This window comes from Haliotis rubra, unplaced genomic scaffold (genome assembly GCF_003918875.1).
Source record: "Haliotis rubra isolate DU_JTF1 unplaced genomic scaffold, ASM391887v1 Scf2025, whole genome shotgun sequence".
Taxonomy (NCBI): Eukaryota; Metazoa; Mollusca; class Gastropoda; order Lepetellida; family Haliotidae; genus Haliotis; species Haliotis rubra.
The window spans coordinates 688-72,776 of NW_025766032.1; the positions used below are offsets into that span (position 1 = coordinate 688).

Sequence of the window (72,089 nt, forward strand, 5' to 3'; positions counted from 1 at the left end):
TGGCATGAAGACACAGAAAGATGGTAGAGTGGTGGACCACGGAGGATGAATGGATGGAGGATGGACGGAATGGACATGGAAGGAAAGGAGGACATGGATTTGAAAGAATGATGGAAGAAGGAAGGAAGGAAAGGAAATGAAGGAAGGATGGACAGAGAATGGGATGGAAATAACGAGAGGATGGACGGAGATTTAGATTAGAAAGAAAGATGAATTGGAAGGAGATGAAATGGATAATAATGGATGGATAATATAAGATAATGGAGGAAATAGTGGTGGTGGATAGTGGAGGATGGATGGATGGAATGGATGAAGGAAAGAGGAGGAGACAGAAGGTCTTGATTTAATGTTAAAGATGGATGGATGGAAATGGAATGGATGGAATTGGAAGGAATGGAATGGAAATATGAGAATAAATAGAAGAAATAGTGGAATGGAAGACCAGAATATAAATGGATGGAAATGAATGGAAAATGGAATGAAGAGAGAATGGAAAGATAATAGTTGGGAAATGGAATGGAAGAAATGAAAGAGAGAAGGAATGGATAAACAGACAGTGGAATATAGGGAAAGGAGGCAGTGCATGAAGGAGGAATGAAAGGAATGGAATAATGGATGGAAATGGAATGGAGGACACAGTGGATGGACAAGGATAATAGTGAATGGATAGATGTGGAAGGTGGATGGAAAGAGTGGGGAGAATAGAGAAAATGGGGAAAGGAAAGGAATGGACAGGAATAATGGAGCCTTAAATAGGGAAAAGACAGTGGAAGGAAAGGAGGGTGGACGGAGGGGAATGGAATGTAAAGTGGTTCCCTTATTACTCGCAGGGCTTTTCTGAGTTACCTCCCTTCGTTGTCTGGATTCGCTACACTACAAACTTGTTAACTTAGATTTTCCCCATTTTCAGAAAACACGCTCGTCGCTATGTATCGGAAGCTATGCCGATGTGGCGATAAGTTTGAACTCACTCACTAACACACACGCAGTGAACCACTGACGAAGGCGGTATTAACCATCTTACTGGACATGCCTACTGTCAAAAAGAACCTACCCCTACTGTCATGTAACACTGTGGAAAATGTGCAATACTGTAAAAATGGATGAAATTAATAAAATATTATATAAAAAAACCCAAAAACATCTTACAGGAACTTTAGACAGTGGGGTTCTAAATCCACTGAATGTGGACATAATACTTTGTCTGTTTATCAACATATATCGGGTTACAAGTCTAATGGGTGAGAAGAGAATATCAAAAGACTTTTTAATAGCTCAGTTTAAAATCGATGGATGTTAAAAACACATGAATCTTATGTCATCGAAACGAGGTTTGCATGAACTATTATTGACCTACGAATAAACATCCACGTGATTGACAGGCTGTTAAAGATCTTTTCGCAATTTTTACAGACCAGTTGAAAGAGGGACAACGAACGAGTAAGAACTGTTTTCCATTTCTACGGGGCACATCTCTTTAGATTCCTTTGAAACAGATCTACAAAAGCCTTCCCTTTATTCATAAGAAATCTCTTCCAAAGGTGCCAGTGCGTTTTACATCTCGATCTGAACGATAACAATACATTGGGCAGGGGAATCCCCTTTCCACACGACGGAAAACGCTCAGCCTATCACGACCTAACAATGGGTACCAGCAAGTCACTCATGCGAGGCGATATGCCTCGTTCGGGGCTCTAGAAGAGGGGGAAGTGTATAGAGGCTCAGCTCCTATGTATTTTACCGTCAATGACGCCAAATACAGCATTTTCACTTGATTTATCTGTGATGTACATTCACTCACTTCAGTTGGTACATGCATTCACACCACGGATTAAGTTTCCACACATATTCACACACCTGATTTAGCTATCACACACATTCACACACCTGATTTAACTATCACACACATTCACTCACTTGATTTAGCCATCACACACATTCACACACTTGATTTAGCTATCACACACATTCACACACTGGTTTAGCTATCACACAAATTCACACACTTGATTTAGCTATCACACACATTCACTCCCTTGATTTAGCTTTCACACACATTCACTCACTTGATTTATATATCATACACATTCACTCACTTGATTTAGCTATCACATACATTCTCACACTGATTTAGCTATCACACACATTCACACACTTGATTTAGCTATCACACACATTCACTCACTTGATTTATATATCACACACATTCACTCACTTGATTTAGCCATCACACACATTCACACACTTGATTTACATATCACGCACATTCACTCACTTGATTTATATATCACACACATTCACTCACTTGATTTAGCTATCACATACATTCACACACTTGATTTAGCCATCACACACATTCACACACTTGATTTAGCTATCACACACATTCACTCACTTGATTTATATATCACACACATTCACACACTTGATTTAGCCATCACACACATTCACTCACTTGATTTAGCTATCACGCACATTCACTCATTTGACTTAGCTATCACAGACATTCACTCTTTAGATTTAGCAATCACACACATTCACTCACCTGATTTAGCTATCAGACACATTCACATACTGATTTAGATAACACACACGTGATTTAGCTATCACACACATTCACACAACTCATTTAGCTATCACACACATTCACACAACTCATTAAGCTATCACACACATTCACTCAATTGACTTCGCAATCACACACATTCAATCAATTGATTTAGCTATCACAAACATTCACTCACTTGATTTAGCAATCACACACCTGATTTAGCTATCACAGAAATTCACTCTCTTCATTTAGCTACCACACACATTCACTCACTTGATTTATATATCACACACATTCACTCACTTGATTTAGCTATCACATACATTCACACACTTGATTTAGCCATCACACACATTCACTCTCTTGATTTAGCTACCACACACATTCACTCACTTGATTTAGCCATCACACACATTCACACACTGATTTAGCTATCACACACAATCTCTCGCTTGATTTAGCTACCACATACATTCACTTACTTAATTTAGCTATCACACACATTCACACACTTGATTTAGCCATCACACACATTCACACACTTGATTCAGCCATCACACACATTCACACACTTGATTTACCTATCACACACATTCACACACACTGATTTAGCTTTCACATGCATGCACTCACTTGATTTGGCTATCAAATAGATTCACTCACTTGATTTAGCTATCACACACATTCACACACCTGATTTACCTACCACACACATTCACTCGCTTGATTCAGCTATCACACATTCACACACCCGATTAAGCTATCACACACATTCACACACACTGATTTAGCTTTCACATGCATGCACTCACTTGATTTGGCTATCAAATAGATTCACTCACTTGATTTAGCTATCACACACATTCACACACCTGATTTACCTACCACACACATTCACTCGCTTGATTTAGCTATCACACATTCACACACCCGATTAAGCTATCACACACATTTTCTCACTGGATTTAGCTATCACACACATTCACGCACTTGATTTGGCTATCACACATTCACTCACTTGATTTAGCTATCACACACTTTCACGTACTTGATTTAGCGATCACACACATTCACTCACTTGATTTAGCCATCACATACATTCACTCAATTGATTTAGGTATCACATGAATTCACGCACTTGATTTAGCTATCACACACATTTTCTCTCTTGATTTAGTTATCACACACATTCACTCAATTGATTTGGCTATCACACATTCACTCACTTGATTTAGCCATCACACATATTCACTCACTTGATTTAGCCATCACATACTTGCACTCACTTGATCTCGCTATCACACACATTCGCACGCTGATTTAGCTATCACACACATTCACTCACTTGATTTAGCTTTCACATACATTCACGCACTTGATTTAGCTTAAACATACATTCATTCACTTGATTTAGGTAAAACATACATTAATTAACTTGATTTGGCTATGTAACACCTTTGGCCCTCTTCAAACAACACGAGCCACAGTTGCGCACACAGAATTGGTGTTTTACTCTCGGAGTACAACTATTTGAGGTAGGGCCAACAGTTTACACAGATTCCGACAGACACTCCAGGGGAAGGCGGCCAAGTCAGGCTGACACTTGGTTAGATGGTGTTCGTCCCTTCTTATCTCTGGCTTGTTTTCTGCTGGCCTGTCCCGTTCTTCCTCTGTCTGCCGGCTCACCACTGCTTGCCTACCTATCCTGACGGTTTATAAAGGCAGATGAACGACTAACAAACTACTTAGGTCGGCAATTATCATGGACATAATCTGCCTAGCTGCTCATATTTGGCGAGCTGGACATATCCCTTGACAAATAGTGTTACAGCTATCACATTCATTCCATCGCTTGATCTAGCTATCGTAAAATTCCTTCTGCTGATTTAACTATCACACACAGGAACTCACTTAGTTTAACTATCAAATACAGGTGTAACTTCATTTAGCTATCACACACAGGAACTCACTTAGTTTAACTACCACATACAGGTGTAACTTCATTTAGCTATCAAAGACATTAATTCAGTTGGCTTAACTATCACATACAGCACCCACTCGATTTGGCTATCACACAGCACTCACTTGATTCAGCTAAACAATGCCCACTTGATTTAGCTATCACAAACAGCACTCACTTGATTCAGCTAAAAATTTCCCACTTGATTTAGCCATCACATACATTAATTCACTTGGTTTAACTATCACATACAGCAACGCACTTGATTTAGCTAAAAAAACTCACTTGATTTAGCCATCACATACATTAGTTCACTTGGTGTAACTATAACATACAGCACTCACATGATTCAGCTAAAACATTCCCACTTGATTTAGCTATCACATACAGCACTCACTTGATTCAGCTAAAAACATCCCACTCGATTTAGCTATCACATACAGCACTCACTTGATTCAGCTAATCAATTCCCACTTGATTTAGCTATCACATACAGCACTCACTTGATTCAGCTAAAAAATTCCCACTTGATTTAGCTATCACATACAGCACTCACTTGATTCAGCTAAAACTTTCCCACTTGATTTAGCTATCACATACAGCACTCACTTGATTCAGCTAAAAAATTCCCACTTGATTTAGCTATCACATACAGCAACGCACTTGATTTAGCTAAACAAAACTCTCTTGATTTAGCCATCACACACATTAATTCACTTGGTTTAACTATCAAATACAGCAACGCACTTGATTTAGCTAAAAAACTCACTTGATTTAGCCATCACATACATTAGTTCACTTGGTGTAACTATCACATACAGCACTCACATGATTCAGCTAAAAAATTCCCACTTGATTTAGCTATCACATACAGCACTCACTTGATTTAGCTAAAAACATCCCACTTGATTTAGCTATCACATACAGCACTCACTTGATTTAGCTAAAAAAACTCACTTGATTTAGCTATCACATACATTAGTTCACTTGGTGTAACTATAACATACAGCACTCACATGATTCAGCTAAAAAATTCCCACTTGATTTAGCTATCACATACAGCACTCACTTGATTCAGCTAAAAAGATCCCACTTGATTTAGCTATCACATACAGCACTCACTTGATTTAGCTAAAAAAACTCACTTGATTTAGCTATCACATACATTAGTTCACTTGGTGTAACTATAACATACAGCACTCACATGATTCAGCTAAAAAATTCCCACTTGATTTAGCTATCACATACATTAATTCACTAGGTTTAACTATCACATACAGCAACGCACTTGATTTAGCTAAACAAACTCACTTGGTTTAGCTATCACATACATTAATTCACTTGGTTTAACTATCACATACAGCAACGCATTTGATTTAGACATCACATATATTAATTCACTTGATTCAGCTATTTCATACAGCAACGCACTTGATTTAGCTTGGCTTAACTATCACATACATTCACTTACTTGATTTAGCTAACGCATTCATTAATTCACTTGGTTTAATTATCACATGCATTCACTCGCTTGATTTAGGTAACAGGTACTTTCGTCCACATACATTCATTCACGTGATTTACCAATCACACAGAGTAACGCTCTTGCTCCTACTCATAGTTGCCAAGCGCAATCTGTCACGTGTAATCAATGTTACAGTGAAGGCGTGCACTCGTGAAGACCCACCCTGTAGAGCCCCACACGTCACAGGTACAGCTTTCTTTGTCAAGCACTGTGGATTTGTCCTAACGTCACACAGCTCTGGAATACCCACCAGAAAACACTAAACATAGATCGATACGTTAGTTGGGTGTGGTATATCGACTTTGAACAAGCGAGACTGGCCAGTGTTTGACAACTACAGGCACTGCTCCGCGCCAACACGTTAAAAGGTAGGTAACAAACACTTCGACGTGTCCAGGTGTTTAGACAACCGAGCTCGGCCCCAGGGTATATCAAACACAAGTAGTTGACTGGTGAATGTACATCTGTGTTGTTATATACCTATATGTCACCTTAACATTGCATCGACCTGATTAAGCTATATCCCGAGAACACCTTTACTCCGAGTATTAGACGTCCATGATTGAATGAATGACTCTGCAAAAGTTGAAAGGATCGGCAAAATTCGTTAGACATATATATATTGGGTGATGGTTGGTGTGCGAGCATGAACAAACAACGCAGTTCAATTGTTTCAAATAATAATGATAAATTTGAACATTAGGTCATATCAGGGATACTCTACAACATATACTTTTTGGATGGGTCATGTTACAGATACTGAGGGAAGAAAATAAAGGATCACATTAAAGGGCACATGTTCCTTTATTTTTTGTCCAAGGTTTCTTCACAAGGTTTGTATCCCATAGCTTGTGAAGAACCGGGGGAAAAATAAGGGACCACTTGTGCTTTCACTTGATCCCTTATTTTTTTCCCTCAGTATATATATATTTATTTATTATTATTTTCTTATTTTGTATTTATTTATTTTTTTTATTATTTTTTTTTTGTGTGTGTGTGTGTGTTTGCATGAAAAATGTTACATATATTTGGGTTCAGAAAAATGTAAGTCCTAACAGCAATACACCGACCTCAACCCCTTAAATAAAGGACCACTCCCTTAATGTACCATTGTAAACACATTAAGTGGTAATGTAAGCACTTTCGTATTATTTCAACTTATGTAAATGTTTGTTTCTTATTTGATATTAATATAGAACTGAAATAGTGATGTACTGTATAATCCTTTTGTTGACTTTATGCACTACATAACCCAGACTACTGGACTGCAGTTGCCAATAAGATTACTATACCCTCAAGGTATAAAGGACTTGCATAACATGGCATAAGGAACTCTTACATCAAATGCTTTCAGGTGTCTAAAGGCAACAGCATACCTAGTTGGGTGGATTGAGTGCCCAGTTCACCCTTGATAATCTACAAGAAATCCTGACTAAGTCATGTCCTTAAAGTGATTCACATATGCATAAACATTAATTACATTTTGGAGATATGAATAAATTGTTATTATCAATATCCAGACACACACGAATACAGGATTTCGAAAAGGTGTGTGCTCTGGAGTTCTACATGTTGAAGAACGGAGTGGGGTAAGATTGGGGGGGTGGTATTTATAATTCAAAACTTCAGCACAGGGGAAGGCTGTGTGATATTTAAATCAGACATTGGTGGGGATTGATGTTGTTGTTGTCATCATGTTTGGGGATGTGTGCCGTCAGAACTGTACTAGAGGTAGTTGTGTGTAGTACAAGGTACCTTGTCTGTAGCTCTCTTCTGTAGCATCACTAACTTGTTACAGTGTGTTATAGCTTTGGTGTTAGTGCAAGTTATTTTGTTTCAATGTTTCAGGCACATTGTGGATTACCAAGGTCAGGAATGGCTGTTCAGGGAAAACTCCCCACTAAGGATCTGTGTCGACTCTGCAAGAAAATCTGTACGGAACCAAAGTTCCTGCCCTGCAAACATGTCTTCTGTAGGGCCTGTCTCCGTTTCCAAATTATAACTGTACCTGCAAATCTACAATGGGAAGGGTTCAGCTGCCCCTTCTGCAAGAAATACACCAAGGCCATTGACCCGGACCAGGCTCTGGCACTATGGGCTGACCAGTTTCCAGACATATGGCAGCCAAAGAAAAGAAACACTCAAAGACAACATCCAACAAATGTTGTTGGTTCCACCAGTGACCTAGGATCAGTACAGAATGAGTCACCATTTACTGTCTCTCGTGATTTATCTGTGGACGAAGGTAGTTCAACAAGCACCTTTGGATCAGTGACCTCCGAACCAATGTCTCCAGCACCTGCTTCAGAGTCATCACTTCCAGCATCACCTCTGAATCCTAAACTGGCAACACCATCACCCTTTAGTGATGGTGATACATCACTGTCAGACTCAAAAGTAGTTCCTGAACCCACTATACCAACACCAAGCAGCAACTCACCATTGCCTGATATGACTGATGGACCAGAAGTTACTCAGTCTGGAAGAACCATGACTCAGGAAGGTTCTCAAGGACATTCTGATATTCAGGATACTGTTAATATGTTCTCCAAAGACAATGTGCCCGACAGTGACGTAGAAATATGCATCATCCATCCATGGAAACCAGTCATTCTTACCTGCAAGAAATGTGTCAGTTTAGCTTGTGGTCAGTGTTTGACAGAGAGCCATACAACATGTCGAGCTGAAGACTTTGATCTAGTTTCAGATTCATGCACTTTACCCGACGTGTCCAAACTAGAAAGTGAGGCAAATAAGGTCAGTTCATTTACTGACTCGTGGGCATCAAGTGCAGGGCAGCTTGAACAGAGCCGGGTAGAACTAAGACATAAGATAAGTCAGATGGCAGATATGATGATCCAGGACATTGAGAAGGACAAAGAACAGATGGTCAAGAGGGTCAAACAACTGTACCGAGATGAAATCTGGAGACTGAAGTCCGGCATCAACCCATCAGAGACACTGCTGAATGAGGTCAAGCAGGTAAAGAATGACACCGACAGTCTTTCCAGTCAGCATCCCACTCAGATCTTTCTTCGGGCTGACAGCATCCTGGCTAAGCAAAAAGCACTGCTTGAAAACCTGGGAACTGTGGATTTTGCCTGTGTTCCTCCAGAGATCAACTTTGTGGAGAACAATGTGTATCATGTCAGTCTGGGGGACCTTGTTGTTGATGCAGGCTTCTATCCGAAACATGATGCCTGTGATGTACAGCTGGAAACAGAACTGTCATCAGTGGCAATATCAGGTGATGGGAACAGCACTGATTCAGCTTCCAGAGATGGTACAGATCAAGGTGTAGCCTCAGGTCTGGGTCAAACATCACTCCCGGAAAAGAAAAACAGAAGCTCTCTCAGTAACTTGTTTTCACCTACAAGAAAACCAGAGAGGAACAGTAAATTTTATGTTGACGTTCAATGACTGTCATAATATGACTAGAACTTTGTAACATCTCCAAGACTCCTTACAGTGCATGAACTACAGAATAATCAGTCACATTTATCCACAGATACCTATGGCCATTAAATCAAAATGGTGGTGAAAGTTATGTGAATCGGTAACAAGCTATCTGTGGTGATATTAAAAAGAGTAGACATATCCTGCTCCGCTGAAAGCAACGACCAGTGTCTGTTGCCGATTGTTGCCTAACAGTAATCCGCCCTTACGATGGCAACATATTACCAATCAAGTCTTGGCCAAACAAGACCAGTGGCCAGTGATGGACCAGGCAATCCAGTGACAAGACATATTGTGTTGTGATAGCAGCATATTGCTGATGCAGGAACATTGTCCAGACCTAATTACCTGGAGCCAATGAGATACAGTTAACTGATTCTGATATAGTTCATGTTCTGGAGACTCAACATTTGCAAGATAGATGGATATTTAACTGTGATATTAACTTATTGCTAAAAAATTTCAGAGACAGTTTGTTTTCCTCCTCAATACTTTCATCAAATACATAATGTTTAAATCATATTAAGGCCAGACCAATTGTATTTCTTGTTTTACGGATCTGCCGGTCATATTTTTTCAAGAATAAGAAAAAAATAATAATTAATTTTTCGGCTCAAAAAATAAAATCCTTATTTTTATTGGCCAAAAATGTAAACTTACAAACAAATATTTTTTGATTGTTTTTTTCCCCATTTACACTTCATAAATCACCAAAAATATAATACTGTTAGTATTTAAAAGGAATATTAATTTGACTGGTGAGTTTTATTTTCTTTTTTCCTTTTCCTCCTGCCTTTAGGGTTCTTTGAGGACAAAAATCCATAAAACAAAAAAAATTGGTCTGCCCTAAAGGATGATATTTATTATCAGGAAAGTGGGCACAGAGAAAGAGATTTGTCAACAAGGGATGGCATGTTCTGGCTGAAGTCATTCCATGTACAGATCATGTATACTACTCAAAGAAGTGTTAAAGAACACCAGATTTGTTCATATGACCATAGTTAATCAATAATAGCTGGTGGGTGTTAAAACACAGAGCCTCCAGAGATAGGTGTTCTGTATATGATTATATATGAGAAAGCTTTCGGGTAAACTGTATGATAACATATCAGTGTGTGTCTGTGTGTGTGTATGTGCCTGTGTCTGTGTGTAAGGGGCAAGGTTCACAATTAGAATAGATAAGCATTTGTTGAAGGTCATTCTTCTGACCAACGATCACAGTTTGTTTCCTGTGATACAGAGACAAGACAAGATTCCTTTTGCTAACCAAAACAATTCCTTCTATTTGATTATCCTTTAAACAGTTTGAATTATTTACTTTTGGCTGACAAATAATACCAGTTGCATTTAAATAGAGACACTTTACTAGTTTTCTGCAGCTTTTACTTGATAGCAAAAGAGCAAATGTCCCTTTAATTGCTGTGGTCCACCTGTTCAGTGATGTAACACCTCTAGTGTAATACTGTGTAGCGATTACCAGCTCCAGTGATGACATCAACCATTGCTTACACCGATTCTCCTCACCACACCAAGGATTGGTTTAGGATACACACAGATGTCAAACTATGATTCTTGTTCCTTTATATTTGACAAGATGTTAATTTACCATGTTGATAATGCAGAATATATGACCTGTAAATAGCCATTGAGCATGTGTTTCTGGTGTCATCAAATATGTGAAGTTTTGTCAGGATCTTCCTGTGTCATAATCTTCCTGTGTCAGGACCTGCTTTTTCACCTGAAGGCGCTGCCCCAGAACTTCAGCCATTCACTGTGATATGTGTCATATACTCATTAATGTTCCATCCTGATATCTTGGAAATAAACACTTGACAATGCAGGGCATTGTTTTGAAAGTACAACATTGTTTGTCTTGACAATACATCAATTTGTTTTTTCTTGACAATACATCCCAGTGTTTGTCTTCACAATACAGCAATTTGTTTGTCTTCACAATACATCCCTGTGTTTGTCTTCACAATACAGCAATTTGTTTGTCTTCACAATACATCCCAGTGTTTGTCTTCACAATACAGCTATTTGTTTGTCTTGACAATTCATCCCTTTGTTTGTCTTGACAATACATCCCTGTCTTTGTCTTGACAATACATCCCTTGGTTTGTCTTGACAACAGTAATATTGTGTTGTATACTCCTGAACAGTCCACCCTCACTTGTTGAAAATAAATACTTGACAGCAAATATTTGACATTACATCCCTGTATTTGTCTTGATGATACATAACCATCTTTGTCTTGTCTTGACTGTACAGCCCAGTACAGCACCTTTTGTGTCTTAGCCATACAGCAGTGTTTTGTCTTATCACAAGTCTCTGATGACAACAGAAGATAAGGGCAAGAGTGTTGATGAATATCTTAGCCAGCAATATTCCAGCAACAACAACCAACATCAAGCCACACCTGACACAATCACACCTCTGCTCACCCGGGACTGAAATCAAGGACAATGACACAAGTTACACCTGTTGGTGTCACATGAATCTTGATAGTCGAAGCTCACCAAAGTAATGTACCAATGACCCCTTGCTGGCATCAAACCCTTCTCACTCACTAACGTAAATTACAACTAGCAATAACAAACAGTTACTGAGACACTGCAACAACTTTATTAATTGGTCTTCTTAGAAATCTTCTTTGACGTCTGCACAGAGATATATTTCTTGTAGCCAGTCTGGAAGAGCTGGTAGTATGTGAAGTACAACAGGAACAGGATGAAATGCATACAGGAGTAGATGGAAATGAGGACGGGGAATAGGTCTGGCAGTCTCACTGGTGCCTTGACCACTTGACTTGCCACAGTGAGTGCACCTGCACCCAGGCACGACAAAGTAAACTGCAAAACAAGTCACAGTAATGTCTGACACTGGCAATATCACAAAAGAGTTTTCATGGGATAAACTTCAAATCATTTTATAACTAGCTACATAACAATGCTGATAGGTCCACACCTTTACTCTACTTTAAACTAAATATAATATTTATTGGAATTTCCTGTCTCAGACTTATTTTACTTCAGAGCAACGGCATTCGAACAATATCAAATCAGGTTAACCTGCTACTCTCAGCATTGACACATCACAGGCCAGGATGTACATTACGACCATCTGATTGTCATCGGTCACCACCAAACACAAACAAAGAGGGGTTCCAATTGTTTTGTTCAAGAATCAACACAAGGTTCCTACTCCGCAATAACCTAAAATATATAATTCAGCTAATCATCAATAAAAAATAAAATGAATTGGGTTTTGTCAACTTACAAGTATTTTCACCAGTGTTTTCCCTGCTCCCTCAGCCTGCTTGTCTGTGTAGGCTTGTTGACTGTACATCATCACTATCATGTACAAGACAGTCAGTCCGACTGACTCCAACAGCAGACCATCCTTCACCAACAGTGGTAGCATACTGCAACATCATACTGATAGTAGTAGCAGCGCATTACAACATTATACAACACCATCTCTAGTGTATGGACCTAGCAATGAAAGAAGCTGTTGATACACAAAGGACGTTAACCATTTTGAGAGTTATCTCCCTTTGTGAACATGTTTGTCACCAGAATGTTGAAGGATGTACTGAATTTGCAGTGTAACAATCACCACAGAGTTGTCTCCCTTCATTAGAACGACGTCTCAATACATAATGTCTCAGATAGATGAGGGCAAATAGAGTTTAACATTGCCTTCAAGATTACTTTATGTGCATGCATGCATATATGGCTGCCTGTACTAATCTGTACTAATGCTGGGCTTAGTAAGTACTAGCCAAATGAGAAACCATGCCACAGTTAACATGGATGATCCACTCAGGCACGATGTAATGACTCAGTATTTGTTTTAATCCCTAAATGGCAAAAGCCAATCAGGGTAACAAGTGGTATAAATCTTTTGACATTTTTTGGTATTATGAGGCCAGGAGATTGAACCCCCTCTGCTATGCATCTAGGTACTCTATCCACTCGGCCACAAATGCCGACTAGGAATCGAACCATCAACCTCTTCTCTTCCAGAAGATACTCTATCCACTCGGCCACAAATGCAGACTAGGAATCGAACCATCAACCTTTTCTCTTCCAGAAGATACTCTGTCCAATAGGCTATGAATGTAGACGAAAATAGAACCATCAACCTCTCCTCTTCAGGTAGATGCTCTATCCGTTCGGACACAAATGAGATCTTCACAGTAGAGAGTTGGGCAAGCCTGGTCATGTATATTCTTTAAGAGATGTACACAAGATCTGATGAAGGGAGCTTGACATTACCTGAATGTGTACAAGATCTGATGAAGGGAGCTTGACATTACCTGAATATGTACAAGATCTGATGAAGGGAGCTTGACATTACCTGAATGTGTACAAGATCTGATGAAGGGAGCTTGACATTACCTGAATATGTACAAGATCTGATGAAGGGAGCTTGACATTACCTGAATATGTACAAGGTCTGATGAAGGGAGCTTGACATTACCTGAATATGTACAAGGTCTGATGAAGGGAGCTTGACATTACCTGAATATGTACAAGGTCTGATGAAGGGAGCTTGACATTACCTGAATGTGTACAAGATCTGATGAAGGGAACTTGACATTACCTGAATATGTACAAGATCTGATGAAGGGAGCTTGACATTACCTGAATATGTACAAGATCTGATGAAGGGAGCTTGACATTACCTGAATATGTACAAGATCTGATGAAGGGAGCTTGACATTACTCTTGAATATGTACAAGATCTGATGAAGGGAGCTTGACATTACCTGAATATGTACAAGGTCTGATGAAGGGAGCTTGACATTACCTGAATATGTACAAGGTCTGATGAAGGGAGCTTGACATTACCTGAATATGTACAAGGTCTGATGAAGGGAGCTTGACATTACCTGAATATGTACAAGGTCTGATGAAGGGAGCTTGACATTACCTGAATGTGTACAAGATCTGATGAAGGGAACTTGACATTACCTGAATATGTACAAGATCTGATGAAGGGAGCTTGACATTACCTGAATATGTACAAGATCTGATGAAGGGAGCTTGACATTACCTGAATATGTACAAGATCTGATGAAGGGAGCTTGACATTACTTGAATATGTACAAGATCTGATGAAGGGAGCTTGACATTACCTGAATATGTACAAGGTCTGATGAAGGGAGCTTGACATTACCTGAATATGTACAAGATCTGATGAAGGGAGCTTGACATTACCTGAATGTGTACAAGATCTGATGAAGGGAGCTTGACATTACCTGAATGTGTACAAGATCTGATGAAGGGAACTTGACATTACCTGAATGTGTACAAGATCTGATGAAGGGAACTTGACATTACCTGAATGGGTACAAGATCTGATGAAGGGAGTTTCACATTACCTGAATGTTGAGATGACCATGAACCACACACTGGGTAGGGGGAAGCTTGGAGCCAGGGCAGCTATAGGCCTGGAGTGAAGACAACCTTAAGCTTAAAGTTTGCAAAAGTTCACAAACACCTTGTATCGTTATTATTTTCACTAATTCGACAGCTTCGATGGGAATACAAGCACACAGAGAAATATTGATTCAAGATTTTATGTCAATATGTTTTGTGTGTATTGAGTGAGTGAGTGATTGAGTTTAGTTTTGCGTCGCACTCAGCAATATTCCAGCTACATGGCGGCGGTCTTGTGTGTATTGATATAGTAATGCAAAAACTGTGCATACTGAGTAGAACCCTACAAACCATGTTTTGAGTTCAAAGTTCCACAAACACAGATAATGTTAGTATATTTTTGTAAGTAAAATGGTCAACAATAATAAATTCACTGACTGCACCTTAAAGCGTTAACACAAACAAGAAGACATGGTAACCAATATCTCCACAGTGTTCTGTTCCTGTTTTGACAACTATTCATTTTTCCTACAAACAGCAATACATAGGTTGTTAAATGAGAAAATCCATCCCCATTGGGGACACTGTTCACTAAGTCAAGAAACGCATGGCAAGGGCCATAACTCTGTAACATATTGTAACACAGTTTCTTTTAACTGACTCCATCAAGGCTTTCATGTCCTGAAAACACAGGTTTCCCTATCTGTGACAGTTTCTGAAAAAAATCTGTCCTCATTGCGGACACTGTTCACTAAGTCAAGAAACGCATGGCAAGGGCCATAACTCTGTAACATATTGTAACACAGTTTCTTTTTACTGACTCCATCAAGGCTTTCATGTCCTGAAAACACAGGTTTCCCTATCTGTGACGGTTTCTGAAAAAAATCTGTCCTCATTGGGGACACTGTTCACTAAGTCAAGAAACGTATGGCAAGGGCCATAACTCTGTAACATATTGTAACAGTTTCACTTTTCGAACTCCATCAAGCCGTTCATGTCCTGAAAAAGTACTAAACTGGTTTCCTTATCAATAACATTTTTTGAGAAAATCTGTCCCCATCATCTCGGACGGAAGGACAGTAGGACAGATTGACGGATGGACAGAGCTCAAACCTATATCCCCTCCCACTTTGTGACGGGGAATAAAAATAGGTGGCAGGAAAGCGGTTAAAGTGTTCACTTGTCACAGTGAAGACTTGGGTTTGAAGTCATACGTGGGTATAATGTGTGAAGCCCATTTCTGGCATCCCTGACGTAATATTGCCGGAATATTTCTAAAAGTGGCATAAAACCATACTCACACACCCACTCACTCACTCACTCACAACAATACAAAATCAGTGACATCAGTTCAGTGCAATAAAGCAATACAATGCCTTCTATTATCATCCAATCAGAAAATAGCCAGCTACATTCTCTTCCCACAGGGGTTACTTGTCATTCTTCCTACGAACCTCTGATCTAATACTGCCCTTTCATGGTGCGAGTGTTCAGGATTCGTGATTGGTTGCAATCAGATCTAGTTGTGCAATCAGCGACATTGTTTTAAAAGTGATCATTCGCAAGGCCTCTGTAATTTCCGTATGCTTTGGGAAAACTAGAACCTCTTTCCCTGCGCGATGCGCAAACATTTCTTCTGGACAGAACTCAGTCATGTAATGCCGGATCAATGGTGTCTCCATCACCCTCGTTGACAACGGACAAGCTTGCCATTAAATGTCTTGTGTGTCACATCAACACAAGTCCCCGGCAGAGGAGGGATATTTGTGGCCCCATTTTACTTGCATTAGTCAAGTTGGATCTAAGTCGATGTTACACATGTTCTGATTGGATAGAAAGAAGGGAGATAATTTGTGTTCCGATTTTTTGCTGCTAGGGGATTTTACGAGAACCGGGAAATATGGCCGTATTAGAACAGATGTTCCTAGGAAGATATGACAAGTAACCTCTGTGGGAAGGGAATGAGTCTGCTAGTGAGCATGGCCTATTTTCAAATGCCATACAATCATTAGTAATATGTAAGTACTTACACTGCAGCCAGGAGTATGGACTTTTCATGGACTTGAAAGGAGAAGAGGAAAAACACTAAGGATGAATTAACCTGAAAGTATAGAATATGATTGGAGAATGTTCACAGCCAGTCTTTCAGCATCCTGTGTTTCCACCATAACATGTCACTAACAGGAGTCATTACCCAAAGTGTTAGAAATAACCCAGTTTACTCACACGTGTCATACACACAACGGTGTTGTTGCTTTTCAATTCTTACGGATGGAATGACCACTTTAGAAACATGAAGAAGAAGATTGTTGAAGTCATTCTACAATTTTATTAAAATCTAAATATTTTAGATATTTAAATACTTACCTTACCATAGGTCGTATGCATATTACCTCAAGCTCCGCTTAAAAGAGATCAGACAGTCGTTGATTCGCCATTCTCTAGAATGGCTGCCTCAAGTATCGACGAGTGTACAGGAACTGAAGTGATGTGATCTCCCCTCTCCGGCAAGCGCGGTCTATCCAAAAATCACTTTTACTGACCAGGTCCGAAGAGCCCAGAGAGGGGAGGAGCATCCAGCGTTGGGAGGGAGTTACCGCCCTATGGTAAGGTAAGTATTTAAATATCTAAAATATTTAGATTTTAATAAATTTTTAACTTACCTTACCATAGGTCTTAAGCATATGGATTCAATAGTAGGACGGTGGTGTCGGGCTCCAGAGGACCGTCCCATGAAGAAAAACAAGACCACATGCCAAGGGAAACCAAGGAAACTAACTGAATCGGCAGACTGTCGCAGGAAGCGCCTGGAACAAGAAACAGATAGTGACCCACGGAAACCCTAAGGAAAAGAATACACCGAGGGCGTACGTTATCCTAAAGACCAGAAGGTAAGGAGAAGTAGTTGCCTAATGGGCGGTAGGTCGGGTGAGTTGCTGGGCAACCACCAGTGGACAAAAAGATTGCAGACCTTCAACACCCTCGACGGACAAATCCTGCAGGGAGTGGCTAGCGAAGACAGTAGAGGACTTCCAGAAGCATCCCTCCATGATGGCTGGAACGGTGCAGTTCCTATGGAGAGCCATGGTGGACGCCAGGGCCCTAATCTCGTGCAGGTTATTGGCTGTAGGATGAGGCAGATCTAGTGCATCATAGTATTCCTATGAACTTCACCTTTAGCCACAGAGGAAAACGGGATGAACAGTCTCTTGCGAGACTGCCTCCTGGATGATGATTCGGCAATATTCATCTTAAGAGCCCTCACAGGACAGAGCAGCTGTTCCTCAGTATCGTGGGGTCCTAAAATGGAAGACAATGGAGGAATGGAGAACATTCTGTCCGGTTGTCCTGGCAGCTGGTTCTTAGCCACGAAATCCAAAACCAGTCCCAAATGAACAAGCCCATGCCATGACTGCTCAAAACACATCCTGGTTACATCCAAAGCGTCTCTCTCGCTGACTCTAGCTGCCGTGGCCAAGGCCAAGAGAAAAGCTGTCTTTCTGGAGAGGTTCTCGAATGAAGCAGTGTCCAAGGGCTCGTAAGGTGGACCTTAGATGCCAGAGTACGATGTTAAGGTCCCAAGCAGGAGGACGAAACTTTGCCTTCTGGTCCTCCAGCTTGAAGGCTTTGAGTACGGCCATGAGCTCCGGCACCTTGGAAATCCGCTTGACCGCCAAAACAGAGTTAAGAGCCGATAAATAAGTTCCGATAGTGTTGCCCTTGAGACGCCTGGACTTCCGAAGGAAAAGAAGGAACTCTGCTATAAACTGAGGAGAAGCTGATAACGGGTCCTTGGACTTCTGTGCACAAAACTTCTCAAAGGAAGTCCACTTATCATCATAGAGTGATCTAGTGGAGACTCGATGAGCACGTGCAATAACCTTGGCTACACCCATGGAGAAGCCTTTGGCCTTCAGTACCTTTTGCAGATGATCCAGCCATACAGATGAAATCGAGTGGGATCGGGATGCAGCTGTCGACTGTGAGCAGGTGAGGCCACTCTGGTAACTGTTGAGGACTTCTGTCGGCAAGACGGCGCAGATCTGGGAATCAGGTTCCAGTTGGCCACCAAGGCGCGACCAAAAGCAGATGAATCGTCTTTGTCTGCTTGACCTTTGCTATCACTGCTTGCAGCAGAACTGGTGGTGGAAAGGCGTATGTGTCCAGACCATCCCATGACAAGGACATGGCGTCGACTGCCCATGCCGCCAGATCTGGAATCGGAGACACGTACAACGGAAGCTGTTTGTTGAACCGAGACGAAAAACAGGTTGATCAGAGGGCCGCCGTGTCTATGACATAGAAGGTTGAAAGCTTCTGGATGTAGTATCCACTCTGTTGGTGACGGCTTGCCTGGCCTTGAGAGAGCGTCTGCTAGGACGTTCTTGCACCCTGGGATGTGCCGGGCTCTGGCTGTGAGAGGAAGGGCTGCTCCAACAACTGCTTGGACCTGGTCGTTCCCTGGTTGCAAATCAACCACACCACCTGGTGTTCCGCAGCAGAGGCGTCCAGTGTCGAACCGCTAGAATGACTGCTTGGAGCTCCAAGTTGTTGATATGCCAGCCTAGCTTGGTGTCGGACCACAGCCCCGAGGTGGTCTGGTCGTTGAGGTGTGCACCCCAAACCTGAAGAGATGCGTCTAGAGGCTGGCCAGCCAGACCCTGGGCACAAGCTTGGCACGAAGCTGTTCCAGGGACACCATCCGGAAGTGAGGCGGCTCCGAAAGGTTAAGGTGGTTGAAATCTGCCATGTTGTGAGTCTTTCTTGGGAACCAGGAAGATGGGTGAGTAGAACTATTGGGGGTCTAGCACTGTCTCTATAGCTTGTTTGTCTAACAAAGTCTGAATGTTGTCTGCTAGCAGTGACTGTTGGTCTGGAGCATACACGCGTGACTGGGGCGTAGTAGTCCGAGGCAGCGACACAGCAATTGGCAGCTTGTAACCGGTCCTGAGAATGTTGGTCACAAACGGATCTTCTAGGACTGTCCAATTGGGCCAGAAGATCCCAAGTCTCCCGCCTACTGGATTAGGATGAACCGGCACGGCTGGGGGCGGGAGGTCCCAGTCGTGTTGGTTCCAAACTTCAGCAACCTGAGTAGGGGCGCTTCCCTCTACCCCTGCCGGGCATCGAAGGAGACTCTTGGGGATGGTCCTGCTGACAGCAGGTCCTGCTGAAAGTCGGGGTCGGACCTGCCACGGCCATGTCCTCTGCTGAAGGCGCTACGGACGGAGTCTCTTCTTGGGACATAACAGCGCTTCCCTCTACCCCTCATAGACAACTTGCCTGGAAAGGCCAAACTCAGAGCTTCGAAAGTAGAACAACAGTCGTCATGGCCAACGCCGTCCAAAGGTGTGCCAGTATATCATGTAACACCTTACCCTGCCATTGGAACAGGGTGGTAAGGTGCTCTGTCCTCGACACATTATCTTCAGTTAAGTCCCAAGCTGCAGCCGGAGTTGCAGAGGCCAACGTCAAAACAGGCTTCAACATCCTCTTGAGCCCAGCGTCAATAGCCAACATCTTAGAGTCCTGCACTCGGTAAGAAGACTGTGGAGAACCCGATAATTATTTGAGGGATTCATCATGAGCCGCACCTCCATCAGCGAAATCCAGGTTATGTATCTTGTAGTCCCCTTTGCGCTACTTAGGAGCCTTAATAGTAGTATTGAGAGACAGTGTAGCAAAGTTGGCAACCAAAGAGGCCACCGGGTGAGGCGGGAGGAGTAACTCAGTAGAAGTCCTAATAGCTCTCGGGTTGTCAGAGCCTGAAGGGGGAGAAAGACAATCCGGCAGTCTGTCGGCAATCCAGTCAAATACAGCAGATAGGGGGAGGTAAGTACCCCCATCATCTTCCTCTTGTAACATCTCTTCATTATAATCGGGAGAAAAATAGAGCTCCTCAGCATCCTCCCAGGCCACGGTAGTAGCATTATACCATTGGCCAGAAGCAGCAGGCGTCGGGCGCTGAGATGGCAGCTGAGAAACAGCATTAAAGGTAACTGTAGGGGAACATGGTCGTCACGACGAGCAGCGAAAAGGAGGCGACCTTGAACGGGACGGACGGTCAGCGACCTTGAACACCTCTCCCTATCATTGGGACGTCTGGGAGAGCGAGACCTGGAATCAGACCAACGACGGCGATGACTAGTATCAGAAGTATACCGAGGAATTCGAGAACGATGGCGCTGTTGAGGAGACTTAGAGTGAGACTGCTTAGAACGACGGGAGCGCTTGGCTTCCTGGCGTCGGGAACGCTCTTCCAATACCTGACATTGAAGATCCTCCTCTCGAGACAACGTAGACACAGGAGCCTTCTTGGGGATATGGTAGTCTAACAACGGCATTGGCGTTGGCGTCGGCGTCGTGGGAGGCGCTGGTTGACGCACCAATCCAGCAACGTCAGAGCTAGGTGTCATGGCCGTCGGCACTGGAACTGCACTAGGCAACTCAGAAGTTGGTGTTGGGACAGTCCTTAGTAGCTTCTGTACCTCCGGATGAGATAAGGCATCCGGCTGAGATAAGTCCACAAAAGCGTCAGACGGGCGATGGGCATCAGGCGTCAGCATACTCGGCGCAGGTGTAGACGTCCGTTCTGCCAAAGGAGAGGAGTGTCCGCCCGGCGTCTGTGGTACAGAAGATCTGGAGCCCAACGATGAAGCAGGTGAAGACATTTTCCTGTTACGCTGCGACAACCGTTTCTTCTTGGCGGCGGTATAAGCCTTGAAATTGGCGACGGATAACGGCGTACAAAAATGACAGCGCTCAGCAAGAGAACAGACTACAGAAGCGCAGTCTGGACATCAAGGGTGGGGATCCTTGGCAGACTTCTGCACCTTGCAGATACAGCAAAACAGCCAGGTCATGCACACAAAGGCTGTAACACACGAAAAGAAGTGAAATGTAAATACTACGCAAACCCACAGAATAAAAAACCTCTGCAGAGAAAATGGAAACATCTCTGCAGCAAGAATGGGCACGCCTAAGCAGAGTAAACAACCAAGATGGTTGCCGAGAAGAGCGTGAAACACAAGAACAAATTAGGCAATAATATCAAGAAACACAAGACCAAGCATGAACATTATGGTGAAAATACTAAACACCAAACATGCCTAGCGGAGTGACACTCACGAAGTGGGAACACACCCCACACCGCAGTGAGAAACACAAGGCAGCCAGGTAAGTGAAATTTGCTTGAATTATGTTCTTCTCCCACACAGAGAAGAATATAGGATATAAAAAGAATACATACTTACAACAAAACTTTAATATCTGAAAGAATCAGTAAGTAGCGAACTAGCGAAATAAAAAAACGTCTGACACACAGTACGCTTGAAGTAAAAGTGATTTTTGGATAGACCGCGCTTGCGCAGAGAGGGGAGATCACATCACTTCTGTTCCTGTACAGTCGTCGATACTTGAGGCAGCCATTCTAGAGAATGGTGAATCAATGACTGTCTGATCTCTTTTAAGCGGAGCTTGAGGTAATATGCATACGACCTATGGTAAGGTAAGTTCAAAATGTAGTTTTTGAAGATGGTGGTGATTATTGTTTCATTTCACTAAAAGGGCAGCTCAAAATGACAAAGACATAACGATTATTAAGAAAACAAAAAACACATGTATGTGTGTTGTGCTGATTTTATGACTCTTGTTACAATTCATGCACTACCCTTGCTGCTACTGCCCAAACGAAGAATTCTAAAACTCTTTTTGTAAAAATTAATATTACACACAGACAAATATAATTTAACAAAGAAAACACTGATGTGTTTATTCTGGTGACAACTATGGAGAAAGAAAGAGTGTTAGTTTAACCTGAACAAGTTTACAGGTGAGCTAACTAAAGTTCCACACTCCAGCTCTGTATCATGAGTCCTAAAACACTGCTTATCGGATGTACAACTGCTCACTGTTACAAGCTTACACGACAACTCACAAGTGCTAGTTTGAAGTTCTCGATGGTTGGTTTGGTCAGCACATGCAACGACGATGGCAACAGCATGACCAGTGTGGAACCGAGGCTGAAACAGACAGATTGTGGTCAGTATCACAGATGAAAAGAGCATTCAATCATTCAAAACCGACTGAGTATTTATCACATTGTTCTTTATTTCATCCTTTGTGGTCCAACCCAATGTCAGATCAGATCGTGCTGCCACCTACAGTTACTTTGCATCCTGGTAAATCATCTTGGCTACCCTGGCAAAACACTTGCTCACAGAAAGTATGAATGCTGCTATCTTTGATTGGCATTAACCAGCCACAGCAACTTACCACATCAGAACCAGTTTTTCCTGAACTATCAGTTGTTTCAGCTTCATTACCACAGACAGGCTGCACCAGACGTTGGCCACCTTGTCCTGGAACAAACAACTCAGGCTGACGGAGGGAATCAGGTTCAAGATCACTGCTACAGAGAATCTAGTCTGGAATCCCAACACACAGACAAGCATGGGATACTGGGGACGTATTCTGCCCTGATATCAACACAAGCATGTTGAACAGGCCCTGATGCAAGCATGAGGCATCAGGGCCTGTTCTGCCCTTGTATACACAGCCAAGGGTGAGGTACAAAGGACCTATGACCGCCTCCATGGTGTAGTGGTTAGAGCATCCGCCCGGAGAGCGGAAAATCGCGGGTTCGATCCCCGACCGCGTCATACCAAAATAAGTTAAAATATGGCACTTGTTGGTACCTGCCTGGCACTCGGCATTAATGGGTACAACAAGGACTGGTCGGCTCAGAGTCAGTATACTGTGTCTGAGTGGAGTATTCATGCTTCACTGCGGCATGGTATCTCAGTGTGCTAGCACTATAAAACCAGCTTAAGTCTGGGCTAGTACAAGCAGCCGCACATACACATACACATGCATGCACGTTGTCATATTAGCGAAATATTCTCAAGCACGACGTTAAACCAAATTTCACCTCATCTCACAAAGGACCTATTATTCCCTCGTATCTGCACACAGACAACATGTGGTCTGGAATCCCCCATGACAGTATGGGGTAAAGGAATTGAGTGAGTGAGTGACTATGGTTTTACGCCACTTTTAGCAATATTCGAGCAATATCATGGCATGGGACACCAGAAATGGGCTTCACACATTGTACTCATGTGGGGAATCGAACCCGGGTCCTCAGCGTGACGAGTGAACGCTTTAACCACTGTGCTACCCCACCGCCCAGGTTAACAGGAACTATGTTTCCCTGCTACATCACCACAAGGAGATAACAATTATATAGCTGTTACTGTGAATGTACTGGATATAAGTACATGTGCACTCCCTGACATCACTCTCACCTCGTACAATCCTCTGTTGAAAGGGAATAGTCTACGAAGAACAGCAAGAGCACTGTCAAGGTCAGAGAGGAACGGCAGCCAACACGTCACCATGGTGATGATGACCACAAGGCCCAGCATCATCAACTTCAGGAAGCTACAACACAGAAATACAATGAGGAGGGAGTCTCTACTCTAGGCTGGGACACTACACTCACACCACCATCATCAACTTCAGGAAGCTACAACACAGAAATACAATGAGGAGGGAGTCTCTACTCTAGCCTGGGACACTACACTCACACCACCATCATCAACTTCAGGAAGCTACAACACAGAAATACAATGAGGGAGTCTCTACTCTAGGCTGGGACACTACACTCACACCACCATCATCAACTTCAGGAAGCTACAACACAGAAATACAATGAGGAGGGAGTCTCTACTCTAGCCTGGGACACTACACTCACACCAGCATCATCAACTTCAGGAAGCTACAACACAGAAATACAATGAAGAGGGAGTCTCTACTCTAGCCTGGGACACTACACTCACACCACCATCATCAACTTCAGGAAGCTACAACACAGAAATACAATGAAGGGAGTCTCTACTCTAGCCTGGGACACTACACTCACACCACCATCATCAACTTCAGGAAGCTACAACACAGAAATACAATGAGGGAGTCTCTACTCTAGCCTGGGACACTACACTCACACCAGCATCATCAACTTCAGGAAGCTACGACACAGAAATACAATGAGGGAGTCTCTACTCTAGGCTGGGACACTACACTCACACCAGCATCATCAACTTCAGGAAGCTACAACACAGAAATACAATGAGGGAGTCTCTACTCTAGGCTGGGACACTACACTCACACCACCATCATCAACTTCAGGAAGCTACAACACAGAAATACAATGAAGAGGGAGTCTCTACTCTAGCCTGGGACACTACACTCACACCAGCATCATCAACTTCAGGAAGCTACAACACAGAAATACAATGAGGGAGTCTCTACTCTAGGCTGGGACACTACACTCACACCACCATCATCAACTTCAGGAAGCTACAACACAGAAATACAATGAGGGAGTCTCTACTCTAGGCTGGGACACTACACTCACACCACCATCATCAACTTCAGGAAGCTACAACACAGAAATACAATGAGGAGGGAGTCTCTACTCTAGCCTGGGACACTACACTCACACCAGCATCATCAACTTCAGGAAGCTACAACACAGAAATACAATGAGGAAAGAGTCTCTACTCTAGCCTGGGACACTACACTCACACCACCATCATCAACTTCAGGAAGCTACAACACAGAAATACAATGAAGAGGGAGTCTCTACTCTAGCCTGGGACACTACACTCACACCACCATCATCAACTTCAGGAAGCTACAACACAGAAATACAATGAGGGAGTCTCTACTCTAGGCTGGGACACTACACTCACACCACCATCATCAACTTCAGGAAGCTACAACACAGAAATACAATGAGGGAGTCTCTACTCTAGCCTGGGACACTACACTCACACCAGCATCATCAACTTCAGGAAGTTACAACACAGAAATACAATGAGGGAGTCTCTACTCTAGGCTGGGACACTACACTCACACCAGCATCATCAACTTCAGGAAGCTACAACACAGAAATACAATGAGGGAGTCTCTACTCTAGGCTGGGACACTACACTCACACCACCATCATCAACTTCAGGAAGCTACAACACAGAAATACAATGAGGAGGGAGTCTCTACTCTAGCCTGGGACACTACACTCACACCACCATCATCAACTTCAGGAAGCTACAACACAGAAATACAATGAAGAGGGAGTCTCTACTCTAGCCTGGGACACTACACTCACACCAGCATCATCAACTTCAGGAAGCTACAACACAGAAATACAATGAGGGAGTCTCTACTCTAGGCTGGGACACTACACTCACACCACCATCATCAACTTCAGGAAGCTACAACACAGAAATACAATGAGGGAGTCTCTACTCTAGGCTGGGACACTACACTCACACCACCATCATCAACTTCAGGAAGCTACAACACAGAAATACAATGAAGAGGGAGTCTCTACTCTAGGCTGGGACACTACACTCACACCAGCATCATCAACTTCAGGAAGCTACAACACAGAAATACAATGAGGGAGTCTCTACTCTAGGCTGGGACACTACACTCACACCACCATCATCAACTTCAGGAAGCTACAACACAGAAATACAATGAGGGAGTCTCTACTCTAGGCTGGGACACTACACTCACACCACCATCATCAACTTCAGGAAGCTACAACACAGAAATACAATGAGGAGGGAGTCTCTACTCTAGCCTGGGACACTACACTCACACCACCATCATCAACTTCAGGAAGCTACAACACAGAAATACAATGAGGAGGGAGTCTCTACTCTAGGCTGGGACACTACACTCACACCAGCATCATCAACTTCAGGAAGCTACAACACAGAAATACAATGAGGAGGGAGTCTCTACTCTAGCCTGGGAAACGACACTCACACCACCATCATCAACTTCAGGAAGCTACAACACAGAAATACAATGAGGAGGCAGTCTCTACTCTAGGCTTGGACACTACACTCACACCAGCATGTAGTCTGACTCTGGACCAGTCCAATCAGTGATTGATTATTTACACAACTCCCTTTCAAGTTATGGATTTGTATATTGAATACTTTTACTGAAAGACATCCTTCACAATATTACCAACAAACAGGTCATTGACTGTCAGAACAAAGATTCCACTGTGGAATATGATTGTGGCTTGTCATGTAAACTATCATGATGCATTAGTAAATTCATGTCCTCACACACTCTCCTATCCAAAGTTCCATGCGGCAAGCCACCATAGTACCTCTCACTCTCCTATCCAGAGTTCCATGCGGCAAGCCAGCATAGTATCTCTGCCACAGGCCAGAAAAATGTGACAATTCGTCACATCTTGTACCGTCCATTCAATATAATTTACATATTTCTCAACTCTTTTATTTTTGCCGAGTCTACACAACTAATTAAACATCTTTGATAGAATGGTTTAGTTTCATTGAGAAAATATCCTAAAACATGTAACACTATTTCGATTTGCATAGCGATCCTTTGTTTACATAGGTTGTACGGCTCCACGTGCTGTCATCGAAGCTGATGGAGAGCAAACGATGCAGCCAGTTTGATATCTAAATATGTACTGTCATAGACCTTACTGCCGCAGTTGTGGAAGAATATATATGTAACAATGTAAAACATTATGAAGAGAGCGCCGAAAAGCTTTCATGAGTCCAGTCTCTTCTTATTATGAATATGCGCATTTGTTTACAAACAAGAAAAAAGTCTGGTCACATGATATGCAAATTAGCCTGTGGCAGTGATGTTATGCTAAGTCATCACTGCGCCGGAGTGTGGTCCTCACATACACCTGTTACCAAAACCTCTGTTGGTTTATAAGGACATTTGATCAAATCATGGTAATTCTGTATGTAAATTAAAAAACAAACAGACTAATGAAAAAATAGAATAATAGCCTTGTTTGCAGCTACATAAATAACCAACAGGGTGATAGGCATAAATATGAAATTTTTAGAGTAAAATCAATATTTTTATACTTATCCTGACTCATGTTTATTTGCTTGTCTTCTTCTTCTGGCGAACCTAGTGGAACACTTGTATCTCCCAATTGAAGCTCCCTTCAATAAAAAATCACTCATTAGTACTCACCCCGAGTTATCTCCCTTTCCGAAGCGCGGGAAGGAGGGCGCCACCTTAGCCCATGTGCCTCACTCTCTCCTTTTCGTTTTGAGCCCAACACTTTATTTTTCCCGAGAAATCCAAAGTGTTAAGTGGGGAGGACGGGAGGGCTTACCTCATGAGTCAGGATAAGTATAAAAATATTAATTTTACTCTAAAAATTTCATATTTTTCTTATCCTGACTCATGTTTATTACTTTGTAGAATCCTCCTACGGAATAGGAGGTGGGATTATATATACTTTGGATTTTACTAATTAGTGATTTGAACTGAGATGATTGTAATAACCCTAAGGGAACTTCATGAAGGCACTGAACTGAATTCCTGCTGTTAAATTAACAGTAGCCTTTAAATAGGTTATTACAATTTACTGAATATAATAAAAGTATATAGAACATTAATAAGCTAGAGCCCTTAATGTGGTAGTATAAACTGTAGATAGTTTATAATGAATACTTTTATAAGAACCAAAGTAATAAGCTTACAATATGCATATATATAAGCTATAACATAACTGTGCTTAAGATATAATGATAACTTAAGCTGTATAATAGTAACCAACTACTGCGAGTTTGTTAACTAATACATGTTATGAAATGAACATATGATAGAGCTTAAGGAATAACTTAAGCTGAACATATATAATAGTAGAACTCGTACGAGTTGTAGGTATTATGATAAAGAATCATAGTACAGAACTTAAGATAATATTTTAACTTAAGTAAAAATATATGTATATAGCATATAGCTATTAGTACTGTTATCAGATAAGTATAAAAATCATCAAGATAAACTTATCTTCTCCGTGGAAACTGTCAACTGTTGAGCGAGGGACCATGGGACCGAAATGGTGGATACCTGAGGCGTCCTTGGTGGTGATATCTCTCAGATAATGGTTTGCAAACACCATCTCAGGACCTCCAAAAACATCCCTCCATAATGTTGTTCAAAGAACAGTTTCTATGTAACGCCAGAGTTGAGGCTAGTGCTCTAATTTCAGTGAGGATTAGCAGCACTTGGAGGGTTCAGTCCTGCTGCCTTGTAGGCTCTTAGTATGACAGTTAGGATCCAAATAGAAATGGTAGATGCTTGCTGACACTTCTGTCTGTGAAGTGGTAGATATGGGGATAAACAATCTTTTGAATTTCCCTCTACTTAGCTTGGATCTTTGGAGATATATTTTCAATGCATTACAGGGCAAAGTGATAAGTCCATCGTATCCTCGCGGCCCCAGTATGGAAGAGAGGGCTGGGACATGGAACAACCTGTCTGGTTGACCTGGTAGTTGATTTTTGCTATAAAATCCCAGCCGAAGTCCCAGATGGCGATATTATGAATATCATCAAATCGTGGTTCTCTCATAGTCCAAAGCGTGAATTTCGACATTCTGGCTGCAGTGGCTAACGCTAGCAGGAATAAGGTTTTGTGGGTCAATGATTCATATGACACAGATAATAATGGTTCATAAGCCTCACTTGTGAGGTGTTGAAGTACCACGTTAGATCCCATGCTGGCTTGAAACTTCCGTTTCTGATCTTCCAATCGGAGGCACGTAGCAAAGGCGAAGTAATTCCGGTGTTTGGTCAGTTTGCGCCCGTTCTCATAGTAATGACTGAGCTTATGGCTGCAAGATAAGTGGATAGTGTAGATCCTTTGAGATTCTTAGTTTGGACGTAGGAACCATAAGAAATCTGCCACTTGAGGATGTGTAGCAAATCTGGCTGAAAATCCTTTCTTAGCCGCATAATTGACAAATCTGAGCCATTTATCGTCGTTATAAATTACGAAAGTGGAATTACGTGAGTGCAAGCGTGATAAGCCGCTGCTCTGTTGGAATAACCTCTCTTATTCAAACACGCCTTTGATACAATCCACACGTGCAGTCGGAATGCCTCTGGTGTTTTGTGCACTTGTTTGGTGTGTGGATGTATCAGTAGATTGGAGCGCAGTGGGAGCTGAAGTACTGGTTTTCCGATTCTTCGTATGAGATCTGGAAACCACGCTCGCTGGCCAGTAAAGCGAGAGACCAAAATCAGATCGAGGCTCTTCGTTTGACTGATTTTTAGCAAGACTTGTGGGATCAACGCAGGAGGAGGAAAGCGTGCATCGCGTTTAGTCCTCTCCACGATATGCTTAGTGCGTCCGTTGCCCATGCTAGTGGGTCTGGTACTGGCGAAAGCGAAGGTTGTCAGTTGATTGTTGAATCGGGTGGCAAATAGATCTATCAGAGGAGATCCTATTTCCATGATTATCTGATTGAATATCTCTGTGTGGAGCATCCATTCTGTCGGCGATGGTTGGTGTGGCCGAGAGAGAGCGTCTGCTAACACATTCTTTGCCCCTGGAATGTGGCATGCTTTGATATGTATGTTTAGACTGTCGAGTAGATCGAACAGTTTGAAACATCGAAAGTGAGTAGATTCAGTGATCTTGTTGACCCTTGTTTGTTCACATAAAACGCCACTGTGGAGTTGTCTGTATGAATCATTAACTGAGCGTTCTGTAATAGGTTGCTCCAGTGATCTATGGCGTTTATGACTGCTTGCATCTCTAGCAGATTTATGTGACATAAGCTCTCTTGAATGCTCCATAGGCCTGGCGCTGTCCTGCCGGAAAGGTGGGCTCCCAACCTTTTAGTGACGCATCCACGTAAAGGTGTGTTTCGATTCGGCTCTAGTAAGGAGGCAGCCCTCATGAACATTCAATCTCCTGGTCCACCAGAGTAGATGTGGTTTGACGTAATCTGGTAGACTGAACGTAGAGGGTCCTCGAGATGGGCATTGATGAGGACTTGTAATGGACATAATTGGAGCCTGCCTCTGAGTGTCAAATCTTGAGCCGATGTGAGTAGTCCCAGTAGACTCTGCCACTGTCGTAGTGGTAACGGAGAGAGTAGGGCTTGGGGAATCATTGTTGTATCTTGATCCATCTGTCCTCTGGGACTATCATACGGTTCTGAGCTGTAAGGAATCGTATACCTAGAAACTGCAGATCCTGCGTGGGCTCTAGGTCCGACTTGCGTAGATTTACTAACCAGCCTAACTGCGTTAGTAGCTTGATTGTAAAGTTCAGCTGTAGTCTGAGACGCTGTGGATGTGTATCCACCTGTATGCCGTCGTCTAGGTAAAATGCGCTCCATGGCCTTGACGATGTAGATATGAGACCATAGGCTTGGTTATTCTTGTGAATATCCATGGGGCCGAAGTGATTCGGCGAAGGAAGTACTCCATTGGTAGTGTATGCCGTCTAGCATGAATCTCAGATATTTCCTTGAACTGGGATGAATCGAATGTGTAGGTATGCATCCTGCAGATCTATACTTACCATGTAATCTAGTGGACGAATTAGATGTGAAGTTGAGGTAAATGTATCATCGCAAACGCTGGTGGTTTGCATAGAAATTCTCTGTTGAAAGTGCTCATGTTGTAAAATGGCGATACTTCTCTTGGAATTCTTTTTCGGTACTAGGAAGACTGGGGAATAGAAACCTGGTATGATATTTTGCTGATCGAGAACTTCTAAGGCCTGTTTGTTTAGTAGAGACTGTACTGTTTCTCTTAACATCGGTAGTAGTGCCAGATGAACGTTGAACCCTGGTGGGTTGACTGTTAACGGTGGCTTGGCCTTGAGTTGTAGACGATATCCGTACCGAAGGATGTTGGATACATACGGGTCTTGAAGTATTCCCCAGTTTTCCCAATGAAGTTGTAATCGTCCACCCACTTGAGACGGTTGTACTGGGACGACTGGGGGTGGAAGACTCCAGTCGTTCCGAACCTGACTTTCATCGTTTATATCCACGGCTAACGTATCCATAGATCTAATCATGAGTACTTCTCTAGAATCTTTAGATACTTCCTTGGAGACCTTGTTAATGTTGCCACCAAACAGTAACGGTGAAGACCATGGAGCTGTGTACAGGGGCTCTGTGAATTTGTTATTCCAAGAGCATGAGGCTAGTAATCCTTGCCGACGTGCCATGGTAGTAGTTTCCGTTAGAGTTGAAAGATGGTCTGTAAGGAATTGATGATCTTTCTTCTGCATAAGTAGAGCTGAATAGATCATCCTGTCCTCCTCATCCGTAGAGTTCTTGAACTTAGTGATGAGCGTTTCGTTAATAGTCCTAGATCTATTAAGTCCGAAGAACATTCTTCTAGCAATGGTATCTAAGTGGGCCATCTTGCGATCATCAATCCTATAACTTCTGGACTTGGAATCATTGATAATCTTGAAGTTCTCATCGATCTCCTGAGTCTTGAAAAAAGGCTCCATATTATGTCCATAGAATTGCTTGGCATTGAAGATCGGTAAGTGAGGAAGATGGGATTTAGTAGATTTAGAGTAAGTTGTATCCAGTTTAGCAGGAACGGCTGCGATAGGATGCACAGGAGGTAAGGTGATATGATCTACGTCATCATCTTTCATCAGGTAAGTTTGGGCTGTATCCTCGTTCTTGGAGGGAGAGGCCAGTTGTAATTCATTTACCATCCAATACCTTATCTCAGCCTCTGAGAATATGATACCATCGTCTTCCTCTGACGTATGGTCGTATGTCGGAGACCTCGATCTGTAAGAAGATCTATGTGAGGACTGAGGAGAACGGACTGACAAGTGGCTAGTGTATGTAGATCTTGGAGAGGATATCCTTTGCGGAGACTGTGGGCTACGTGAACGGTGATGGCTTCGTCGACGCTGCGGGCTTCTCGGACGATGAGGGCTGCACGAACGTCTTCTAGGCATTGTAGAACCACTTAGCCTGGCGGCGTCTTGCGCGCAATTGTCTGGAGTCAGTGTCCGATCCGACATATGAGTGTTTGCTGCGCCCTTCGTACATGACAAAGGTGCGTGCTAGGCGAAACACCTCCTTCCATAAGCCTCTTGTAAAAGGTCAGACTCTAGCTCCATCTCGGAGTAGGCCTGGGATACCTTATGCAAAGAGCTCACTCCGGGCAGGGTTGCCTTCCTTGGCGAGGCGCCTGTGGGCTCAGGGCCCCTCACGCGAAGTCAAAAGGCGGGCTCTGGGGCCCTGTATGACTTAGTATGGGGTGGGCTCTGGGGCCCGTGGCTCTCGAGTCAGTGGCGTTGTTCCATCATTCTCATGATGTGGTTGATCAAGTCATCTGGGCGCTCTGCGTTGATGAGGATGTCTCTCTGCAGAAGTGGACGGGACCCTCAGATAGATGTATTGGTGATAGCATCGGCATCTCGGTTGTGTGTCCGCTCTGCGCCAGAGGTGATAGTCGCAGAAACGGGCCGTTTCTTGTGACGAACTTCTGGAATGATAAGAGGCATATCATCATCATATAATGCTAATTCTGTAACTGGTAAGATATCAGAAGCAAATTTATTAGATTTAGTTGACTTCCCTTTAGATGACGGTGTAGATCTTGGAGTACATAGAGTGCGAGATGATGTGGCTGGTTTCTCGACTTGGACTGAGACGACGGCAGCTCTTGAGATGCAGGTAAACTTCTTGGACATAGCGGACTTCGTCCCCACGCTTATCGCGGGAAACTCAGGTATGTCACCAGCCCGGTGGCGAGTCCTCAGTCAACAGTTGACATGAAACATTAATTTTGCGATCTATTAGCCATGTTTGAATTCTGTCACGAGATTTATCTGCCTTCCGTCTGTAAACGGAACATAAATATTTGTCAAAAGCAGAGATAGGTAAATTGTTACACAATTTACAACGAGAATCAAAGGAACATGGAGTAATGCAGCTAGGCATTTTAAATGAGGATCGATCTCAGAATAACATAGTTTACATTCTGTGCAAATTTTCATCAATGTAGCCTACTGAACAATCACGACAATTCGTGAATAAAACAGCAGAAACACAATTAATAATCAATGCAAATTGAATAAATATACTAGTACTACCTCTATACTAACGTATAAGAGGAACTTAACTAGATTTAAATAAAGGATATGTGTGTTGGGAGACACAGGCGCTCTCACGTCCAGCTCACTGGGCGAAGAAGGAGAGAGTGAGGCACATGGGCTAAGGTGGCGCCCTCCTTCCCGCGATTCGGAAAGGGAGATAACTCGGGGTGAGTACTAATGAGTGATTTTTTATTGAAGGGAGCTTCAATTGGGAGATACAAGTGTTCCACTAGGTTCGCCAGAAGAAGAAGACAAGCAAATAAACATGAGTCAGGATAAGAAAAAATAAGGTAATTCAATGGCATGATGCAATGAGACATTCTAAGTGCATAAGAACTGACTATCAGTAACACGGGCCAATGACCTTGCTGTACGATGGACAATGATGTGAAACACTGACCCCTTGGGTAAGGACACCTGGAAACAGGATCCCAACAGGTAGCAGAAGAACGGCATGGCGTGATACAACTCCATCTGCTTGTAGTTCAAGGCCAACATGAATGCAACAGACCCAAAGAGGTCATGACCTTTGTCTAGGAAGGTCATTGCCAACAGTGCCAGACCAAGGCTCACACCATTGTATCTAGGTTCATAGTTAAGGAAGAAGATGATTTAATTGTGTGATGATGCACCAATAAACCATATTCTAGCTCGACATTGTGTGATACTCAATTCTGATTGGCTGAAGGCTCACCAAAACCGTACTTAAATGTCAGTTTAAGACCGCTAATTAAAGTGACCGATTCACAGCGTACGAATACAGTGAACTCGTTGACCCTTTTGTTTGCAAACAAACATGTAGGACATCGGCAATTCTACCTCGGCAGCATCTTTGATGTTTTTGAAATAAAAACCGAATGGTTTGAAGAAGAATTTCTTGTCAGTAATCCCAGTGAACAAACTACGAAGCTGGAAAATTTGTCAGCGCTGCAAAAGCAGCAGTATTCAAACCGGGTCTAGATCTAGCAGGCATGACGTCAACTACACACTCGGTTAACACGTCTTAACCTGACCGCTTCCGTCCCGGTGTAGCAGCCCAGAATAACCCCCACACCAGATTATACCCCGGGGTAAACTAAACTAAACTTAGCAGGCTCACGACTGGCATTGGGGCGAGTCGATTGTCATACAGTAGGGGAGATCAATAATTCGCTTGAGAAAAATCAAATAATTGTACTTGCTCACAGTATAAACTGTATTTTTTTAATTTATGTATGCTACTTGTTACAAATACAAGCATACTGGTTCCTGAAATAAAGCATTTATGTTGTTGAAAATGTCTTATATTGTTCATTACACAACCTGTCCCTGAACGGGAGGATTCCAAGCGATTGCCAGGAAAAAGGCCCCTTCACGCCCTGTGTTCTTGCTCGCCAAACAGTTTGGCTTTAAAACGCTTATCAGTCGTGCTAGAATGAAGATAAAGCTACTCTGTTTTCAATGTTGTGGTCATTTATCGTTCATTTAAGACCGCTAAAATAACATTTAGCGGTGTTAAATCAACGATAAAGGACCGCAAAATTGAAATCAGAGTAGCTTTATCTTCTAATTTCTGTACATTCACATTCATTGAGTGTTAATAAAATCAAAGATGATTGATAAAGCTTATTCAATGGAAACCAGAATTGTAGTGGCAACAAAACAGGTAAAACATTGTTTTGGCAGAGCAGCCAGATGGATGACAGTGTCTGTCAACTTGAGCCCTGAAACTTACCAGGGCTTTAGTTCTGCTCCACACATGAGGTGTTAGATGTCTCCAACACAAGTGACTTTGTATGTATAAGATATGCCTCCCTTAAACAAGCCGTGAATGAGTGTATATACCATAGAAGGACAGGGAAAAGTGATACATAGTCGAAATGATTGATCGAGAGACTCTGAGTCAGTATTAAACAGTGACGTATGATCAACACCCTGATGACACCATGGTGGAGCTTGATCTACAGATCATTCAGGTGATTGGTGTAGATACATAAGGATACTGAAAGTGTCCATAGTCGATGAGGATGAGCCCGGGACTCAGCAGCAGGGCCATCGCTCCGAAGATCTGTAGAGTAAGTAAAGTCTTATTCATTATCAGGGCTAATGTAAAAGTACAGCTACCTGTACAAATCACAAAAACAACGCGAATCAATCCACAGCCCTTTCACACAAAACAGTGACTGTGAGTGAACAAATTCAGTCATCGTTCGTCACTGTGACTTTATCTGTAGTGCAGTAGGGATACTCTAATCTTAATATAATACATGACATTCAAACGAAAGTGTGAGTGAGTTCAGTTTTACGCCGCTTTTAGCAATATTCCAGCAATATCATGGAGGGGACACCAGGACCCCGTTTCACAAAGCTCTCGTAAGCCTCAGATCTCGTAACTTTTCTCGTAGCATTCGTACCTCCTATGTCACAGTATAGGAGATTCGAATGCTACGAGAAAAGTTACGAGATCTTAGGCTTACGAGAGCTTTGTGAAACGAGGCCCAGACATTCAAAGGAAAGACATTCAAAGAGAAACATTAAAGCATTTCTTAAAATTTCAGTTTTGGAACAAACTGCTACCTACAAACATGGTCGTAAAAATCATGCTTGATATTTATTGGATTCGAACCCACAATACCCAGATCCTCATATGACTAAGAGATGCAACTCTGTCCATCTCCAGAGACAACATGGCTACCTGTGCCCTTAGATTCAGTGTACTGACCTTCTCCTTGGCCCCCAGCCTCCACTGTGACATCACATAGTACAACACTGCCGGGACGAACACCACGAGATCCGCAGCCAGCACTGGAAACAAACAAATCAGAGTTTCTTTATGCTGTTTGTTTGTTTATTCATTGCCACATGCAGCAGTATTATGATGGCTGTCTGATAATGGGAGTCTGACTGATGGTAGTCTGAGCTATGTACTTTCTGTACACCTTTGACAAGTGTAAATTGGCAGATAGTGATATAAGATCGAAAATAATTGAAAATCGATCGAAAGAAGGAATAAAAATGATCATTGATTGTAAAAAACATATTTTCGATTAATCGGAATATTGTTGTTTTTGTATAACACCCTTGAATGAAGTAACTAACCATCAAATTTGACAAATATTCACAAACAAACATGTGCTCAACAGCATAAAGCTTTGCACACTGTAAAATTTTAATCACTTTTATTGTTTAATTACAATTCCAGTGCATTTCATTGCAGGACAGCATTAGTTATAACACAAACAACCTTTATTAGAACAAAACTGGGGAAAAACCCTTAGAATTGGTGATTACATTAAAATTGTATATATTTCATTATAATCGATAACCATTCACCACAATCCTCCAATATTCGATAGTGGATTTGGTTTCCGATTCCCAACACTACTGGCAGACGTCCCATGGCCATGGATAAACAACTCCTTTTAGAAGGTGATCAAATGTAACAACAACTGTCACCTTACTTGTGAGAAAGAGTAACAAGGTACATGATCTAGACTACCAGTTGTTAGACTCCCATGTTTGTGGAGGCCACAGTAGCTGAGTGGTATAGAACGCTGACTGTGTGTGCTGGTTGGACTCAACACCCAACACTACTTTACTTTATTTGTTACTGCAGTATATTCTGAATCAGGAATCTGTTAGGAAAACATTGTCAGGACAGCATAAAAGCCACAGTGTACAAACCTGAGTGGTGTTGAAGAGGTATTGTAGTTACAGGTGAGGTGAGGTGAGGTGAGGTGAAATTGGGTTTAACGTCGTGCTTGAGACTATTTCGCTCATATGACGACATGCATGCATGTGTATGTGTAGGTGCGGCTACTTGTACTAGCCCAGACTTAAGCTGGTTTTATAGTGCTAGCACACTGAGATACCATGCCGCAGTGAAGCATGAATACCTCACTCAGACACATTATACTGACTCCGAGCCGACCAGTCCTTGTTGTACCCATTAATGCCGAGTGCCAGGCAGGGACCATCAAGTACCATATTTTAACGTCTTTTAGTATGACGCGGTCGGGGATCGAACCCGCGACTTTCCCCTCTCTGGGTGGACGCTCTAACCACTACACCACAGTATAGCAACAGAGTGTGAGACTTACCTGAATATCGCATGAAAAGCTTGTGTTGGTAGCTCTCGTACCCCCGTGATGTGTTGAGGGCCACCCAGTCAGGGTTGATGAGTCTGGCACTGCAATACATTCACAGGACATAAACAGTTACTCAGAGGTGTTGAATGAATAAGTTACATTAGCTGACTTTGTGTACTGGTGATAATGTGTCTGACTCTGAGAGTGAGGGTTCACATCCCAAATGGGACTCAACATAATAAAGTAATAGACTCTGAACTTTACTGAGAAAGTGTAATCCCAAATATAACATATGACCATTTTCTAAGTTTCATAGTGTATTCATGGAACAAAATGTGTTTTATTGACAAACATGGCAGTGAGAAATATATCTCTAGAAACACAGGATGAAATCTTCATTTAAGCAAGATGTGTGTTTCATGTTTTATGACACAACCAGACATTGGATAACTGTTATTCAGTATTTGTAGCCCATGGGCCTTTTGTACAAACAGAAGTACAGTCTAAGCTCAAACAGTAAAACAACACATGTCTCTTTTGGAGGGAAGACTGACTGACTGAGTTTGGTTTTATGTGCAACTTTTAGCAATATTCCAGCACCATCAAGGCAGGAGGACACCAGAAATTGGCTTCACACATTGTACCCATGTGGGGATTCAAACCTGGGTCTTCGGCGTGACGATTTGGAGGGAAGACTGACTGACTGACTGAGTTTAGTTTTACGCCGCTTTTAGCAATATTCCAGCAATATCACGGCGGGGGACACCAGAAATGGGCTTCACACATTGTGCCCACGTGTCGATGTGAAGTAACAATTGTGCCCATGTGGGGAATCGAACCCGGGTCTTCGGAGTGACGATTTGGAGGGAAGAGGGGCTGGTGGCTAACAATACCAATTTCAACAAAATTGCATGTTATGAAAATTGTAGTATTGTGTTATTATTATTATTATTATTATTATAGGATATTTATATAGCGCACATATCCAGGCAACTAGTTCATGCTCAAGGCGCTGGTGTTTGATAGCATTGACATAATACAAGTACTTTACTGTACTGATATGGATGGTAGGCTCTTGCAATGACAGAAGTCTATTAAACGGTAAAACATAGGTCTACAAGTGATGAGTAAAACATATTCAATAAAATGACACTGTCAGCAAGATCACACCTTCTGTATTACAGAATTCATTAAATAGGTCGGCCTAGACAAACCAGAAGTTGATATTGTGAACAATCCCTGGGCAATGTTGGAACACAATTAATCAGGTCACTGATTCTGACCCCAGTCACCTCTCCCACAGCCCATTATCCATATGGGTTGTTTCCTAGGGAGATAGGTGTCTAAGGCTTGGGTTTGCACGGATGTACAAAATGTCCCTTAAAAACAGCTCACATACTAAAAAGAATACAAGATTTTGCATGTATTATCGACACCTGGTTATTCACAGCCAGTAACTGTTTGGTAATTGAAAGGTTCTTCCCTCAGTGAGGCAATAACAAGACGCTCACACGTATCCACACACATAGCTATGGTAGGCAGTCAAGGGGGGATAATCCAGACCCCAATACAGCAAGTCGTTTTGTGTAGTGTTCTTGTACCTGAAAACAAAGACTTGTCAATCAGTTCATCAACTTAATAATTGACCACTCAAGTTGACAGTGGGATTGCATCACTTTTTATCTTACACCCCACTGAGAAATCATTACTGAGTGAGTGAGTTTAGTTTTACCCCGCACTCAGTAATATTCCAGCTGTATGGCGGCAATCTGTAAAGTATCAAGTCTGGACTAGACAATCCAGTGATCAACAGCATGAGCATTGATCTACACAATTGGGATACGATGACGTGTGTCAACCAAGTCAGCGAGCCTGACCACTTGATCCTGTTAGTCACCTCTTATGACAAGCTTAGGTTACTGAAGATCAATTCTAACCCAGATCTTCATGGGTCGAAATCGATACTGACTTTTCCTGGTATGCAAGAATAACAAGACAGTAATTCACTGAGAAATCAGTAATTGCAGCATAATTAACAATTGTCATCGCATCATTTCAGCTTCAGTGTAGATAGTCCACAGTGTGGACCTCATGTTTGTGAAACCAACACACTGTTGAGTTAAAATAATGGGGACAGGCAGCACAATTTTCTGTGCAAACTTTGTATGAGTAGACTCACAGTATTCAAGCAAGAAAGTCTCAGGATAAAATTTTAAGACTAAGAGTCGAGCTGTAATTGTACCAATGTCACCAATATATATTTCCTGACACAATATTCTTCCCTGCAAGAACTAGTGGTGTTAACCATACATTTTGATACACACACGTTGTATATTGGACAAAAATTTCCTTAACACTTTCCTAAATGTCAACTGATTTGGCTCATTTGTAAGATGTCAAAATGTAACCATAGTAACTGAACCAACCATTCTCCTGGCGGTAAATTCAGTGTTATCTCCTGCCAGTGCCTCTGGGCTTCATAGTCCCCATACATTGGTGGAGTCTTGTGACCTGCAAACACAAAGTGTAACATATAATGACATGCTTCCCTTTCCACACATATGCACTGATTTCATAGGGGACAGGTTGTCATCTGAGGCACAGCAAGTCCTGGTTTCTCTGTGTTGAGTTGTGTACCTTAGACATGCAAGAGATTTATGATCATTGTTTTGGACAATATTTGATTATAGCACAGAATTTCAGATTTTGGTTTGAGGAAAGCTAAACTCATTCATAGACATTTGACACTTTGGTTAAATCTATAAGCTTGATCTCTGGGTGAAAATTTGAACCCCAAATTATAGAACATGGCACTATAGGCATGCCAACTGACACATCTCTGCACAACAAACTAAAATGCCTAGGACAATAAGGTCACCTAGCTGTAACTGTTTACAGTTTAGAGCAAGAACTTAATTGAACATGGCATTTACCAAATCAATTCTGAACTGAAGTGACATTCTTTTCTTTTCATATATTTTATTTTAGCATGGGCCCAATTCTAAACTAGTTTTACTGTAATATTATAGTTCAAATATAAATTCGATTAGATAGCTCTATAGATTTTCATACTCTACCACTGGACAAAATATCAAATGAATGCATCTCAAGTCAAACTATTGGTTCTGTGATACAAGTCATGGGTTGTTTAGGTTTTTTTTTTACATTTCTTCAACATAGGAAAAAATGATACAGCAGTACAAGGCCTAAATTGTGTTTAGCCGGCACATTTCCGAAATTTGATTTGTGAAATGATATAAATGTAAACCTGAATATGAATTGAGAGACACTGTCCATCGCAGTAAGATTGCTGCCACAGTGATGCAACATATTTTTGCATCGATAGCCATGTCAGTCTTCCACAAGTTTAAACAGAAGAATGCCGAATCTGATCTTGTTTACATCCCTTGCCACGCGATGCCAGGACCCGGAAGTGATGAACACGGTGGATTTCAACTGGTTCCTGGCCCTGTTTGCGCAACGGTGACTTCATATAGAGATGGAGCCCAGCTTCACACAGCGACCACCCTCTCCATACATTACCAGCTTACACTGTAGGAAGCTTACAACTCACGCGCTGAGATAGAGCCTGCTACTTCGAGGACTAGACTGTCTCCTTTGATGCCAGTTGATCGGGTCTTGTCGCTATGTCTCTAATCTTCACGGTCATGACATGCTTGATCATTTTCTACATAAAACCCTATTATATATTTATCGGCTTAATTCTTTACTGAAAGTCTTAAGCAGCCATGTATTCGTTTGTCATTCGATGTAAAGCTGGATATGTCATTTTTATTTTCAATACTTTTCATAAATTACCACCACACACACACCCCACACACACCCGCTCTAAAACGCGTTCCATCGCCCCTGCTCTAAGACCCTGTCTGAGCCTATTTGTCCAGAATATGTACCAAAAGGACACTGATTGGCACATTTTTTAGATTTAAAGAGCGCTTCCAGTAGGACCCGATCTCTCAATCGGCGTAATAGTGAGTGAGTTTGGTTTTACGCCGCTTTTAGCAATATCCCAGCAATATCACGGCGGGGGACACCAAAAATGGGTCTTGGCGTAATAACCTGTTTCAAAATATATATACTACTCAAAAGAAGTTACGGGTCAAAGGTAGATTTCATCATAACATTTAATTATGCATAGCAAACATATAAAACAGAATTACCAAGCATGATTGTGGTTAGAATTGTTTTATGCTGTCCTAAAGCAGAGCAATGGGAGCAAAACATGCGACCTTAGCAAACACAATAATTGTGGCAATCCGCTGAAAATTGACGGTGCGAAATCATTTACAGCACTTCATTTAATAAGAGGCGTGAGCGGTGTGTGGAACCAGCACTGGGATAGTCGACATTGGGCAAATGTCGTATACTGTGAAAATGTTTTCTCTCGACTTCCACGACCCAAGTAAACAAGTTCGGAGACGTCTACTGATTGTTTTATGGACGTTCACTTCGTACAGCATAATCCTTTGGTTGGCGTCGGGGAAGGGGTGCGTTCATATTGTACAGGGTTTTCTAACATTTCGTCTTTGCGGGACTTTAGTTAAAGTTGTTAAGATCTACGAATTGCACCTTTGGCTATATATCCTCCAACAACAGGTTTACGTCCGTGAAAAAACTGGATTGTTCGGGATCCCAGGGAAGACAACAGTTCTCAAGGAACCCATGCTTGTCGTGAGGAGACAACTAACTAGATCAGTAGCATGTCATTGTATCCCAATTGCGTGGACTGATGCCCATTATTCCATTCACTGGATTTTCTGGTCCAGACAGCCGACAAAAAGTGGACTTTTACATAACAAGCCAAGAAACATATATAGTGTTCATACCATCTGGTCACTTTCTTGAAACGAACTAAAGTATCAACACACTCTCGACTTTACTCCACTTCCCATATCAGTAAATACTGCATCATTGTTCTTAAAGTGATACGGGGCGGTGGGGTAGCCTAGTGGTTAAAGCGTTGGCTCGTCAAGCCGAAGACCCGGATTCGACTCCCCACATGGGTACAATGAGTGAAGCCTATTTCTGGTGTCCCTCGCCGTAATATTGCTGGAATATAATAATGATGTCAATATGACATCGAATAGATATTTTATAAAATCTGCTTGCTCAAAGAAAAAGAATGCGCATATATTTGAAAAAAAAATCATACGAGCAGATAAATCACGACCAACTGTGCACTTATTATGATCCGTGTCGATGACCGATCCACACAACTACCGTCATCATGGAATGGACCCAACTCACAGCAGAAAATGTACCACTAACCCTGTGACCAGACTCGAAGGGGGGTAACTCTGCATAAGAGCCCAGTTGCTTCAAGTGTACATACATTTTCCTCTTGTTGACATATATTTGAAAACTCATCTGTTTGACAGCTGCCGCTTACGCTTCAACGTATACATCTGATAGTACAGAATGTTATCACATGCTTTGTGAACGAAGATTAGTTTCAAAGAGCCAGGAACAAAACCTCTTGTGCAAAGGCATCCGTAGACATGGATTTTGTTCACCCAGCACAGTCGGTTTTGTGTATCTCAACAAAAACATTAATGTATATTTTGTTCGTTACACAGAACACATTATGGTTGATAGCTACGGCCAAATGCTAACACATGACGTATCAGAAATGGATACTTTTTTACTTTGTACATATCGCTTGTATTTCAGCCCTTCTACAGTCTCATACGTATTTAAAAGATAATATATCCCATTCTTGTTATCACAGATCTAAACAATTTCTCACTTGCGCTTTCTTTTCTAAACTCTTTGTTACGTGTGAGTGTTTCATACGTGTTTGGACCATTCAATACACATGAAGTATTTGTGGGTAAACGATTTTCACCGCTGTTGTGTCATTTCCGCCGAATGGAATCTGCTATTCTCTTGCAGCGAGGTTTTGTTATGAAAACAAAAAATATTCCTGCAAGCAGAACAGTTTGTTTCCTCGTTGAAAAACGTTAATGTCTTTGTGGCTACGTGCAGGGTCCCGTTCACTGGTGTATATTTTGTCTAGCGCTTGTACATAAAACATCATATACGGTTGCAGCTGTAGCCAATGTCACAACACTCAAGGGAATACTTTCTCCCGTAGTAGGGTTAGTGAGTGATTTGGGATATCATTCCTGTATTCCAGGTATATCACGGTGGGAAATCAAACGAAGGTGATATCACTTTGGTGATACCCATGAGCATAAGTATGGTGCTGAAAAACCGTTTAGAAACAGTACCGTTTTGAACCGGGATTTGAACCCACAAGTATAGCTTTCTGCCAAGAGACGCAAATCAGACCAGGAAACAGCGGCGTCTTAAACCACTATACCACCCCCACCCACTCCACTCCCAAACAAAGCAAAAACAACAACAAAAACAACACGACATAACAATTAAAAAACATACAAAACAAATATAATAAAACAAACAAACAAACTGTTGCGTGTGTATTGTGTAAGCCTTTAACAACTAGTTGTTCTCAACCTTAACTGTTATAAGCAATTCGTGTTTCAAAATCAAAATGCTTGAGCACATATTCACGAATATATATGTATTTTACGAATATAATAAATTTATATATATATATACATAGAGAGAGAGAGAGAGAGAGAGAGAGAGAGAGGGGAGAGAGAGAGAGAGAGAGAGAGAGAGAGAGAGAGAGAGAGAGAGAGCCTTTGGCGAGCATAATACGTATTTTTTATTCCTAATATATGATATTATAGTCTGTTTGCAGTGAAAACGTACTGATGAATTTCACTTTAAACTAAAAACTAAATCAAGTAAAGTGAAGTGAAGATTGCAAATCATCATAATTTTACCTTGCCAATTAAACATTAAAATCTCAGAATGTTATTTCACCTAGGATAAAAGTTGTTTAACAAACGTTCATAGATTCAAATCGCTCCTATTGGTTTGTATTACAAGGGAGTAAGCGCAGTTGTGATGAGCGTTAACTTAGACCAGCCCTACTTGTTCTCGGTGTTTCATTTAATGGGCATACCCCTTTGTAATACAAACCAATAATAGCGATTTGAAACTATTATCGTTTGTTTAACAACTTTTATCCTAGGTTGAATAAAATTCTGAGATTTAAATGTTCAATTGGCAAGGTACAATTATGAGGTTTCGCTATCTTAATTTCACTTTATTCGAGTTACTTTTGTGTTCAAAGTGAAATTCATCGGTACGTTTTAACTGCAAACAGACTATAATGATACAGAAACCCCGAGGTTAATAATCTCTTTATCATGTAATGTCATTCTTAATATTACTCTTTTACAAAGAACCAAATCGTTCGTGAATTTATATGAAGAGAATCGAGCATTCGCGTAAGAATACTTAGCCGCTAATACCGTACAGTGCAAACATAACTCATGCTTAAGATAAGATCTTTCTGTCAAAAAAGAACAACAAAATCGGGCAGTGTTTTCTTGGCAGTGTTTCTGTTTTCATTGCAGGTAATCGCCTCATCAATATCAGTTTCTGATACCTGACGGAATCAATTCATCGTCTGTATAATGTATTGTGATCGATAGATCGGAATTCTTGGTTACTACCTTTCTTAGACGATCTCAATTCTTCCGTAATCACCAATACAACTTCCGTGAAAACAATGAAGCGGCGATTCAATTAAACAGTCACAAAGGCACACTTTACCAAATCGTTTAATCGCTACAAACATTGTGCAGACTATGTATATTTAGTTACGGAGAAAGATTTGAGTGACGCACCTATTATGTCAAGGTCATAGGTCACACATCTCAAATGTAGCCAAGCGCAGAATACCATTGTTTTCTACGTCCAATAGGCGTACACTTCCGCGATTTGTGGCGGAACGAGATGCGGGTTAGGAAAACAAATAGTCCCACGTGAAACTGGGTAACCTACAAATATACAGCTGTCATTCATGATCTTGCAAACCGTGTGTGACGTCACAGGTACTCACGTGAAGGAAGCACGTGTTTTACATATCCTGGCTTAGTGTGGTCTTGTTTGAATAGTCGGGAATAAAGCACTCAATTCACAACATTGTCCAGTTGGAGTTGAGCGGTACGGTTTTGTGAAGCACATCTGTGGGTTTATCTTGAAGAATTTGTAGGCTATATTTACTTGTTACCGTGTTCGGATGCAGAGAAATACGCCACATCTCGGAACACCGGGTGTCATCACTGTTATTTTACAGATAACACGTGTATTATAACATCTACTTTACAGAGAGCACCCTGTACCATCATTGTAACTTTATATTGAACACATGTTACATCATAGTTACTTCACATCGACCACCTTGTGCCATCATTGTAACTTTATACTGAACACGTTACATCATAGTTACTTCACATCGACCACCTTGTACCATCATTGTAACTTTATACTGAACACGTTACATCATTGTTACTTCACATCGACAACCTTGTACCATCATTGTAACTTTATACTGAACCCATGTTACATCATTCTTACTTCACATTGACAACCTTGTACCATCATTGTAACTTTATACTGAACACGTTACATCATAGTTACTTCACATCGACCACCTTGTACCATCATTGTAACTTTATACTGAACACATGTAACATCATAGTTACTTCACATCGACCACCTTGTACCATCATTGTAACTTTATACTGAACACATGTTACATCATTGTTACTTCACATCGACCACCTTGTACCATCATTGTAACTTTATACTGAACACATGTAACATCATAGTTACTTCACATCGAACACCTTGTGCCATCATTGTAACTTTATACTGAACACATGTAACATCATAGTTACTTCACATCGACCACCTTGTACCATCATTGTAACTTTATACTGAACACATGTAACATCAAAGTTACTTCACATCGACCACCTTGTACCATCATTGTAACTTTATACTGAACACATGTTACATCATTGTTACTTCACATCGACCACCTTGTACCATCATTGTAACTTTATACTGAACACATGTAACATCATAGTTACTTCACATCGACCACCTTGTGCCATCATTGTAACTTTATACTGAACACATGTAACATCATAGTTACTTCACATCGACCACCTTGTACCATCATTGTAACTTTATACTGAACACATGTAACATCATAGTTACTTCACATCGACCACCTTGTGCCATCATTGTAACTTTATACTGAACACATGTTACATCATTGTTACTTCACATCGACCACCTTGTACCATCATTGTAACTTTATACTGAACACATGTAACATCATAGTTACTTCACATCGACCACCTTGTACCATCATTGTAACTTTATACTGAACACGTTACATCATTGTTACTTCACATCGACCACATTGTACCATCATTGTAACCTTACAGTGAACACATGTTACATTAATGTTACTTCACATCGACCACCTTGTGCCACCATTGTAAGTTTACAGTGAACACATGTTACATTAATGTTACTTCACATCGACCACCTTGTGCCATCATTGTAACTTTATACTGAACACGTTACATCATTGTTACTTCACATCGACCACCTTGTACCATCATTGTAACTTTATACTGAACCCATGTTACATCATTGTTACTTCACATCGACCACCTTGTGCCATCATTGTAACTTTATACTGAACACGTTACATCATGGTTACTTCACATCGACCACCTTGTACCATCATTGTAACTTTGTACTGAACACGTTACATCATTGTTACTTCACATCGACCACCTTGTGCCATCATTGTAACTTTATACTGAACCCATGTTACATCATTGTTACTTCACATCGACCACCTTGTACCATCATTGTAACTTTATACTGAACCCATGTTACATCATAGTTACTTCACATCGACCACCTTGTACCATCATTGTAACTTTATACTGAACACACGTAACATCATAGTTACTTCACATCGACCACCATTTGCCATCATTGTAACTTTATACTGAACACATGTTACATCATTGTTACTTCACATCGACCACCTTGTACCATCATTGTAACTTTATACTGAACACATGTAACATCATAGTTACTTCACATCGACCACCTTGTGCCATCATTGTAACTTTATACTGAACACATGTAACATCATAGTTACTTCACATCGACCACCTTGTACCATCATTGTAACTTTATACTGAACCCATGTTACATCATAGTTACTTCACATCGACCACCTTGTGCCATCATTGTAACTTTATACTGAACACATGTTACATCATTGTTACTTCACATCGACCACCTTGTACCATCATTGTAACTTTATACTGAACACATGTAACATCATAGTTACTTCACATCGACCACCTTGTGCCATCATTGTAACTTTATACTGAACACATGTAACATCATAGTTACTTCACATCGACCACCTTGTACCATCATTGTAACTTTATACTGAACACATGTAACATCATAGTTACTTCACATCGACCAACTTGTGCCATCATTGTAACTTTATACTGAACACATGTAACATCATTGTTACTTCACATCGACCACCTTGTACCATCATTGTAACTTTATACTGAACACATGTAACATCATAGTTACTTCACATCGACCACCTTGTGCCATCATTGTAACTTTATACTGAACACGTTACATCATTGTTACTTCACATCGACCACATTGTACCATCATTGTAACCTTACAGTGAACACATGTTACATTAATGTTACTTCACATCGACCACCTTGTGCCACCATTGTAAGTTTACAGTGAACACATGTTACATTAATGTTACTTCACATCGACCACCTTGTACCATCATTGTAACTTTATACTGAACACGTTACATCATAGTTACTTCACATCGACCACCTTGTACCATCATTGTAACTTTGTACTGAACACGTTACATCATTGTTACTTCACATCGACCACCTTGTACCATCATTGTAACTTTATACTGAACCCATGTTACATCATTGTTACTTCACATCGACCACCTTGTGCCATCATTGTAACTTTATACTGAACACGTTACATCATGGTTACTTCACATCGACCACCTTGTACCATCATTGTTACTTTGTACTGAACACGTTACATCATTGTTACTTCACATCGACCACCTTGTACCATCATTGTAACTTTATACTGAACCCATGTTACATCATTGTTACTTCACATCGACCACCTTGTACCATCATTGTAACTTTATACTGAACCCATGTTACATCATAGTTACTTCACATCGACCACCTTGTACCATCATTGTAACTTTATACTGAACACACGTAACATCATAGTTACTTCACATCGACCACCATTTGCCATCATTGTAACTTTATACTGAACACATGTTACATCATTGTTACTTCACATCGACCACCTTGTACCATCATTGTAACTTTATACTGAACACATGTAACATCATTGTTACTACACATCGACCACCTTGTACCATCATTGTAACTTTATACTGAACACATGTAACATCATAGTTACTTCACATCGACCACCTTGTACCATCATTGTAACTTTATACTGAACACATGTAACATCATAGTTACTTCACATCGACCACCTTATTGCCATCATTGTAACTTTATACTGAACACATGTAACATCATAGTTACTTCACATCGACCACCTTGTACCATCATTGTAACTTTATACTGAACACATGTAACATCATAGTTACTTCACATCGACCACCTTGTGCCATCATTGTAACTTTATACTGAACACATGTAACATCATAGTTACTTCACATCGAACACCTTGTACCATCATTGTAACTTTATACTGAACACATGTAACATCATAGTTACTTCACATCGACCAACTTGTGCCATCATTGTAACTTTATACTGAACACATGTAACATCATTGTTACTTCACATCGACCACCTTGTACCATCATTGTAACTTTATACTGAACACATGTAACATCATAGTTACTTCACATCGACCACCTTGTGCCATCATTGTAACTTTATACTGAACACGTTACATCATTGTTACTTCACATCGACCACATTGTACCATCATTGTAACCTTACAGTGAACACATGTTACATTAATGTTACTTCACATCGACCACCTTGTGCCACCATTGTAAGTTTACAGTGAACACATGTTACATTAATGTTACTTCACATCGACCACCTTGTACCATCATTGTAAATTTACAGTGAACACATGTTACATTATTGTTACTTCACATCGACCACCTTGTACCATCATTGTAACTTTACAGTGAACACATGTTACATTAATGTTACTTCACATCGACCACCTTGTACCACCATTGTAAGTTTACAGTGAACACATGTTACATTAAAGTTACTTCACATCGACCACCTTGTACCATCATTGTAAGTTTACAGTGAACACATGATACATCACTGTTACTTCACATCGACCACCTTGTACCATCATTGTAAGTTTACAGTGAACACATGATACATCACTGTTACTTCACATCGACCACCTTGTACCATCATTGTAAGTTTACAGTGAACACATGATACATCACTGTTACTTCACATCGACCACCTTGTACCATCATTGTAAGTTTACAGTGAACACATGATACATCACTGTTACTTCACATCGACCACCTTGTGCCATCATTGTAAGTTTACAGTGAACACATGTTACATTAATTCTACTTTAAAGTGACAAATATTGCGCCATAATTGTAACTTCACAGTCATGACATAGATACTCTTTATACTGTGACCGTTCCTTGGTAACATTTAGTTATTATATTTAATAAAGAACTTATATATATATATATAGGGCGTAAACACGTTTTTGTGCTCGGACCCGTCTATCTTTTGTTCCCATACCGTAAATAATAGTTCGTTATTCGATGAAAATAAGTATTTTTACTGATAAAGGAAATATGTTCCTCCAGCCTTATTAATGTTTGACCTTTCAACTCTGCCCTGACTCTGTCTTCGCGAGCATATCGTACCTGTCCGCAGCAGAATATATGTGTGAACTTCGTAATGCCTAGACGCTTTATCTGATGAATGTGCATGGAACGTTCTTTTCGACCCTAATATTGGTCATATGTTAACCTCGATGGAGTTATCTACCTTCCAATATTGTGTTTGGAAACGAGTCACGTTCGTCGTTATTCAGGTCGTGTTCCCTGCATAAATCTGAAACTCACGCCAACATATAAAAGCGCGGGTGTTTCATCGTGCGTCTCGCCGCGCCAGACACGCCAACATCACCGACTACCGACAGCATCTGACTTCAGATGGATCTCTTCAAAATCACCATTATTTTATTGTGCGCTTTCTACCCAGTTCAAGGTAAGATAGTTCTTACTTATAAATTTTTAATTAATAAGTGTATATAAACAAAGTATTTAAACAATGATGTTTCAGCTATGCGTTTATTCAGCGTTATTTATTTCAATGTGTATGCATAATACATCCCAAATAAAAAATATTGTAAATGATGAAGCACCATGTTATCAAGTGCTGATCATTCTACTACTGATTTGAGATACATGTAGGTCTATCTTTATTCATGACTTGATTCAACCGAGTTACAACATACCACTTGGGTGGTATATTTTAATAGTAACTTATTATGTGTCAGCGAAACAAAGGGACATATATATGTGTTTTGTCATATACACGATATATGATATAATATATATACTATTAACGGGTATTATAACGTTATTGTATAACGTCTTCATTACGGTACATTATGAAATCTAATGAGATGAAGATACGCTGCTATCATAAAGCTAGTTGTTGTTTTATTCCTATCGTAATGTCAATATTTCTTCCCTCCATCCTCCAGTGATGATGCAACATTACCTCAAAGTTATGCTGTGCATCTCAGACTCAGATACCGTTATCTGTGTAAGGCATATCAAAGTACTCGTGTTAAACCAATCCCGTTCGTTCTCGGGACAACGCCCACATTTAGCACAGCTGATAGAACTATTACCCCCTCGTTGACGCACACCTAACTATCAGGGGTGATAACATATAGGTATGACGTAGATTCACAAACCAAAACCAGCCAATCAGCGCCTCTCTCCTGGGCAGCGCCCGCTTCATTGATGCCGGGAGGTGAATCCATTGCAGATTGTGTTACCTTCACCTTAGAGAGAATGCAGTGCTACAGAACGCCTACCTCAGCTTAGGAGACGCAACTAAGAGTAAGAATGATAAAATGTTTACAAACAGTAAAGGTGTAGTTGTTTTCATATAAAATCAAAACGTTAAACTTTATGCTCGTTGAAACTTGATAAAAACAGCATTTTTACAATATTTTTTGTACAACCTGGAAACAGGGATACGAACTGCATTTTGTTTTGAGTTAACGGGGTGTTCACTGTAGTAGCAGAGACAAAATCTGAAGAGTTCATTGGCAGCTATAGTCTGTTTGCAGTGAAAACGTACCGATGCATTTCACTTTAAACAAGAAAGTAAATCGAATAAAATGAAATTTTGATTGCGAATCCTCATAATTTTACCTTGCCAATTGAACATTAAATCTCAGAATTTTATTAAACTTAGGATAAAAGTTGTTTAACAAACGATCATAGTTTCAAATCGTTATTATTGGTTTGTATTACAAGGGGGTATGCACATTAAATGAAACACCGAGAACAAGTAGGGTTGGTCCAAGTTAACGCTCATCACGTACCGCACGTGCATTTGTTTCAGTGTTCAAACTACTACGCTTTATGAGGATTCGCAATCTTAATTTCACTTTATTTCATTTACTTTTTTGTGTAAAGTGAAATTCATCGGTACGTTTTCACTGCAAACGGTCTATAATGTATCGGACGTTAAAGTAAAACATATGAAATTGAAATGTGCAGTAAATGTTTATGTTCAGCCGGTAATGACGTAATAGACAACGACGCAGTAATTACTTGTGTCTTTCAATACTGGCCTTTTAAAGGGGCTGTTTGATCTTATTGTTTCAATTATCTTGGAATTATGACGTAAATTGAACCATTCCAGTATAGACTTGTGCGAGTCTGTTCTGTACTAAGCTACCGCGGATGGAACAATGCATAGACCGCTGTCCCACTAACACAGATGGTTCTCTGTCTGGCGGCAAATGTGGTGACTTTACTACCATTCCTTAAGGCACCTAACATCTGTTCAGGCAACAGGCATGGAAAAACATTCCACATACATATCAAGCGATCTTGTTTAAGAGAGTTTCACAGTTTACTGACACATTTGCCAGCAACAATTACTTACACGAGTAGAGCTTGTTAAAGGCACAGACAAAAACGATAAATGGAGTCTGCTGCAGTCATTAAACTGTCACGTAACCTCAATAAAAATATGTTAAGTGATGTTTATGGAATTGGTGAAAATGTTTGCATATCCATGTGTTGCAAATCATAAAAAGCTCAAGTCTTGAATCTCGCCATTACACAATGATCCACCAAGATAAGCGAAACTGTTACATTGGCTGTCTGAAAGCTCCAGGAATGTGAAAATTGGGTAATTATTTTGGAAAACCGTGTCAAATTTCGCAGACCTCTGCACGTCTCATTGGAATGAACATTCAGTCCCGCTTTCTATCAGAACAGTTCTGATGGTATTTGGGAAAAGACAACCAGAACCCAAAGGGCATCTATTGTATGACAGAACAAAAAGCAGCCTGACGATGAACGAAACATTTGAGAATTGAATTTTAAGCAAAATTGCAAACGTTATTAAAACGTTACTTGACCGACAACAGTCCCTGAATTACTGAAAACACATACGGAATATATCACCATCGACTAACTATATCTTATTTATTTCATTGTTAGACACTATTAAACATAGATCACATATTCTATTAGCGCGGAACAACAAACTGAGTGATATCAATGTTTTATGCTCCTCTTAATAACAGTGACGCAACATGAACACAACCTAAGATGTTTGGTTTGACAAATAGGTTGAACACCAGAACCTTTCATCAAGGATGAAGTACATATGAAGAATCGAACCTGAATCTTTGATTGAATGCTGTGTTAAATCATTAATTAGATGTTTAGTTTATGCCCAGATGTTGGACATGACGAGTAAACGCTTGCAGTAATGAGTAGATGATGTTTTCACTTTCTTAAACCGGAATCCGCCTGCGCCCCTTCTTGGGAGCAGGAGCCGAATTTCCACCAAACGAGGAGGCGCTTTGACAACCTGGCTAAAATCAAGACATGTCTGCTTGGCCTACAGTTGAAGTTCCTTGAACTATAAAGATATTGTGTGGCCATAAAACGGTTATCTGCATACTAGTATACTAAATGCATTCTTCAGGAATATTGCTAAGTACTTGATAGCATGGATGTTTGAGAGTAACATGAGCTAGAATATATGTAAGTGTACTACGCACGGCAGATAACTAGTGAGTTTTTTTAACACAGGAATAACACACCTTCCGCTACGGGGATATCTCAATATTGGCATACATACTGATCGGGTCTTCAAAGGTGGCCTAGTCTAAAGCGGTGCATTTCGTAACGGGTTGGGTAAACAAGAAATGTGAGTGAGTGAGTTTTACGCCGCTTCTTGCAATATTCCACTGTTCGAGTAATATCACGGCCGGGATACCAGAGATTGTCTTCACACATTATACCCAACCCAAGAAATGTAATATTGCAGGTTCGAATTCCGGTTCCAATGGCTCCATGTTTGTCTCTAAATCTGTGCTCGTGGGTACAACGTCATGAACGTCTCAAAACCTACATCACTTCGGCCTTTCCTCACCCGTCTTGTTATATCAGGAATACTGTAACAAGCGGCGTTAAAACCTGTTCACTCACATACCCATGAAACTCATTTTCAGATAACGTCTATATATGCTATATCAACACCAGCACGTTTGGACTTTCAACACAGTGATGAAGAATTCCGTTTAAGGTTGAGTAGTGGGCGGATTATATGGAAGTGGACGAACGTGGAAGGGGCATCATTCACGTTGTAGTCTGGTAACTTTGGACGTAAACGTCGTCGACAAACAACAGCATCATACTACCTCGTCTGTCTTGCGTTACTTGGTCTCCATGGCTGTAAACGTGTTCATTTTTCTATTATACAAACCCGTTTGTCCTTTTGAGAGTCAGTTTTGACATAACGCATAAGTCGTGACGGGGATGGTAACAACATGTGAGGCCCATTTCTGGTTTCCCCGCTGTGAAATTGCTGGATTATTGCTAAACGCGGCGTAAAACTACACTCACTCACTCACTCAATTACTCGTGACGGGGATATTCAAGCTAGATAAAACCTTGATCATTTGCCTATTTTAGCTAATTTTTAACAACATTAATATATTATACTGTAACACTTTTCCGGTCCAATAAAATGTCAATAAAAGTCAGTACAAAACATAGCAGTCGAAACGGCATACCTTTGATCGCCTGGACGAAATACTAGTCCAGATTTGCTCATAAAATGACTTTCCGGCAGTGTCAAGAAGTGATATTCCTCTTTAGATACTGGCTTAGATGCGCGACGCGCTCTTTAATTTGGCACTAAAAGTCCAATATTTCAAACTTTGTCTCCTTTGTTTCATTGAAAAATGTCTCAAAAGATCATAAATGACGTTGTGCCTCCTATTTCGAAAACAGGAATGCATCTTCACAAAGACAAATACCATTCTTTTCTTTATTCTATTTTTTTCCCTCTGTAATGCCGATGGCTTGAAATAGACGGAATATCTGGCAAGATGTGACAGATTATATACTTTCTTCCCAAATAGTTGGAAGTCGCTATAACCCGTGAAAATCAGGGTAAGAATTGATTTCCAGTAGCCGTTCTTGTCGTAAGAGGCGACTAACGGGTGGCCAGGCTCGCTGACTTGGTTGACACGTGTCATCGTAGCCAATTTCGTAGATCGATGCTCATGGTGTTGATCACTGGATTGTCTGGTCCAGACTTGATTATTTATAGACTGGTATATAGCTGGTATAGTGTGGCGTAAAACTAAACTCACTTACTGAATTGAAGTCGCTTTATTCCTACCTCTCGTGAATGCTCTGCTGCTGGAACAGTCATTCACCGCTATCTCACACCCTATGGAATCTGGTTTGGTGGATAAGCGAGACTGTTTATCCTCTGGCTTTTAACTCATTCAAATATACATCTCATTCAAATTGACTCTTAACGGCGTACAATTCTGCAGAATGGGTTTAAGCAGGACGGGGGTAGAGAGGTAGTTTGTAAGGGCACCGAAGCCGGTGGTGGTAACGATTGATAAAACTATACTCATGGAAACAAATAAGGGAACACATGAAAGTTTTCCTTTATTCTTTTCCAGGTTTCTTCACAAGCTTTGTATTGCAGTGTGGGCGAAATTCTGGAAATAAATTAAGGAAACTTGTACTTTCATTTAATCCCTTATTTGTTTCCGTAAGTATATTAGTAATGCTGTAGTTGGAAATAGATCAGTGTCAGTCAATCGGTTGAAATATAAATGGTTGACTGTAATTAGTCAAGCCTTATCGAAAGGTACTTTCCATCAGATACAAAATATCCTAATGACACAATCACCGAGACATCTATTACATGAATTACAAATCTCACCACATGGCTGCCGAAGGACCGTATCACCAGTAAACATGAAACTGCCACCTGCTTATTGAAATACTAGTGGTCCAACAGTTTGCACAGTTTACATTTCTCCAGGTAAATCTCGTAATTTAGGTTATAATATTTAATATTGTCTGAGTATATATCTATATAAGTTTGCCTCGTTAGTCGACCAGGTTAACCTACATATTAAAAAGATAATACGACCCTATTTAGAATACCATGCACTTCCCGTATTACTGGGGCAACGTCCGCTCCACATACATATATTCACCATCCCATTCCGTTATCACGGAATGAGTATAATTATGCAGATATAAACATATATCTCTGATCTTTCATAGTGCTCCTACCGATAACGCCAGTAGGGGGGAGGTAACTCTTATCTGAGTTGAAGAGGATAACAGAGCCTAAGTCTGTCATTTGACGTAGATAGCTGGTGTGAAAGATACTATGGAGTTGATGTACATACTTTATGGGTTTTCATGCTGTGGGTGATATTTAACGCCTACGTCATTGCAAGGTGTTTTGTTGATGACTAAAACCACAGACGTCATCGGTATCACCGACTAGTTCAACATAAAATCCACGTCACGGATACCGTGTCAACAATCACAAAATCCGGTCAAACCTGGGGTTGAAATGCGTGTAATATACCCTGGCCCGACAGAGAGAGAAATACATTATAATTATACAACTGTCAGTGAAGTGAAGTTGACCGTGTAGTGTAGTATCAAAAAACGACAAAAATGGTTCGACATATGGTTCATGGACTCTTCAAACAGTACTACACAGTTTGGGGGTTCTCTTAAAATCAGAACTGTTTCTCAGAATCGTTGCTAATCGAACGATGGCTGTACATGGGAAGTACAGACAATTGACCTCCGACATATAACGATGAGCCTTCAGAGGTTTGTAAATCTGTCATACAGACCTTGTACAAATATATATAAGAAAGCCCATGCCAGTCGAGAATATGCGGCTAGTCTAGATTACCACAGTTTCTAAAAATGAAGAAAGTCTCTGGATTCCCTTACATTACATTTTATTATTATAAATTAGGAACCGTTTTTTTATAAAATACTTTCATGTCGGAGACTAGACGCTAGTCAAGAGGTTTATCAATGGTTTGTAATGCCTAGTACATCTAGTATGTCACGGAGGAATGAGCCCCTCGGTGTTTACACCCTTTAACTGTAATATTCTGCTTTTACTGCATTCCAGGGTGGTTCTTCAGTGTCTTCAAAACCCGACGTGTGTGTTATGAAGGCTACAAGCTCGGATGTTTTTCTGCGGCCGCTCCCCACACAAACACTAACTACCTGCCCCGGTCACCGGACAGCCTGGGGGTCAAGTTCAAGTTCTTCATCAGCCCCAGTATCTACCACACACTCGACCTCAAGTACAACCTCCGGCGTCTTCAGTCCAAAAACGTCTTCCGGCCAGATCTGCCCACCAAGGTCATAATCCACGGCTTCAATGACAGGAGATAACCCATGGGTGGAAAGCATGGTGAAGGAACTCTTGAAAAAGGTAAACACATGATGATGACAACACACTATTTTCCAGTAAATCTGGATGAAGGCTCTACCTGAGAATGGAGGAAATAATGATGCAATTGAAGGTGGGTGGGGGTTTTTTTAATAGAAAATTCAACCCAACCGAAGCTTTAATCGAGGACCAAATGGGTTGCGAAATTACTCTGACTTTGACTTCACATTAAAAAAAACCATCCATGCAACATGATCCTTTGACTTCCATTTACCTCATGTTTAACTTAATTTCTTCTACTTATTTATATGTCATTCACTTATTTTTGTGTCACAAATTGTTTTTATCAAATTATGCTTTAACAAAGGCCTGCTACCAGCTACTTTTAATGGGTGGTGCATTTTATTAATAGACTCTCGACAATCTAGCGTTCATGGAAATTGTCCTTGACCGTTCGCCGCTTTAGGCTGGTTTTGATGAGTCACATAATAATCCGGCCACATTACACTCTTAATTATGTTCAGGGAGGCGTTAAAACCGTCCCATTACTTCAGAATTAGGGCCATAATGTCACGATATTAAGAGAAGTAATGATGTGTTTTTCACTTGAAATGAGACGTTCACCAGGTCTGTTTGCGTTGGTTTACGTTTGGTGTTACGGATACTTGCAGGGCTCCATGAACGTGGTCGTCGTGGACTGGAGAAAAGGGGCAAGCGTGTACGACTACAATCAGGCAGTGGCCGATATCAGGGTGGTAGGCGCCATGACAGCTAGACTGCTCACCAAACTTCAGGAACATGGCGCAGACTCGGCAACCTTCCATTTGATTGGTCACAGTCTCGGCGCCCATATCGCAGGGTATGCCGGGAGCAGGAACACTGTCACTGGTCAAGTCGGACGCATCACGGGTAGGATATCAAACTTCCGTTATCCTGAGTTTTTGATTCTGATGTGTAGTGTCGTCTCATGGCAAGGAAGTCAGTTCTTTATATCTATTATTGACACGCCCCAGTTATAATCCGTTAGATGACGATTGTTTTCTCAATGTAGAGGCGTTTATAAAAATGATCTGATATGGCAGTCATTTATAGGTCTGTTGGCAGGGTGACACATGTAAGCATGTCGTAATGTTCATCGTGACGTCACTTGCTTGTCACGTCACAGTTGACAGTTGTGTAACTGTGCTAGGAGTGCGGTGCCAGCCTCAGTATACGTGTCATTTAGGAGATAAACATCATGTGTTGGCCAGTTTCCGGGTGTTATTGACTATATGAAGCACGGGAATTCAATTGTAATCGACGGCGTCAGCCGGAGGTTTCAAATGAAATATTCCCGTGCTTCAAATACTCAATAACACCCGGAAATTGGCCAACACATCATGTTTATCCTAAATATAACACCTTTTGTACTCCAGTTACAATATGTTGTATCTTTGCAACGCATGAACTTTGTTATATGTTGCGAGATAAACATTAGATCTTTTATTTGCCCGTATGAAGTCCTGAATATGTCTACTATTACTGTAACAGCGGTCGTGACGCTTTTAAGTTTCTATTTTCTATTTAGGTCAAGACGTGATTAACCCCCTGGCTGCCGAGTTTTTTTTCAGGCGCACATTTTCATACGCTTTGAAAAGTGAACGTTGTGCGATAATTGCGCTCGCGTGGTCCTGGATCTACGTACGGCTATAAAATTACACAGAAATGTAGAATATTAAATTTCCTATCCGTTGGTGTAAATAAAAGTGCAACTACCCCGCGGTTTGAGAAATAGACCTTGCTAAATGTTGTCCATATGTTTGTTATGCGTTAAAAAACAGTAAATTTCTCCGCTTTTTATCGCGCACCGATAAAAGCACTGTGCTACGATTTTTTTAATGTGGCATCTTTACGGAAAGTGTGAGCGAAGAAAATACAGCCTGATATCTGAACGATATAAGTGTATATGAATTGGGTTTATGTGCTTGTGCATAACGTTATACGCTCAACATTAAAAATGACTCGTAATAAATGTCAAAAATGGATTTTCTTCTATGACGTCAAACGACGACAGAGAGGTCATACACGTATAATGATAAGGGGGTATAACTCCGTTATGCGTAACACTAGGTCAATGTAACTCAGATCACTTGGACAGAATTTGTTGTGGATACGGACGCTATATTTTCGTTATTTTATGTTCATGGTGAACCAAACTATTCCAATTCAAAGTTCCCCAATGTGAACGGATGCGCTTTGGTAGTTTCACAATTGATAAGAAAAAGATGTCAACGTATTACATGTGAAAGCACGTAATTGCGATTTGAATGGCCCTATCCGATATATAAGTTAGTTCTTAGATTCCCATATTCTCCTGTTTGTGTAGACGTAATTTGACTTATTTTGCATCGTTATTACCAGAGTACTAGCCATATCTTCAAATGTAACGAAATTGCTGAAAATGATACAACATTTTAGTTGACGTTATTGCTTGTTTTATGCATTTTGCGACGTCGGACGACATTGGTATGCTGATTAGTATATATGTCACTTAATTTCCATTAATTGTATAAAAGGTCTAGACTTCTATATCAGAATTTAACACTCTTTAGACAAAACATAAAATGACTGATTTTTCCATTTAAATAGTGTCCTGAATATATCAACAATTAGACGGTTTGATAGCGTATCTTTTTGTGAACAACACGCGCACCTGTTTGGCATCAATATAACGTAAATAAAAATAATATTTCACAACACCCGAATATTTTGTTTGGGATAAGAATTTTGTTTGTTTATGATTATGTCGCTATTTCTCTTCATACGTATGCAATGAAAGATGCAAAAAGATAGCTTTTTATATATGGAACTATATATTAGAATATGGAAGTAAGATTTGTCCGAATTAACACATGAGATGGTATATATATTTTTCAACCATTTTCCTATAAATGTAGATAGAGTTTGATATCCTGTTATCACAATATTATTTAATCGAATATGAATTGAATATATTATCGAAAACAATGCTAGAGAATCATAAAACGTTTCCAACAAACGCGCACCTGGCCGATCAATATGCATCATTCTTTTGTCTATAAAACGACACAAAATTATGCAATGAACAAGACAATTCCTTTAAGTATGTGTGCATATATATTTCATAACATATATAAATCATTTTCATTAATATTATCAGTTTTACATATAAGGTTGAATTATGTCACCGTTCATTAACCTGTTCATATGAAATTGCAATATTAGTAAAAATAAATTGAATATTGTACATCATAGGAACTGAAGTAGTTGCAGTTATTGCTACGTTTGATCTTCTAACACTTCTGTAAAGGTTTCGAATATGGTGTATTGCACTAAATATGTCAATTTCTTATGTAAATATGATTCAAACAATCAAAAACTTTCAAAGAATAAAACACCGTAAACCCTATATGCACGTATGATATGATATTGAACAAGGCTAAATGTAGATACTGAAGTAAGTTTCATGAAAAAGTATCTGAACTAATACGCAAAATATACACCATAATACTGACAGTGTAATCGGAAGGATATGGCGATTGTGTTTACTTTTGTTCAACCGACCTTCACCTCAAAGAAATTGCCTAATATGTAGAACAATGTTGACGTATGACATCACTACCGCTGACCGATTTCTTACAAAATGGCGGCTTTGCTGACAAGGGTACACAGGATTTTGCGAGGACCCTTCCATTGATTCAGGGATCGTTTGTACATAAATATGACATGTAAGTAATCAGAATGATTCTGACTACCACTGTATTGTTATATGTTTTTATCGTTTTCACTATAAGTAAGAGAAAAGGCCAGAAATGCAGATAATTACCGTTGTCGTTCTGCGTGATTTTGCGTCAGTCATGGCGTCACGCTGCACGGAAACTTTGACAATTTCTTATGAATTATCAAATCATTGCATTGTATCTATTTATAATTTCCTATTTCTTGCTACGATACTCTTTCCATGCATATTCCAAAGGTATTGAGCCATTGCAAGCAATGAATAGACGGATGAATGTTGAAAAATTTCAGAAAATGCTACGCAGTGTAAAATCGGAATTTGTCTTTGTTTACATTTCAGACTAACGCAGTCTTTCAAGCACAGCGTTCGTTTTCACACCCAATATGTTTCGTCTCATTTTATCTAGACAGTTATCATCGGTGACACAGACCAGTTGCAATTTGATTCTAAAATGTATGGGGAATTCAGTGATGCATTTTTCGAAGCTGAATATGAAATATAAGTGATGTAATAGGCGTCTCAATACCGGCCTCCGCGAAACGTGATTTTGTAAACACTATCAAATATGGCGGAAAGCGCTCTACGGCGTTCGTGTAAGTGTATTTTCGAAAACATCCCAACCGATTCTAGATTCATCGGCAACGTTTCAGAATTATAATTAGCGATTTCATGTAAAACTGATATCAGTGATCATAAATATGTTATTTTTGAAATTCAATACTCCCAGTAATTATCCGATTTTCACATTTCAAAACATACAGCAAATAACGCTGTGAATCGCGATTTCGTACTGTGTCAAAAATGGCAACATTTTCGATGAAGCCAATTTTGAAAGGTCATTTTCAGCACTTGAGCTTTGTCTAAAATACTAGTGGGCGTTATCAAGAAACAGGAAATTTCCCGCAGAATTCGAAACTGTGAAGTGTATTTGTGTGCGTGGGATATTTTGATTTTTATTGGACTTGGAATTGAGGGTTGAAGGGGAAGGACATATATGTCCCTGTGGCATCCAGGGGGTTAAGGACTTTGTAGGCAAATGAAACCACTTGAATCAAACTATCAGCTGGTTCGAGTCTAGAACTTCCTTTATCAACGACACAACATTTCTTCCAGGCTTGGACCCCGCTGGGCCGTCGTTCGAGGATACGAATCCCACGGTGAGGCTGGACCCGACTGATGCAGCATTCGTTGACGTCATCCACACCGACACGGAGCCGTTAACACACATGGGTGAGAATGTTGATCTAACCACATATGATTATGATATAGACTGCAAATTTACACATGCACACTCGTATACTATACGCTGATACGCCTCGTATTACGTACTGGGGTAGCCGAGATGGTACTGCGTTCGCTTGTCAGGCAATAGTTTCATGTATTTATCTTCTTCAGGCATGGGCATCAAGCAGCTGAGCGGCCACATGGACTTTTACCCTAATGGCGGCGTAGACCAGCCCGGATGCCCCGCCCACATCGCTTACATGCTGGTTACACTTCTGTCGGGGAAATCAAGTAAGTAAGTGTTGACACCGATCACATAATCCATAATGGCGCTATCACCCTCACAGAAAATATAATTATACGTCAGACTTTTGAAAGAATGAAATTGTCTGCCACAAATACACATTGTAGTAGTATTGTTTTGATTAGCTCAGCTGCAGTCAGAGATATGAGGTTCTAAATAGTCAACAGGTTAATATTTAACAGAAGGTTTCTGTATAAATAACCTCATTACATGGAGTTACATATATGTATTACTAAATGGATTCAGGTTTTATTTGTGTTGCATTTAACAGAATTGGCGGCGGGGTAGCCTAGTGGTGAAAGCGTTCGCTCGTCACGCCGAAGACCCTGGTTCGATTTCATGCATGGGTACAATGTTTGAAGCCCATTTCTGGTGTCCCCCGCCGTGATATTGCTGAAATATTGCTAAAAGCGGCGTAAAACTAAACTCAGTCACTCATTCAACAGCGAAACGCGCATGACTACTTTTAAAACAGTGATTGGAGGATCAATATCATGCGTTATTATGTAGGTTTCATCGTTTACTTTCCTTTTTCCAGGTTTCATTGGATCGTTTGCCTGCAGTCACATGCGAGCGGTTTACATATTCACCGAGTCAGTTAACTCCTTGTGTCAATTCAAGGCGACCCAGTGTTCATCAAACACAAATCTCACCGCCAGTGCCTGTATCCGATGTCCTCAAACCGGATGTCCACAAATGGGCTTCTACGCAAACTCATACAAATCTCCTGGGATATATTTCATATCAACACGAGATATAGCACCATTTTGTTTATCATAACCAGCCCTTTAGAAATGAAATATTTGTATACGAACATCAAAATAGACGCAGGCGAATTTTAGAAATTTTCCATTTAGACATCATACGTTTACACCTGCTGTTTTGTTAGACAATTAAACGCATCAGTTCATAATTATGCCACATATTCATTCCTAATTGTTGTTTGGTTGGAAGTCAAGTATCTTCATTGTCACATTCTCTGGTTCGCCCCTGCATCAGGTGCGTGGTTGGAAACATTGTCCTCATCGCCATGTTCATAACTCACAAACGACCATTGTCACTACAAACAAATAAAAAATACAAATTTAAAACTGTTTTATTTCATATCATTTAGTTCATGGTAACACACTAATGCTAGCAACGGCCGAAGCCCAAACGGTTAACTTGGTGTTTACCCTTACAATCCTTGCAATGGTCTGGTGGATCGAGCGTCCCTGCGGAGAGTGGAAGGTCTGGGGTTCGATCTTCAGCCACGTCGTACCAAAAGTGAGGGTGAAGTGAGGTGAAATTGGGTTTTACGTCGTGCTAAAGAATATTTCGCTCATATGACGACGTGCATGCGTGTGTATGTGTATGTGCGCCTGCTTGCATTAGCCCAGACTTGAGCTGGTTTTATAGTGCTAGCCCACTGAGATACCATGCCGCAGTGAAGCATGAATACCCCACTCAGACACATTATACTGACTTCGAGCTGACCAGTTCTTGCTGTACCCATTAATGCCGAGCGCCAGGCAGGGACCAACAGGTACCATATTTTAACGTCTTTTGGTACGACGCGGTCGGGGATCGAACCCGCGACCTTCCGCTCTCCGGGCGGACGCTCTAACCACTACACCCCGGAGGCGGTCCAAAAAAAGTGAGGGAGTATATTCCAGCTATATTGTACCAATGTGGGCAATTGGGTCCGGGTCTTTAGCGAACGCTTAAACCACAGGGCTACCCCACCGCCCATTCATACCAAAAGACGTTGAACGACGGTACATGTTGTTACCGTGCCTTGAGCTCGGGATTCAAACATGGACTGGTCGGCTCAGAGTCAGTATACTGTGTATACCGAGTAATGCATTATTGTATTTCGGTGGGTGAGCACTTACATGAAATCGGCGTTAGTCCGGGTGCACACACACAGAGTCGCATACATGTAACTACAATCGTCTTGAACACTTCGTTAACCCCCACTTCGCCCCACCTCCTTACAGTGTTGTTTTCAAGAACACCATCATAAGTACGCTCCATGTAGAACCCGACCTTCAAGTTAACAAGGTCAAGTAGACACGATGACACCGAAGGCAGACGTATAATGGTTACTTTGCATGGATGTATTACGTTCTGTCATCAGGTGAAGTAAGTAAATAGCGAAAAATATAAAAGTTTAGGCTTTTTCAGACCCCATTTCTATTTGTTCATTTTGTTCTAGATTTCGTATGAATTTTACAGTGAAGTAAATATTCACAATGATATTCACATACTGATGGCAAGTATTAAGGGAACACGTAAACAAACAGTGTCAAGTACAGTCTAGTATGTAGCATAGCGAGTGCCATACTATCATGAAAATCACAGAATGCATGTGGAAATCAAGCTAAAGTACTTTCGGAAATGCTAGAAAAATGGTTTTTAGACTTAATATCTTTAGAAAGATGATATATGAATTATGTTGTCAATATATCAACTCACCTATAGTGTACCTAATTTTTATTTCAATTGATTTAACATTTCCATGCATTTAAAGGGCAGTTTACAGGAGAGAATTTGGTACCAAAACAACAACAACAGAAATCTGAAATAGTCTTTACATTTATGCTAATAATACAGGTGGTGTAAAAATATAAATTAACGTTTTTCTTAAACAAATAAATGTTGAATGTTTGTGTTACTTTACTTAATTATCGTTTCTTATTGAAGAAATATTATAAATATAAATGTTGAAGTCTTGATAAATATGTTTCCCGTCATGCATGCACATCTTTATCACAGCGTCCACTATGGCCAACTATTTGCAGACGATTGTTGCAAAGGTTTATTAGTTTTTTTGTGCTTGAAAAAGACAGAGGTACACCTTTCATTTGTATAGAAACGGTTTAATACAGAACTTGTAGAGCAGTTGGTATGTCTTACCAACAAGTTTACAATATTGTAAACAAATCAGACAAGGCAGGGACCGTCTCAAAAGCAAAACCGGGACGTAAAACCATCCTTGACAACTTTGACAAGGGAGTACTTAGACGGGCGGTCTACAAACTTTATGAGAAGAAGAATATATATATTCTAAAGAAGCTACACCAGTGACTTCGTTAAATCTTTGGCCAATGTTCACAACTAGATTAAACTGACCGAATTACATCCATATTTTTGCAATGAAATATACTGTTGACATGCAAAACATTTATTAAAACGTTGCACATTTCTACAATCAATCGATAAGATAACACAAGTGATAGGATTCTTTCCAATGTACAGTAATTCGTATGTTTATTTCACAACAAACACACATACACAAATGATCCCTTACATAACCAATACGTATACTATACGTACACATATTCAACATTTTGAAGAAAACATCTATTGAGATGCCCCCTCGCCTGAGTGTGTGCTCAGGTGTCAATATCACCTGTCGATACCGTGGATGCCGTTGACGTAACACAGGCAGTGAAAGTTTTAGCAAATAACGTCCCACTACCTCGTATTTTTCTAAGTTTTTGGTATTTTCATCAGTAAAAACGCATTTTAGGGCATGTCTAAAAATTTATTCCCTCGGTCTACATTAGGTAGATGTTTTTAAAGTGATATTTGTTATTTAAGTAACTGTAATACCTCTGAATTTTAAATATAAGTCAAAAAAGCATTTTTCTAGCATTTCCGACAGTACTTATCTAACGAAACCAGGCTCCGCTTTCCCAGTGCAAATCTTTACCTTGTTTACAGCCGGTGCCTATGACAGTGCATTAGACAACACTCCAGTTTTAAGCACATTGTACAGTTTATAAACACGACCGTCCCTACACGGTAGTAACAACCTATTCTACTATGAGTATAGAATACAGAAGTACTTGCTACAGATACACATATCTGTCCACAGAACCACAAGACCGCAAACTTCAGCATTGTCTCTGCGTCTTGACAAACACTACCTGGAAGCTAGACGGTGACGCATATAAGGAAGGTTCCGCTTGTACGAAAAGGTCTTCAATAATTCCTTTTCTACCGGTTCTTCCCGATGAATACTGAATAATATATATCATCTACGTCAGTGGTTACACGTCAGTCGAAGCGTTTTGAGGTACACTTCGACCCCCGATATCAGCACGTACTCCGGGCCCCATGTGATAGCCATATGCTGCCCCCACTTCTTATTGCGATTTCTCTTGGACAAAATACTCTCCTGTAACACAGAATAATCAATGAGTGAGCCTATCTCCTAGACACAAGAGCATAGATTACATAGGAGTCAAACACAAGCTTAGAATGATTTAGCAAGACTAGAACTGGATGTCAGCCCAGGAGTATGTCATGATACACAACCAACACATCGTCCTAAATCCAATACTCGGTAAGTATGATACGACATACAGTCAACACATCGTCCTAAATCCCATCCTAGGTCAGTATGACACGACATACAGGCAACACGTCGTCCTAAATCCAATCCTAGGTCAGTATGACACGACATACAGGCAACACATCGTTCTAAATCCTATCCTAGGTCAATATGACACGACATACAAGCAACACATTGTCCTAAATCCCATCCTAGATCAGTATGACACGACACGCAACCAACACATCATCCTAAATCCCATCCTAGGTCAATATGACACGACATACAACCAACACATCGTCCTAAATCCCATTCTAGAGCAGTATGACACGACATACCGGCAACACATCTTCCTAAATCCCATCCTAGGTCAATATCCCACGACATACAGGCAACACGTCGTCCTTAATCCCCTCCTAGGTAAATATGACACGACATACAGGCAAACATCGTGCTAAATCCCATCCTAGGTCAATATGACACGACATACCGACAGCACATCGTCCTAAATCCCATCCTAGGTCAGTATGACACGACATACGGAAAACACATCGTCCTAACTTCCATCCTAGGTCAGTATCACACGACATACCGGCAACAAATCATCCTAAATCCCATCCTAGATCAGTATGACACGACATACAGGCAACACATCTTTCTAAGTCCCATCCTAGGTCAATATGACACAACATACAGGCAACACGTCGTCCTTAATCCCCTCCTAGGTAAATATGACACGACATACAGGCAAACATCGTGCTAAATCCCATCCTAGGTCAATATGACACGACATACCGACAGCACATCGTCCTAAATCCCATCCTAGATCAGTATGACACGACATACAGGCAACACATCTTTCTAAGTCCCATCCTAGGTCAATATGACACAACATACAGGCAACACATCGTCCTAAATCCCATCCTAGATCAGTATGACACGACATACTGGCAACACATCTTTCTAAGTCCCATCCTAGGTCAGCATGACACGGCATACAGGCAACACATCGTCCTAAATCCCATCCTAGATCAATATGACACGACATACTGGCAACACATCGTCCTAAATCCCATCCTAGATCAATATCACACGACATACAAGCAACACATTGTCCTACATCCCATCCTAGGTCAGTATGACACGACATACAGGCAACACATCGCCTAAATCCCATCCTAGATCAGTATGACACGACACGCAACCAACACATCATCCTAAATACCATCCTAGGTCAATATGACACGACATACAGGCAACGCGTCGTCCTAAATCCCATCCTAGGTCAATATGACACGACATACATGTAACACATCGTCATAAACCCTATCCTAAGTTAGTATGACACGACATATACCGGCAACACATCGTGCTAAATCCCATCCTAGGTCAATATGACACTACATACAGGCAAATCATCGTGCTAAATCCCATCCTAGGTCAATATGACACGACATACAGGCAACACATTGTCCTAAATCCCATCCTAGATCAGTATGACACGACATACAGGCAACACATTGTCCTAAATCCCATCCTAGGTCAATATGACACGACATACAGGCAACACATCGTCCTAAATCCCATCCTAGGTCAATATGACACGACATACGGGCAAAACATCGCCCTAAATCCCATCCTAGGTCAGTATGACACGGCATACATGCAACACATCGTCCTAAACCCTATCCTTGGTCAGTATGACACGGCATACATGCAACACATCGTCCTTAACCCCATCCTAGGTCAGTATGACACGACACGCAACCAACACATCATCCTAAATCCCATGTTAGGTCAATATGACACGACATACAGGCAACACATCGTCCTAAATCCCATCCTAGGTCAATATGACACGACATCCCGGCAACACATCGTCCTAAATCCCATCCTAGGTCAATATGACACGACATACAGGCAACATATCGTCCTAAATCCCATCCTAGGTCAGTATGGCACGGCATACATGCAACACATCGTCCTTAACCCCATCCTAGACCAGTATGACACGACACACAACCAACACATAGTCCTAAATACAGGTCTAGGGTTTAACGTCAATAGCCAATCGTCATGATCACACGTCAATATCACACGACATACCGGCAACATGTCGTCTTAAATCCCATCCTAGGTCAATATCACACGACATACATGCAACACATCGTCCTAAACCCTATCCTAGGTCAATATGACACGACATACAAGCAACACATAGTCCTAAATCCATGTCTAGAGTTTAACGTCAATAGCCAATCGTCATGACGGCCTCCAGTGAGTAATGGAACCGAAAATCAGTAGTCAATGTCGTGTAAGGTATGGGTGTCAAATTATCCTACACAAAAATCAAGGATTTAAAAAAGAAATTAAAGAATTTAAGAAATTAAATATTCAAAAGGCAGTCCACTTGACAATATTGAAGAACATATCACCAACAAGCAAGTACTTTGCCATCCCAAGTTCAAATTCAGATGCGTTAAATCAGTCCGATATCGCAACAGTCACAAACCGGTTGATGTATAGACAAGCCCATCTGCAACAGACAGTCTTTGATAAACTCCCCAAGCTAACTCCCCATCCTAACTCCCCATATTAATTCCCCATCCTAACTCCCCATACTAACTACCCTGCCGTCTTACCTATGTTGCGTGTGTACAGCGATGGTTGTCAGTCGTTGCAAATGCACGCCGTTGCTGGAGCGCCAGAAGCCGAGGTAGTCGAAGTAGGTGTAGACCCTCTGGAAGGTGACGTACACGTCCTCGATGTCGCCTAAGTCTGATGGCGTCACAAACATTCTCTGCACTACTTCGCCAGGGGTGAACGCACCACTACAAAGGTCAAAGGTTGACTTGACTAGTATTTATTTACAGATTATTTACAGACCGTCGCCATATAGCTGGAATATTGCTGAGTGCGGCGTAAACCTAAACTCACTTACCCACTCACTTGAATACCCTGATCTCATTCGCTACCCTTGTTTCTAAGCCTGATTCGAGTGGAGGACACCAAATAGAGTAAGTGAGTGATTGATAGTAGTTTTACGCTGCTTTAGGGAATATTCCAACAACAACATCACATGAGATACACCACGAATATATACTTCTCATCAAATGTTTAGACTCACTAGTGCAAAATATTCTATACTGTTTAAAGGTACTGTTTCCACATGAACTGATGTATTGTAAACAAATTCGTACAGTTGAAAAGATTATTGTCATGAGTTCAAGAAATGATAAAACTCTGTGAAAATTGGCGAATTCCTAACAAAACTTTACACCAAAACTCAGCTGTTCACATGCACGATATTTGCACATGCTCTTCAACAACGTGATGCACGGTCCTCGGGCAATCCATCTGTATATGGTTTGCAGTTGGTTTCCCCAGCTTAGTGTAGAAATCAATCTTCGATGTAACCATATATATATATATACATAACATATAGTGAGTGTTTTCAGTGAGTCTAAACATTTGACGGGACGTACACTTCACGCATTGCACCTTAGCGATGTAGTGACGAAAAAGAAAACGGATAGCGCCGACTTCGATCAGTTAATTCATATCGATGTCAAGGTATACCATTATTGTTGTTACAAATCTCCCTCATCAAAGACAGCGAGTCCATATCACAACTGTTTTTTGGTTTTTTGTTGTTGGTTTATTTTATTTATTAATTTTTTTTTTTTTTGGGGTTGTTGTTGTTTTGGGTAGTTTTGTTGTTGTTTGGTTGGTTTTGGGGGTTTTGTTTGTTTGTTTTATGTGGGGGTAAAGATCGGCTACGTATGGTAGAGAATATTCTATACCTGTTCTCACCTGTGTATTTCCATTGGGTGTGTCTGTCCCTGTGAGCCATACAGCCGCACCTCCATGCTTCCATGGATGACGGACATTGTGTCCGCTAGCCTCACCTTCACAAAGTAGGGGTAACCTGGGAACAAACATATATTTACACAAACTGTTCTTGTTAGCTGTACAATAAATACACGCCATTACTGAGAGTGATATCAGACATTACATAACATCATTAGTTGTTTCACTGATTCTTTCCCATTACTATAGTTCATCTGTCCTGACAGTTTTACCATGTGATTATATGACAGAGTCGGGTGTCCTGACAGTTTTACCATGTGATTATATGACAGAGTCGGGTGTCCTGACAGTTTTACCATGTGACTTTATGACAGAGTCGGGTGTCCTGACAGTTTTACCATGTGACTATATGACAGAGTCGGGTGTCCTGACAGTTTTACCATGTGACTATATGACAGAGTCCGGTGTCCTGACAGTTTTACCATGTGACTATATGACAGAGTCGGGTGTCCTGACAGTTTTACCATGTGACTATATGACAGAGTCGGGTGTCCTGACAGTTTTACCATGTGATTATATGACAGAGTCGGGTGTCCTGACAGTTTTACCGTGTGATTATATGAGAGTCGGGTGTCCTGACAGATTAACTATAGTATTCTTAACTTCTTTTGATCAACACATAAAGAGGATATATTATTCAATGTTTTAGCACTTCGGAAACCAAAAACAATTAATAAGGATCA

The 72,089-nt window shown here is 40.9% G+C and overlaps 4 protein-coding genes across 4 annotated transcripts in view; 2 read left to right on the top strand and 2 right to left on the bottom strand.

Moving 5' to 3' along the window:
• The first annotated feature begins 6,185 nt into the window (after positions 1–6,185).
• LOC124275791 lies at positions 6,186–11,351 on the top strand. The gene is made up of 2 exons (XM_046711462.1): positions 6,186–6,404; positions 7,885–11,351. The coding sequence occupies exon 2, from the start codon at positions 7,912–7,914 to the stop codon at positions 9,454–9,456; it is 1,545 nt and encodes a 514-aa protein (XP_046567418.1). The 5' UTR covers positions 6,186–6,404; positions 7,885–7,911; the 3' UTR covers positions 9,457–11,351.
• Positions 11,352–12,098: 747 nt separating this feature from the next.
• Positions 12,099–41,370, bottom strand: LOC124275792 (dolichyl pyrophosphate Man9GlcNAc2 alpha-1,3-glucosyltransferase-like). Its single transcript, XM_046711463.1, has 14 exons — positions 41,181–41,370; positions 40,339–40,423; positions 39,424–39,513; positions 37,925–38,013; positions 36,547–36,629; positions 35,828–35,892; positions 34,246–34,428; positions 24,185–24,320; positions 23,154–23,239; positions 22,816–22,900; positions 16,910–16,980; positions 14,882–14,950; positions 12,772–12,916; positions 12,099–12,344 (listed from the first exon to the last, which is right to left on the bottom strand). Exons 1-14 carry the CDS (start codon positions 41,260–41,262, stop codon positions 12,120–12,122), a joined length of 1,494 nt encoding a protein of 497 aa, XP_046567419.1. The 5' UTR covers positions 41,263–41,370; the 3' UTR covers positions 12,099–12,119.
• Positions 41,371–51,041: 9,671 nt separating this feature from the next.
• Positions 51,042–64,306, top strand: LOC124275790 (pancreatic triacylglycerol lipase-like). The gene is given in 7 exon segments (XM_046711461.1): positions 51,042–51,183; positions 57,664–57,916; positions 57,918–57,972; positions 58,602–58,839; positions 62,801–62,917; positions 63,083–63,202; positions 63,754–64,306. Coding segments are annotated over 7 exon segments (1,080 nt in total). The 5' UTR covers positions 51,042–51,128; the 3' UTR covers positions 63,996–64,306.
• Positions 64,307–66,807: 2,501 nt separating this feature from the next.
• LOC124275793 (pancreatic triacylglycerol lipase-like) overlaps positions 66,808–72,089 on the bottom strand; it is a 5,801-nt gene continuing 519 nt past the window's right edge. The window contains exons 2-4 of the mRNA XM_046711464.1: positions 71,350–71,464; positions 70,179–70,367; positions 66,808–67,380 (exon numbers count right to left, since the gene is read on the bottom strand). Of these exons, the coding sequence (XP_046567420.1) occupies positions 67,299–67,380; positions 70,179–70,367; positions 71,350–71,464 (386 nt within the window). The 3' untranslated portion in view covers positions 66,808–67,298. The remainder of the gene's footprint in view (positions 67,381–70,178; positions 70,368–71,349; positions 71,465–72,089) is intronic.

Excerpts from the sequence above, each read along its gene's own strand:
- LOC124275791 (XM_046711462.1), top strand. The coding sequence starts at position 7,912 with ATGGCTGTTCAGGGAAAACTCCCCACTAAGGATCTGTGTCGACTCTGC.
- LOC124275792 (XM_046711463.1), bottom strand. The coding sequence starts at position 41,262 with ATGGCTATCGATGCAAAAATATGTTGCATCACTGTGGCAGCAATCTTA. Across the intron at positions 38,014-39,423 it reads AGCTATGTGTGTGGATACGT|TGCCAGACTCATCAACCCTG; the intron begins GTGAGCGTCTTG and ends AATGTATTGCAG. Across the intron at positions 23,240-24,184 it reads TCAACAGAGGATTGTACGAG|GACAAGGTGGCCAACGTCTG; the intron begins GTGAGAGTGATG and ends TGTTTGTTCCAG.